Source organism: Dipodomys spectabilis, unplaced genomic scaffold (assembly GCF_019054845.1).
Source record: "Dipodomys spectabilis isolate Male_0828 unplaced genomic scaffold, ASM1905484v1 ptg000095l, whole genome shotgun sequence".
In the NCBI taxonomy this organism is placed as follows: domain Eukaryota; kingdom Metazoa; phylum Chordata; class Mammalia; order Rodentia; family Heteromyidae; genus Dipodomys; species Dipodomys spectabilis.
Window position 1 is genome coordinate 25475546 of NW_024870772.1, and position 61775 is coordinate 25537320.

The 61775-nt window shown below is 40.8% G+C and overlaps 1 protein-coding gene and 1 pseudogene across 2 annotated transcripts; one reads left to right on the forward strand and one right to left on the reverse strand.

Annotated features, from left to right (window-relative positions):
• The first annotated feature begins 7916 nt into the window (after positions 1 to 7916).
• Positions 7917 to 60453, forward strand: Cenpj (centromere protein J). 2 transcript variants are annotated; one of them, XM_042685777.1, is made up of 18 exons: positions 7917 to 8154; positions 15945 to 15990; positions 17930 to 18430; positions 19169 to 19292; positions 25189 to 25485; positions 27820 to 27931; positions 30101 to 30203; positions 30334 to 31963; positions 37043 to 37175; positions 40736 to 40901; positions 48069 to 48311; positions 49114 to 49198; positions 53808 to 53872; positions 54106 to 54219; positions 56829 to 56969; positions 57046 to 57130; positions 57348 to 57468; positions 60103 to 60453. In XM_042685777.1, exons 3-18 carry the CDS (start codon positions 17996 to 17998, stop codon positions 60296 to 60298), a joined length of 4050 nt encoding a protein of 1349 aa, XP_042541711.1. In that variant the 5' UTR covers positions 7917 to 8154; positions 15945 to 15990; positions 17930 to 17995; the 3' UTR covers positions 60299 to 60453. The 2 variants fall into 2 exon arrangements, with proteins under 2 accessions (XP_042541711.1, XP_042541712.1); XM_042685778.1 differs by lacking the exon at positions 15945 to 15990 and having other exon boundaries at positions 7931 to 7959.
• LOC122112594 lies at positions 50398 to 51388 on the reverse strand (annotated as a pseudogene).
• Positions 60454 to 61775: the final 1322 nt, after the last annotated feature.

A 61775-nucleotide genomic window follows, 5' to 3' on the forward strand; every position in this document is an offset into this window, starting at 1 on the left:
CAAAATGGGTTGGTCAGTTAAGTCCAGCCTTCTCCCAAGTCAGGAGCAGGGTAGCAGGGTTTAAGGTAAAAGGTTTTTTTTTTTTTTTTTTTCTTTCCCTGTCCCAAGGCTTGAACTCAGGGACTCTGCTCTTGCTTGGCTTTTTTGCTTAAGCCTGTGCAGTACTTGAGCCATAGTTCCACTTCCTGATTTGTACTGGTTAACTGGAGATAGGAGACTCTTGGATTTGTCTCATCAGACTGGCTTCCAACCGTGATCCTCAGCTCTCAGCTTTATGAATAGCTAGGATTACAGATATGAGCCACCAGTACAGCCTGGCTAGATATAATTTCGAATCTGACATTTAGGTTATCCAATATTGGAAATCAGGCCTGACATCTTCCCATTTAATCAGCACTCAGCAAGTAAACCCCATTTTCTTCTAGCAGGACCCAAACCCGATGAGACACTTGTACCGCAATAGGCTGGCTGACTTTTCAGTCTCTTGGTGTAAGCAGCAACAAGACCCCATAAATGAGTGGCCCAGCTATGTCAAGTTGTTTCCAGAGGTAATTGACAGATCTTGGGGCATTCCTCAGCATCTGAAAGATGCTGCTTTTCATGTGCACACCATTTAAACCCTTTCTGTAAATCAGGCAATCCCAGGAGTAGTGTTGTCATGAGACTTTTAAATTTTCCAAGTTCTTTTAAGGCATTTTTCTGTCTAACCTAGTAGTTCAGTTTTGGTTTCTTTGAGGGCTTCTTTCAAAGGCTTTGCTGTTAGCCCAAGGTTTGGGATCCAAATGTCGCTTAAACTCTGCCTTTCTCAAGAATCCACAGAGTTGTCTCTTGCTCCTTTGGACATGCAATTTAAAAATGGCCTGTCTCAGCTGGGTACCAGTGGCTCACACCTGTAATCCTAGCTACTCAGAAGCCTGAGATCTGAGGATCGCAGATCAAAGCCAGCCCAGGTAGGAAAGTGTGTGAGACTCATCTCCAATAAACCACCAGAAAAGTGTCGCTGTGCCTCAAAGTGGTAGAGCCCTAGTGTTAAGCAAAAGAGCTCAGGGACAGCACCCAGGCCCTGAATTCAGGCCCCATGACTGACAAAAAAAAAAAAAAAAGCCCATCTCTGGTATAGCAGGACACTTGAGGTTCCCTGATCTGTTTATATTTTATTTTTATTGTAAAGGTCATACATAGTTACACAGGTCATGTAATGAGTAAATTTCTTTTTGAACAGTGTCATTTCTTCTCTCATTTTTCTCCCTCCTTGCCCCCTCCCCCAAAAGTTGTATAGTTCATTTTCAATATAGTGTCTAGTGAGTATCACTGCTCTTATTTGTTTAAAAACCTAAAAAGGTACCAGGTGCTTGTGACTTGCACCTGTAATCCAAGCTAATCAGAAGATGGAGATTTGACGATCTGAGGTTCAAAACAGTTGGGGCAGGAAAGTCCATGAGATTCTTACTTTCAATTAACCACCAAAAAGCCAGAAGTAGAGCTGTGGCTTAAGTGGTAGAGTGTTAGCCTTGAATGAAAAACTCAGGAATAGTGCCTAGATCTTGAATTCAAACACCCATACCAAAATAACAAAGCAAAACAACAAAATATTTAAAAAACTTGCTGCTTATATTTCTGAGCCTTTTAAGGCACCTTATACATTGAAATGACTCAGTACTGCAATGGTTTTGTTTGCCAGTCCTGGAGTTTGAACTCAGGGCCTGGGCACTGTCTCTGAGCTTCTTTTGCTCAAGGTTAACACTCTACCATTTGAGCCACAGCGCTACTTCCAGCTTTTTCTGTGTATGTGGTACTGAGGAATTGAACCCAGGGCTTCATGCATGTTAGATAAGCACTCTACCTAAAGCCCATCAGTACTGCAAGGATTAGGGCTGGCCACAAGGTCATACTTTTTTTTTTGTTGTTGGTTGTGGGGCTTGAACTCTGGACCTGGGTGTTGTCCCTGTGCTCTTCAGCTCAAGGCAAGGCACAGCACCACTTCTGGGTTTCTGGTGACTAATTGGAGATGAGTCTCACGGACTTTCCTGCCCAGGCTAGCTTTAATTAAACCATGATCCTCAGATCTCAGCCTCCTGAGTAGCTAGGATACAGGCGTGAGCCACCAGTACCCAGCTGACCCCTTACTTTTAAGCACATATTCTGCAGATCTTTTGCTAGGTTTTTAATAAGTAGGTTAATTTAAAAATCTTCTGTAGTTACCTGAGTTTCAGGATCTTGCTATTCAAATGTAAGCAATAAAAAATAATCTACTTTTTTCATGGATTACAGAAAGAATCTTTTAACACTGAAAACTATCCTAGTCAGACATGGTAGTTAAAAGAACATGTAAATTAGGCACATGCAAATTGGTGGGCATCCTGTTTAATGATGTTCAAATCTTGTACAAATCTGTATTCTTCATGTGAAACTTTTTAACTGGTTATAATGATATATGGTAGGTGAAAAAGTTCTTGTTTCAAATAAATGTTTCTTAGAATTGGCTGAACTCCTTTCAGGGTCTCTTTCATTTAAAGGCATCACTTTTTTCTAGGGCAAGCTGTCCTACCTTTTAATAACATTTTAATGAGTAGTGTACTGGCGTGGATCCTATCATCCCACATAATTTTACTTTTTTGTAGACTCCTCCTGACCTCCAAGTAGATATAGTGATCCCTCAATCGCTGCTAAGTAGCAGCATTGGATAGTCGTCTCTATATTGCAGTTCACTTACTGCTACTTTGTGGATTTTTCCCTATATGGGAGTCTCTGGTACATAGCTCCTGCAATAGGTGAGGGATCACTATTTACGTATTACAAAACAACAAAAACAGGGCTGGGAAGGTGGCTCAGTGGTAGAGTGCTTGCCTTGCACCACATAAGCCTAAAAGGCCGGAAGTGGCACTGTGGCTCAAGTGATAGAGTGCTAGCCTTGAGCTGAAGAGCTGAGGGACAGTGCCCACGCTGATAATTTAGGCCCCACGACTGACAACAAAACAAAACACAACACAAAACAAAAACAATAACCTGTGATACAGTGAAGCCAATAAGCCTTGATATATCAAGGGACGACTGTATTGGAGGCATAGGGCATTCTCAGGAGGTACCTGTAGGTGGAGCTGTTGCTTTCCAGGCAAAAAGGTTGAGCATTCAATTTACCCAGCAAATGGATCAGGGTTCCGACAAGCAAGCATATACAGAAAGCAACATCTCAGACGTGTTATCCCAGTTTTCACTCTAGAGGTTGACGCTTGTCCTTGTTGAGTTTGTCCTTCAACAGTCTCAGAACTAAATAACTTGCTCCAGTCCACCAGAAAGTCCATTATTTTTGCTATTTTGATGGGAGCCCACAGTATGATTTGCCATTGCAGGTTTTGTCATTCATTATCTGAGTTTCTGGCCTTAGAGGTCATCTGATCCTTTGAAAGGACATCTGTTCTCAGGTTTCTTCTGCAGCTTTGGGCACTTCTATGTCCTTCCTCTGTAACAGGCATATTGGTTTTCCTCCAGTTTGGGGCTATACTTGCCATTGTTTCTTTTCTCTAGGATTTTCTTTCTTTGGAGTTGCATAGAGGACTCAAATGCTCCTGTTTACCATTATAAACTTTGTAAGCATGATGGCACAAACCTGTAATCCTAGCTACCCAAGAGTCTGAAATCCAAAGATCATAGTTCACAGCCAGCCCAGGCAGATAAATCTGAGTGATTATCTCTAATTAGCAAAAAAGCCAAAGTGGAGGTGTGGCTTAAGTAGGAGAGTGCCAGCCTTGAGCCAAGAGAGAGCATGAGGCTGTGAGTATAAGCCCCAGTATTGGCATAAATAAAAACCCTCGTTAGGGGTATTTCCCTTCATGGTCCTATGAGGATGCACCTCTGATAATGACCTTAACTCAGCATTTCCTGCATTTGGGTCCCAGACTGGTTCTGCTACTGATGTGGAATCAGTATAGGATTACTATTATAGAGGTGCTGTGCTTCATATTTACCTTGTCCATAGTTAGGTTTGTACTCCTTGGCTGCAAGATATTCAACAAAATTTTTAAACCTGCCCAGGTAGGGTGGTGGGTAGCAAAAATAGTGAACAAGTAAGTCATTCGAGGATCCTTCTTATAGGTTTGAATTTTTGCAATTTAACAAGTACGTTCAAAGTTCAAAAGAAACTATAGCTCAAACAGTGCCCATACCCTTTTCTCTTGGAGTAGATCTTTTTATTTTTCTATTTTGCAGATGAGACTAATTTTAGAAAGGCTGAATGCTAAAGATTTCAAGTGGTCAAGATGAAATTTTTACCATAAACCTGCTTGTTCCCCAAAGCCTGAGCTCTTAGCTGTTGTATCATAGCGCCCTTCTGTATCTTATGATGGCACAAAGGATTATATTAGAATATTTGAGGCTTAAACCCTATGTGAGAGCTGTTAGCCTATTTATCTGTATCAATACTTGATACAAGGAGGATAGGAGCAAACATGCATTGCTTGGAAGAGTGGAATCTAGAAATTTCTTCCCTGTGATAGATTTGAAAGATCCTTCAAATGTAGAAGGTAGTTTTGAAAGTTACCTTGTCTACAAGTGATTATATATAAATACATACATATATATACATATATATATATATATATATATATATATATATATATATATATATTTCCAGTCCTGGGGCTTGAACTCTGGGCCTGCGCACCATCCCTGAATTTCTTTTGCTCAAGGCTAGCACTCAACTACTTGAGCCACAGTGCTACTTGTCTTTTTCTGTTTATGTGGTACTGAGGAATTGAACCCAAGGCTTCATGCATGCTAGGCAAGCACTCTACCACTGAGCCACTTTCCCAGACCAGTGATGACATATTAATCCAATGGCTAATTAAGACTTGAGTGTGAGGGCCAGGACCAGTGGCTCATGTCAGTTTTTCTAGCTATTCATGAAGCTGAGATCTGAGGATCACAGTTTGAAGCCAGCCTGGGCAAGAAAGTTCATGAGACGCTTATCTCCCAATTACTGCCATAAAACCAGAACTGGAGGCATGGCTTGAGTGGTAGAGTGGCAACTTTGGGCAAAAAAGCCAAGCAAGGAAGTGGCGCTGTAGCTCAAGTGGTAGAGCTCTTGCCTTGAGCTGAAGAGCTGAAGGACAACGCTCAGACCCAGAGTTCAAGCCCCACAACTGACCAAAAAAAAAAAAGCCAAGCAAGAATGCAAGGGCTTAAGTTCACAACCCATTACTGGCACACACACACACACACACACACAGAGACAAGTGTGAAAAGGATTAATTTACCCAATCAACAAGCAATGAGAAACTCCATACTACATTAGAATGAAGTGTAGGCACAGCGAGTAGATATTGTGACTGTCTTCAAAGATATACATTAAAAAAATGAGTTTTGGCCATGCTTGCAAGACCTTTGAGACCTTGCCCAGCATCTTAAATAGGTAGTCTTAGATTTTGGTTTCCTCATCCTTAATGAAGATTTTTTAAACATGGTAGGTTTGATTTCCTACAAGGAGCTGGGGCTTGAGGAAGGGAGGAGTACCCAGCCTCAAGGCTCACTCCTGTAATCCTAGCTATTCAAGAGGCTGAAATCCAGATCTCAGTTCAAGGCCAGTCCATGAATTAACGTTTCCAAAATAACACAGGACTAGAAGTGTGGTCAAGTGTAAAGTGTCAGCCTAGCTAGTGCAAGGCCTTGAGTTCAAGCCCTTACAGGGCCAAAGGACAAAATAAGGCAAAACTAAAACTTTTATTTAGGAAAGGGCTTGGGTGTGTGTGTGTGTGTAATTCCTGGGGCTTGAACTAGGGCTTTGGCACTGGCCCTAAGCTTTATTTTGGGGTCCGGTTGTGGGGCCTGAACTCTGGGCCTGGGCACTGTTCCTCAGCTCTTCAGCTCAAGGCTAGTGCTCTACCACTTGAGCCACAGTGCCACTTCCAGCCTTTTTTTCTTTTTGCTTATGTGGTACTGAGGAATCGATCCCAGGGCCTCATGCATGCAAGACAAGTGCTCTACCACTGAGCCACCTTCCCAGCCCCTGTCCCTAAGCTTTTTTGCTAAGGGTTTAAGCACTCTACCACTTGAGCCACATCTATTTCTAGTATTCTGTTGGTTAACTGGAGCTGAGTCTCACAGACTTTGCCTGGGCTGGTTTTGAACCATGATCCTCAAATTTCAGCCTCCTGAGTAGCTAGTATAACAGGTGTGAGCTACTGGTGCCTGGCAGGAAAGGACTAATTTTGAAGTAGGAAATGAAACAAAATTGGGGAAGGGACATCCAAATTTTTTTTTTTTTGTACCAATACCTAAACTCAGGACCTATATCCCTGAGCTTTTTGGCTCAAGGCTAGCACTGTACCCTTTGAACCACACTCTAGTTCTGGCTTTTTGCTTCTTAATTGGAGATGTCTTTCATGGATTCCTTGCCCAGCTTGCTTTGAATCTCAATCCTCAGACCTCAGCCTCTTGATTAGCTAGGATTACAGGTGTGAGCCACTGGTACCCAGCTAACTAGCAGTACTTTGATGTATTATACTACTATATTATGTATTGTTATATCACCTCATTTACTTTAAAATTTTTACTTGGTTTTAACTCAAGGCCTGAGTGCTGTCCTTTAGCTTTTTCCACTTAAGGCCAACATTGTACCCACATAAGACACAATTCCGTTCTCACTTTTTTTTTTCTTTTTGCTTATGTGGTGCTGAGGAATCGAACCCAGGGCCTCAGGCATGCAAGACAAGCACTCTACCACTGAGCCACCTTCCCAGCCCCCCCCCTTTTTTTTTTTGGCCAGTCCTGGGACTTGAACTCAGGGCCTGAGTGCTGTCCCAGAGTTTTTGTTCAAGACTAGCACTCTACCACTTGACTCACAACTCTACTTGTCTTTTTGGTGGTAAATTTGTAGATGAGTCTCATGGACTTTCCTGCCCAGGCTGGCTTTGAGCCCCAATCCTCAAATTGTAGCCTCCTGAGTAGAATTACAGGTGTGAGTCACCAGCAACCAGTCACTTCCAGTTTTTTGGAGGTTAATTGGAGATGTCTCATAGACTTTCAAACCATGTTCATCAGATCACAGCCTCCTGAGTTGCTACAGGTCTGATCCCACAGCTTGCCGCACAGTAAGATTTCTTGAAATCTGCACTTTGTTATTCCAATTAATGGACACAGACTGCCATTCCACTGATCAGTGGGTCAATGACTACTTTGGAGTGCATTCTCAGTCATCTTCACCGGTGAAGGTGCTGCTGACCATTTCGTTCTTTTTGTGCCTGTACCGTGTCTTGAACTCTGGTCCTCACTCAGCTTCTCTGCTCACTGCTGGGATGGTGCTCCACCACTTAAGACATATCTCGATGGCTTTTTTTTCAGGTTAGTTGGAAGTAAGTCTCCTCGACCTTTCCTGCCGGGGCTGGCTTCGAACCGCTATCTTCAGATAAGGAGCTGGGATGATAGACGAAAGGCACCGGCCTCTACGAAGTCAAATACCGTACAGAAATTACCAACCACCAAAAAGGGTTCCAGGTTAGCGTTGAGTTTGAGCTTCTTGCTCCTGGGAACTCGGAGCTCCGAGGCTCCTACGGACTCTCTCCAGTATTTAAAGGCTTCAGGAACCCAAACGGTCCCGATAGGAGGAACGACATTCTCGAAACCCAGACACAATCCCGCCAAGCCGCCCGCCCTCGCGCCGAGGTTTACGGTCCAACGCAGGGGCGGGAGACGTCGCGCCACGCATCTCCTAGGCAACGTCTGTGACGCAGCGTAGCTGGGAGCTGTAGTTTGCTCGGGCGCCGCTAGGCCCGTGCGCAGGCGCACAGGGGGCCTGTGGGAAATACACTTCCCAGAAGGCTTCGGTTCAAAACCGGGCGTGGCCTGTTTAAGGGGCGGGGCTCCTGCCGCAGCGGTAATTGTGGCGGCTCATTCGTAAATACTGGGGGGGGACAGACAGCAGGGCTGCTTCGACTCTGGTTCCAGCAGCCGCGGCGTCACAGAGCGGTAATTTGTGGGTGAGAGAAGCAGCGGAAGTTGTCGTCCGACGCTGGATTCCGAGGCTGCCGAGGGCCGCAGTCGGGCCTCGGGTCTGGCTCCCGGGAGGGGGAAAGCGGGGCGCCGGCGGGCTGCGGCTAGTACGAGTCTCCATACCTTAGCTCCGCTTTGTTCTTGCGAGGATCCCGGGGGCCGGCCACTCAGGTGGGGGTCCCGTAGGGGACGGGTCTGCCCGGCCTGGGGCGGGTGGCGTGGCGTCGCTGGCTGTGCCGGTCTCGCCCAGGCCAGCCGGGGCTGGAAAGCTTCTGGTGGAATCGTGGGTTTCTGGGAAGTGAAGGGGGTCAGTGGGTGGGTGGGTGGGGGGGGGTGACATTACCCCCCTCCCGAGTCCCGCGAGGGTCAGCTTGTACTGGGCTGAGGGGGGCTGTTTGTGTCAGCTTTTTCTCCTCGCCGTTGCTTTTAAAGGAGGTTCATATATTACTGTTGGCAGATTTTAAAGGTTTCAGTTAGATTAAAGAAACAAGTTTTCTTGAGGCTTAATTGCTATAACAGTAAGAATCTAATGCATTTGGTGATTCTGACATACGCATTGGCATACGCCCCTCGGATGTTCATGCCTGAGTTCACATACTGGCCCTTTCTCGTCTTTTTGCTGTCTTTACCGAGGCCTTAGTATTAGGAATAGCAGATTTAGGTTGAAACAGTGCTTTTATACTTCAAGCTGACATTAAATATATTTTTTAGGATTCTAGATTTTTATTTTATTCTTTTGCCCGGAGTGTGGCTTGAATTCAGAGTCTGGGAGATGTACCTTAGTTTTTTTGTTTTTGTTTTATTGCTAGCTCTCTCTCTACCACTTGAGCAACAGCTCCACTCCTACCTTTTTGGTGGCTAATTGAAGATGAAGAGTCTCACAGACTTTTCTGCCTGCCTGGCTTCTAACTAGGATCCTAAGATAGGATTACAGGCATGAGCCACCAGCTCCTTGTTTTTGTTTTATAAAGTGAAAGATAATGTCCAACTGCTTCCTCAGTTTGATATTGTACTTGTCTAACAGGGATTTTTTTCCCCACATTACAAAAATGACCTAGCTTGTGTGTTTCCTTTCTTAAAAAAATTCAGATTTTAAAAGATTTTCTGCTGTTATTACTTTTTCAGTACTGCTCTTTGAATTTGGAGCCTTGTACTCGAACCACAAATCCCAGCCCTTTTTACTTTTGTTGATAAAGATTTTGTTTTATGCCCAGGATTTTGATCCTCCTATTCACACTTCCTGTATGATGATGATCACTACTGTATCCAGTTTTTTTTTTTTTTATAGGTTGAGATAGGAGTCTTAGATATTTGGTTTTTGGAGCCTTGCCTTGAATCATAATCTGACATACCTCAGTATTCCCTAGTAGCTAAGAGCCACCATGCCAGACCAAGATTATTGAAATTTAACCAAGATTATTTGGTTGACTTTTAAAAATCTTTTTGAGATAATGGTGTTTGAACTCAGGATCTCACACTTGGTAGGCAACTGCTTTATCACTTGAGGCAGTTCTTCAGCTCTTTTCTGCTTTAGTTATTTTTATTTTTTAGGTATGGTCTCAGTATTTTCCCAAGGTTGGCCTCAGACCTGCCTCCTCCTATCAATGCCTCCCAGCATATTGAAACAGTGTAGCACTGTGTGTTGCTAACTTTTTGCCCAGGCTACCCTGCACTGTCACCCTCTTGTTTTATGCTTTCTACCAAGATGGGAATGCCGGGAGTTTGCTATGATGCCCAACTTGTTTCTGTTGTGATAGAGTCTCCTTGACTGTCCCTCTTCTCCTGGAATTAAGCTTCCCATTTTGCTGGAATGACAGGCATGTACTGCTATACTTAGCTGGTGGTTGAGATGGGAACTTTTTCCCCTAGCTGGCCTCCATTGTACCAAGCTGTAGGTTGATATGGGATCTTGTGAACTCTTTGCCCATGCTAGCTTCAAACTATGATCTTTCTGATCTCTGTCTCTTGAGTAGCTAGGATTACAGTAGCCTCAGGCCCTTGAGAATTTCTCTTATCATTGTCTAGTGCACCTAGTTATTACCTTTTTGTGGAGAGTTGCCAAGGATCAAACACATTTCTTTGAGCATATTAGGCAAATGCTCTCCTGCACCTCATCCCCTATTTTTCTTTTTCTTTTTGTTTTTTTTGTCTTTTCTTCTTTTTTCTTTTCTTTTTCTTGTTTTCTTTCTTTCTTTTTTTTTTACAGTGTTGAGGGTCAAATGACCTTGTAACTTTGTAAGCTAGTGGTCTGCCATTGAGCTACAGCCCAGCTTGACTTTTTTTTTCTGTTTGTTTGTTTTTTCTTTTTGGTGTCAACCCTGGGACTTGAATTCAGGGCCTGAGCTTTTTTTTTTTTCTTCCCAAGGCTAGAGACTCAAGCACTTGAACCACAGCTTCACTTCTGGCTTTTGATGGTTAATTTAGATAAGAGTCTTATGGACTTTCCTGCCCTGGCTGGCTTTGAACTGTGATCCTCACATCTCAGCCTCCTGAGTAGCTAGGATTATAGGGTGAGCTACCAGCACCCAGCTTGCTTGCTTGTTTCCATCTTCTTCCCTCCCTCCCTTTCCTTCCTTCCTTCCTTATCCTTCTTTCCTTATCCTTCTTTCCCTCCCTCCCTCCCTTCCTTCCTTTCTTCCCCTTGCTAGCTCAGGCTGGCCTGGAACCTGCCTAAACTCTTTAGCTTCCTTCCTTTGTAACCCAAATGATGGGATTATACGTGTTTCCCTGTCATGGCTGATTAGTTTGTCTCATTTTATTTTGCTTTTTCTAAAAAAAACTTTTATAATTGTTTTAAAGGTGATATACAGAGGGATTACAGTTACATAAGTCAGGTAATGAGTACATTTCTTTTTGGAGAATGTCACCTCTTCATTCTCTCCCAGTTTTTCCATTCAACCCACAAGTTGTATAGTTCAGTTTCAATATAGTGTTTAGTGCGTACCACTGCTGCAATTTGCCTCTTTTTTAAAATTTAATTTTTTATTCTAAAGGTGATATATAAAGGGATTACAGTTATATAAGTCTGCTAAAGAGTGCATTTAAAAAAAAAAACAAGGCTGGGAAGGGGGCTCAGTGGTAGAGCACTTACCTTGCATGCATCAGGCCCTGGGTTCGATTCCTCAGCACCACATAAGCAAAAAAAAAAAAAAAAAAAGAAAAAAGCTGGAAGTGGCGCTGTGGCTCAAGTGGTAGAGCGCTAGCCTTGAGCTGAAGAGCTGAGGGACAGTGCCCAGGCCCAGAGTTCAGGCCCCACGACCGGACCCCCCCCCAAAAAAAACAAAACAAAACACAACAGCTTCTTTTGTTTTTTTTCTGCCACAGCAAATTGGGGTTGACATTTGTATGAAACCTTGTATTTTTTATTTTTTCACTATTCTGGTCATAATAGTACTTTCTATATCTCTATTCTACAATGGTGTGTATGTGTGATTTAAAAATTTAAAAAGTGTATGTACTGAATTGTGAGAATAATAATGATGCCAAGCTGTGTTGACATTCCCTCAACCAGCAAAGGAGGTAAAGAAGAGCATATTCAGACACAATGTGAATGAAGAAGAGCCAGAGAGATCTTTGTGAGAACCTTGGTCTCTATATTTTAGCACCTTTTATACATTTTCTAATTTTATAGTCATTGTTGATTTGACAGGATAAAGAATTTTGTGGTTGTAGCAAGAAAACTTCTCCCCATAGAAACCAGGATATCTTTAGGGGAGGTCTTTCAGAACAGTAATCATAGCATAAGCAATTAATACAACATTCAAGCCATGGTATATGAATTTATAATTCCCAGAACTATTGTTCCTCCAGGCATTGACACTACCCTATATTTCACTTGCTTTCATCACAATCACTTGGCTGAATACAGTTTTCTGTGTACAAAATGAAGTGCATTCAAACAGCATTCGTATTCTCTCAATCTACTGCTGAGTTACATATTTTGTTCTCACAATGCCATATAATAAATAATGGCTGATTACAAGTTAAGATCATTAGAACTTGTACTTTCTGTGTAAACTACTTAATGACAAGTTATATGTTGAAAAAATTTGAACTAAATTAGTAGATAACAGATTGTAGATATATTTATGCAATCTGTGACCTGATGTATAGTTCATCATGCTGTGGCTAATGTGAAATGTAGTCTTGTCAAAAGAATGAAGTTGTGCTGGGTGCTGGTGACTCATGCCTATAATCCTAGCTACTCAAGGAGGTTGAGACCTGAGGATCAACATTCAGAACCAGCCCAGGCAGGAAAGTCTGTGAGACTCTTCTTTCTAATTAACCACTAAAAAGCTGGGAATGGAGCTGTGGCTCAAGTGGAAGAGTACCAGCCTTGATCAAAAAAGCTCAGGGACAGCACCCAGGCAATGAATTCCAGCCCCAGAACCAACACATGCACAAAAACAAAACACACAAAAGTGGGATCACACCTGTAATCCTATCATAGAGAGGCTGAGATCTGAGGATTGAAATTTGAAAACAGCCTGGATAGGAAAGTCCTTAAGATTCTTATCTCTAACCTACAAAAAGCTGAAAGCCAAGAGTGTGGCTCAAGTGGTAGATTGCTAGCCTTGATAGAAAGAGTCAAGTACAAGCCTGAGGTCCTGAGTTTAAGTCCCAAGTATCATTGTCAAAAGAAAAAATGCATTTAACAAAAGTATTTGTCTTTTTTTTTGTTGTTGTTGGTCATGGGGCTTGAACTCTGGGCCTGAGCACTGTCCCTGGACTCTTCAGCTCAAGGCGAGCGCTCTATCCCTTGAGCTATAGCACCACTTTCGGTTTTCTGGTGGTTTATTGGAGATAAGAGTCTCACAGACTTTCCTGCCTGGGCTGGCTTTGAACCGTAATCCTTAGATCTCAGCCTTCTGAGTAGCTAGTATTACAGGTATAAGCCACCAGCACCCGGCTGTCCTTCACTTTTAAAATTTAATTTTAATGAACTTTAATTAGAAGTTCACTAAAATTCAGTTCTGTAATCACATTAGCCACATTTCACATATTCAAGTCTTTTTTTTTTTTTTTTAGGTCTGAGATGGGGACTTCCAACTTGGTTCATGATGCTTTCCCACATTGGCTAGTGCTCTATCAACTGAGCCAAGCCTCTAACCCTAAGGGTTGGTTATTTTCTTTCTTTTTTTTTTTACATGCCCAATAGTCTTACAATAGGTACTTCACCGAACAGCAACAGGTCTATATAATTCTATTCTTATATAAACTGCTCTGTCCTTCATATTTGTAAATATAACAATGTATCTTGGATATGTTTAGTACTTCATGTCAGTAAAAAGCATATTTGTTCTCTAACAGTTGCATATTTTGAATATTATCATCAGTTGGTCTCCTGTTAATGGGGGTTTAAGTTTTTTTGTTTAGTTTGAGACTGGGTCTCGTCTTGTAGCTCACGCTGGCCTCATCCCCCTCTTAGTCTCCTAGGTGCTAAGATTAGAGGCTTGTGTCACCTTGTTCAGCTTGTTATTTTTAGTTTATTGCTAGTGCTAGGAGCTTGTAATAGTGTAATAGTGGTACAAAATGCCTACAGGTAAAATTGCTGGAACAAAGTTTTAGTGTATTTATAGTTTGGGTAGATACTATCCTCCTGTTCTCTATAACTAATACGTATGAAAGAGTTCTTTTTTTCATCCTAGGTATTACTATTCTTCAGTCTTATTTATTTACTTATTTATTTATTTTTATTTATTGTGAAAATACTGCATTCTTTAGTCTTTTTTTTTTTGGTTGGTGGTGGGGCTTGTACTCTGTGCCTAGGTGCTATCCCTCAGCTCTTCAGCTCAAGGCTAGTGCTCTACCACTTGAGCCACAGTGCCACTTCTGGCTTTTTCTGCTTATGTGGGTGCTGAGGAATTGAACCCAGGGCCTCATGTATGCAAGGCAAGCACTCTACCACTGAGCCACCTTCCCATCTCCATCTTTAGTAAATCAGTATTGGGGAAAATGTTATTGTTGTAATTTTAGTTTTTCAGTGGAGTAAAGTGAACATACTTTAACATTTGGCCATTTGTTTTTCTTTTTCTGTTTATATCTTATGTATGATTATTTTTTACATACCAAGTACACAACTAAGTATGTTATTTGTCTTTCTATTTTTTCAATTCCATTTGGATATATATATATATATATATATATATATATATATATATATATTGCTGCTTTATACTGTAAAGTGTAGATTTGTGTTTGAAAGTAGTGAGATGTCATTTCTTTGGGGTTCTAGATTCTCTCTTTTCCTCTAGTCAAGGATGTGACTGCACTTCCTTCTCCCTGTTCCCCCTACAAACATGCTTTTATTCTCTTATTACAAAAGAAGTGATGTCACCTTACCTTCCTGTGCAGCTATTGTTTCATTTATTTATTTCCCCATAGCAAAACTAGAGTAAGCTATACTCATTGTCTCTAATTGCTTATTCATTCATGCTTCTCCATCAAACTTTTTTCTTCTACCACCAAAAATTGCTTTCTTTGAAGTTCTCAGGACTTTTTTTTTGGTCATGGGGCCTGAACTCGGGGCCTGGGCACTATCCCTCACCTCTTCAGCTCAAGGCTAGTGCTCTACCACTAGAGCCACTGCACCACTTCCAGCTTTTTCTGCTTATGTGGTGCTGAGGAATCGAACCCAGGGCCTCATGCATGCGAGGCAAGCACTCTACCACTGAGCCACTTTCCCAGCCTTCTCAGGACTTTTGCTTTGCTAAATTTAGAAATCATTTCTCAGCTTTCCTCACCTTTTATTCCTTAACAGCATTTAACATAGCTCTTTTTTCCTTGTAGCACTTTCTTCACTTGGTTTCAAGGACACTGTACTTTTTGTTTGTTCTTTATTTATTGTGTGTGCCTACTCTTAGTCCCTTAGTGGTTTCCAGTCAAGTGATCTCCATTCTGTGCTGAGGATGCTTTAGCTCCTTAGCCTTGGCTTTCCATTCTGTTCTAGTATATTCAGTTATCTGCACAACATCTTTACTTGGATGACCAATAGGCATCTTAAAGTATCTGAAATTGAACTTGGGAGAGTTGCACTTGTTCAGCTGATGTTCTACCACTCGAGTCACACCTCCAGCCATGTATTGTTTTTGAGCATCTCCTGGAGTTTTCTACCTATGCTGGCTTGAATCATGAACCTTGAGAACTCAGCCTTCTTGAATAGCTAGGATTACAGACATGAGCCACCAACACCTGGCTTGAAATTTAACTCTTGATCTCTAATTCCCCAAACCTATTTTATCCACCGTCTTGCCATTTTAATGAATGGCAACTCTGTTCTTTTCTTGCTGAGAAAAATTTAAGGGATGGAGGAGAGGATGTAGGTGACTTCTGTAGGCTACTAGACATGGAAGGATGGGTAGTAGATTAGTCTCATCATATTATGTCTTCTTGTGGTGAAGGATGGGAGAATAGTCTAGAAGTAGAGAGATACACAGATTTTGTCTCTAGGCCTAGTGGAACAGAGTATAGTTTCCATAGGAAGAAGTGACTTAGAAAGCTGAGGATTTTGCTGATAGAGGATTGGGAATATTTTGGCCTGGGCAGTTTGTGAGGTGGAGAGGGTAAAGCTTAAGGGTCTAATTTAGTTTAGTGTATAAGAGGATTGAGTGTAAGTGATATAGGGTGGCTTGGGAGCATTAGAGCTTCCTTAATACCAGATAAAGCTATGGGGTTATACTGGTGGTAATGCTGGCGATAACTTTTGTTCTGGAACTAGGATTTCTCCACGTTCCCCAAAGTAAGAAAGTACTTACTGTGGGTATTACTTGATGTTGGTAGTATCCTTTTTTTTTTCTCTTCTTCTTTTTTTTTTTTGTAATTGAATAACTTAGATGCTGTTTTAGATTGTGTAGTGTTAGGTTAACTGATCTAGCAATTACATAATTACATAATATCATTAATAGATTGAATGATTAGATCAAAAAGGCTCTTAGATTTTTTTTTTTGTTTACTCAATTTAGGTATTTTGAAGAAAGAAGCCAAGAAAACTGTAGAGCTTAATGCCCAGTAAGTTTTTAAAAAAATAATTTACTTTATTGTTATTCTAGAGGTGATGTACAGAGGGATTACAAGTACATGAGTCAGGTAATGAGTACATTTCCTTCCCCTACAGTCTCCCTCACTCTCTCCCAGTCCCTCCCTCCCATCTCTACTCAAGAGCTGTATAGTTCACTTTCATCAGTGGCCAGTGCGATTCACTGCTGCACTTTTTTTTAATCCTTTTTCCCTTGAGTTCTGTACCCTCCCCCAACCCTTCTGAAGATATACACTTCAATATACCATACATAAGGAAAAGAAGACAGAATCATCCCAAAAAATATAAAAAATAAAAAATTAAAAGAATAGAATTCTGAGAGGTCCCTTGTTTCCATATCCTTGTTTCCTATATATATCGCCTCTTTGGTCTCACCTTTTGTGAGTCTCCAGAATCTTGTTTAATTTATCAGATACCAATGTATTTTAGATCTAACTTATCCATATCAGAGAGAACATTTACCACATTGTCTTTCTGAGCTTGACTTACCTCACTAACATGATTTTTTTCTAGTTCCATCCATTTCCCAGCAAATTGCATTGTTTTATTCTTTCTAATGGCTGTGTAAAACTCCACTGTGTATAGGTACCACATTTTTTGGCTCTACTCATCTATTATGGGGTATCTGGGCTGTTTCCATACCTTGGCTTTTGTGAATATTGTGGCAATGAACATGAATGTACAGGTGTCTTTATCATATCCAGGCTCATGATGTTTAGGATTGATGCCCAGGTGTGGTATGGCTGGGTCATAGGGAAAGTCTATGTTTAGTTTGTTTTTTTTTGAGGAACCTCCAGACTGCTGTGCATAGTGGTTGTATCTGGTTTACTTTCCCACTAACAGTGCAGTAGGGTTCCTTTTTCCTTACATCCCCTCCAACATTTGTTGTTGTTCCCTTCCAACATTTGTTGTTGGAATTCATAATGTTAGACAATCTAATTGGGGTGAGTTGTTTTGATTTGTATTTCCTTTATGGCTAAGGGTGATGAGTATTTCCTCCTGTGTTTCTTTCCCATTCTCATCTTTTCTGACAAGTCTCTCCTTAGATCACTTGCTCATTTAGTGATTGACTTACTAGCTTTGGGAGGGGTTAGTTTCTTAAGCTCCTTGTATATATTGGCCTTTGTCTAATATATTGCTGCTTTGCCCAATCTGTTGACTTTCTATTTAGTAACTATGCTCTTAGCGGTGCAGAAACTTGGTCTTTATGTAGTCCAACTTGTCCAGTTTCTCTCCTGTCTGCTGTGCCCCTGGGACTTTTGTCAGGAAGTTGCTACCTATACCTGTAAGTTCTAATGTTGCTCCTACTCTCTCTCCAGTGTTTCCAAGTTTCAGGTCTGATGTTGAGGTCTTTGATATACTTTGAATTGATATTAGTGCTTGGTGACAAACAGGGGTCCACTTTTAGTTTTCTGCATGTGGATGCCCAGTTATTGAAGATACCTAGTAGCTTTACTGGTTAAAAAATTGTTGTTGTTATTATTATTTTATTATGTGTTGTTTTGGGGGCTTGAACTCAGGGCCTATGTGCTATTCCTGAGCAGTTTTGCTCAGGGATAGCACTCCACCACTTGAACTACAGCTCCAGTTCTATGTTTTTGATGGTTAATTGGAGATAAGAGTCTCCTGGACTTTCCTGCTTGGGCTGGCTTAAAGCGTTATCTAATCTTAGATCTCAGTCTCTTGAGTGGCTATGATTAGAGGTGTAAGCTACCAGTGCCCAGCTAATAAGCTTTTTTTTTTCTTTTATTTAGTACTGGGGATATTGCACTTGTAAGGAAAGCGCTTTGCCACTGAGCTGCCCTGTATATTTATTATTGACTGAATATTTTTGTGTTGGGTTGTAGTGTGGGCTGGTTTTTGGACAGTGTTTAATAATTTTAACGAATTTTTTTTGTTGATTATTTACAGGTGTTGGAAATCAATAGGTCCTTTGGCTTTTCCAACATTTAAATATAATAGTGCTGTTGGACTAAAATGTTCCTGATGTCAACCTCTGCAGAGTTAAACAGTGGGCAGGACTTTGTACCTCAGTGGATGACCAGTCCTTCTCGGGCAGGGGTCATATTAAATCGATTTCCTGTTTTGGAAGCAGATGAAGAGACCCAAACAACTACTAATGTTTCTACCAGCTTCCCTGTTAAAACACAGTTTTCAGATAGCTTCAGCTTTATTAGTGAAGATGATTCACTTCATGAAGAACAGAAACTGGAGTCTGGCAACTCTTATAAACTACAGACAGAAAAATTGGAAGCTCATCCAGTCTTTCCTTTAATTAAAAAGGGACGACAACTAATGGTTTGTCAGGATGTTCCTGAACACCAGGAAGACAAGAGTGACTTCTTATCTGAGTCTGCAAGTGAACATAAAGATATGGCTTATAAAGATCCACTTTTTAAAAAGCTTGAACAGGTACAACAAGATTGGGCCTAAAATGTGTTGGGTTTGCAAGTATTACTTGATGGCAAGTCATCTGCTCCAGTTCTTCTGTTCCTTTTCTCTTCTTTGAAATCTTCAAGCTACAGGATTTTGCTTTTTGTCTAATTAAAACATTAATTGAGTTTAATATGTAAGATGGAACTAAAACATTTGAGATAACTTCTGTAAGTTGCTACCTCATTTGGTTAAAAACTGTTGGAAATGGTTGAAGTTGATTATATTGATTACCCATCCTGTTTGTTATATGTCTCAGAGGATCTGTATTAAAATTTTTTTTTATTAGCACATATTAGCTTTACAAAGAAGAGTTTCATTGTGACATTTCCACACATATATACAATGTATTCCATCCAGTCTCTTTCTGTCTCTCTCTCTCTTTCTCTCTCTCTGTCAGTCTCCATTCCGTCTTCCCCTTTTTCTAAAACAGTTGCAACAGGTTTCATTGTTCTAGTTTTATGCATGTAAAAAATCTGCTAGCACCATATTCATCTTCATTTTTTTTCCTGTTCTTACCTGAAATAGCTGATATCCTTCAGAAGAAACTAGATTTTAGAGTTTTGGTATCAGGATGATGTACTGAGGGATCTCTTTCACTGAAACTTTCATCAAGGGAGATGTGAGAAGGGAGATGGAAGGGGTTATGACAAATGTAAGGAGCTTGTAACTGAAGTTTAAAGCTAGTTTAATAAAGCAAATTTTATGTTTAAAAAGCTCAAAGAAGCACAACAGAAGAAGCAGGAACAGCTGAAAAGACAACAGTTGGAGCAGCTGCAGAGGCTCATGGAAGAGCAGGAGAAACTGCTCACTATGGTGTGTGGGCAGCACCCACATCCAGGTATGTTTTGCATTCACAGGGCAGTAGGTTAATATAAGGAGATAGTTCCATGCTTCTTACCTGTAGTTACCTGGTAGATTTTTTTTTCTACTATGTCTCTGTCTTGTGTTGCAGAATCCAGTGTCTTCAGGGCCAGCCAGGTAAGTGTGGTGGTGGTATATATAATAGGACTGGGACAAATAGGAGATGTGGGATTCCGGAGTGTGCGTGTTCTGCTTAAAGACATTAACATATATTTATTTATTTTGTGTTTAGGGGCTGAGACCAGGTCATTACATTGAGTATGTGCTCTGCCACTGAGCTGCATCCCCAGTCAGTGTTTTATTTATATATTTTTTAAAGCTGGGTACCAGTGGCCTATGCCTGTAATGCTAGCAATCCTAGCTACTTAGGAGGCTAAGAGCTGAAGATCGCGATTTGAAGCCAGCCTGGGCAGGGAAGTCTGTGAGAAACTTACTCTACCTAAAAGCCAGAAGTGGTACTGTGGCTCAAGTGATAGAGCAACACACACACACACACACACACACACACACACACACACACACACGAGAGAGAGAGAGAGAGAGAGAGAGAGAGAGAGAGAGAGAGAGAGAGAGAGAGGAGAGAGAAACCCAGTAGAAGAAAAGCGAAATTCGAACTAGAGGTACTGTTATTCAGCTCCTGTCTGATGAATGAAAACTGTGCAGAGCCATAAAGGAGAATATATGCAGAAGCTGCTCTGCTCAACTGAAGACCAGACTACACGTCTTTTTTGTTGGGATATTCTTTTTTTGTTGAGTATTCTTTGGTAAGCTGTGTCAGTTCACAGAAAGCATCATGTACTCACTAGATCTGGAACAAAAACATTCCAAGTCAAAACTCATAAAAACAAGCAAATTTCATATTGCCATATTTTCTCTTTTGTTTAATTTTATATCATTAAATAATGTCAGTTATGATCTGTTGCATCTGAGGATAAAGTTGCTCGAGGATTGTATTCTACATCTGAAAAGCAATGAGTTGGAGCAATGTGTACTTCTTGGTGTTGCTTTTTTTTTTTTGGTCTGTCATGAGGTTTGAACTCTGAGCCTGAGTGCTGTCCCTGAGTTCTTCAGCTCAAGGCATGTGCGCGCATGCTCTACCACTTGAGCTATAGTGCTACTTCCTGTTTTCTGGTGGTTAATTGGAGAGAAGGGTCTCATGGACTTTCCTTGCCTGGGCTGGCTTTGAACTGAGATCCTCAGACCTCAGTACTAGCTAGGATTACAGGTGTAAGCCACTGGTGCCTGGCCTTTTTTTTTTTGGTGCAAAGATTAGGCTTGAACTTATGGCTTGGGCACTGTTTCCTTCACTTTTTCTCAAGGCTAGTGCTATACCACTTAAGCCAGAGCTTTTTGCTGGTTTATTGGAGATAAGAGTCTCATGGATTTCTCTTCTCATGCTGGCTTTGAACCAAAATCCTCAAATCCTAGACACCTACATAGCTAGGATTATAGGTGTGAGCCATAAATGTTTGGCTGGTGTTATCTTTTATAATTTTTATTTTGAAATTTCTTAGGTTGGCAGTACTGGTATTTGAACTCAGGGCTTTGCACTTACTAGGCAGATGCTCTAATACTTCAGCCACATCCCTAGCCATTGGTATTGTTTGTTCTGTTTAGAGATTTTGCTGGACATTGAGAATACAGAGAGAGGCTGGGAATGTGGCTTAGTGATGGAGTGAGTGCTTGCCTAGCATTCATGAGACCCTGGGGTTCAGTAAATAAAATTTAAAAAAGAGAATACAGAGAGGAAAAGACTGGCAAATAAGCATGTAGACTGGAAGAGATGGGCATGGTGATGAAAAATAATAAAGAATAGGAAATTTGAGGTTATCTTGGAGAATATAGAAAGTGGGTGGTGTGCATCTTAAAATAGTGGAGTTGTTTGTGAATTTTTTTTTTTAAATTGTGCCAGTCCTTGGGCTTGAACTCAACCTGGGTTCTGGCTCTAAGCTTTTTGGTTTAAGGCTATTCCTCTACCACTTGAGCCACAATTGTACTTTTGGCTTTTCGGTGGTTAATTGGAGATAAGAGTCTCACAAACTTCCTTGCTTAGGCTGGATTTGAACCACGATCTTCAGATCTCAGCTTCCTGAATAGCTGGGATTACAGATGTGAGCCACCAGTGCCCTGCAAAGTTCATGATTTATGGAATATATGAAAAGTAACAGCGTGTGATACTTTTTTTTGTTGTTGTTGGTTCTGCAGCTTGACTCTGGGCCTGGGCACACTGTCTCTGAGCTTCTTTTGTTCAAGGCAAGCAAAAGAGCTTCTTTTGCTCTACTACTTGAGCCACAGTGCTATTTTGAGTAGTTTATTGGAGATAAGAGTCTCACAGACTTTCCTGCCTGGGCTAGCTTTGAACTGCGGTCCTCAGATCTTAGCCTCCTGAGTAGCTAGGAATACAGGTGTGAGCCACTGGTGTTGGGTGCCTGTGATACATTTTTTTTAATCACAGTTCAGGTACTATGGTAAATGACAGAGAAGCAGATTTCCAAGCTACTGATGTGAAGCCTTTAATTCTTAGTACTCATGAGGCTGAAATCCAGAGGATCCCAGTTTGAGGTTAGCATGGGTAGAAAAGCCTATGAGGCTCTGTCTCTAAGTAAGCAGCAAAAAGCATCTTTGGAAGTGTGGCTCAAGTTATAGAGCACCAGTGGTTTTGGAACAGTTTGCTTTAGGGAAGCATCGTTTTGTTGTTTCATTTCTCTTAGCTCTTTTTCTCTTCTTCTTCCTCTCTTCCTCTCCTCCTCTCCTTTATCTGCTAGGAATTGGTCCCAGACTTTTGAGCATGCTAACCATGTGCTCTGCCACTGAGCCACACAGGGGAGTGGTGTTTAACCTTTTGTTCTCAGGATCTCATAGCACTTGAAAATTTTTGAGAATCTCAGAGAATTTTTATTATATGGACTGTTTAGAGTAAGTACTGCATTATCTTTCCATTTCTGTGACAGAATTTACTGAGATAAGCAATTTAGAAGGGGGAAATTTTTGTTTTGTTTCACTGTTTCAGAAGTTTTAGTCTATGACTACTTTGTACCATTGCTCTGGCATCTGGCACTACAAGTACATCATGAGGGGAGAGTGTGGTAGAGTCACTGCTCAGTTCATGATGGCTGGGAAGCCAAGATAGCTGTGGTTCCAGGATCAAGGGCATGTTCCTATAACTGCTCTCCTAAAAGTTTAACAACCTACCAATAGAGCCACAGACAAATGACCAAGCTTGTATGTAGTTTATGAGCCGTTGGATAACATTAAGATCCAACTATGACAGTTATTGTATTAGAGATTAAAAGATATTTAAAATTAACTCAGAAGTCTGGGAGTATAGCATAGCATGTGTGAGGTATGCCCTGGGTTCAATCCCCAGTACTGAAATCAACCAGTCAATCAACTTTTTTCCCTTTTTGAGAGAGTGTCTGGCTATGTACCAGGCTTAGCACTTGCTTCATAGCTGAAATTTTGGCCTCAGATTTATTACCCTACTATTTCAGCCTCCCTAGTGCTGGGATTACATATGTGCACAAAAAATTCAAATTCCCAAGTAAGCTTCACTTACTTTGAAGTAAGAGTATGTTTATACTCTGCTGTCTGTGCAGACAGGGTGTAGAGGGCACCGGTACAGCTGACCTACCTGTAGAAGGTGCTGTTCAGCTTTCCTGTGTGAGGCTATATAGTTTTCAACTCTGCAGCCCTGCGACAGGCTGCATTTCTGGTGTATTTTCTTTTGTGTTGTGTTGTGTTTTGTGTGTGTGTGTGTGTGTGTGTGTGTTTCTGGGAAGGAAACCCATGATGGGCAAGTAACTCTACACTGATCTATTAGCCTTTTGTGTGTGTGTGTGTGTGTGTGAGTGTGCATGTGAGTGTGTGTGTGTACACGTGTGTCAGTCCTAGGGCTTGAGCTCAGGCCTGGGCCCTGGCCCTAAGAGTTTTTGCTCATGGCTAGTGCTCTACCACTTAAATTACCAAAAAGCTCCAGTTTCAGCTTTTTGGTAGTTTATTGGAGTTAAGCGTCACACAGGCTTTCTTGCCCTGGTTGGCTTTGAACTGTGATCTTTAGATCTAAGCCTTCTGAGTGGCTAGGATTATATGGGTGAGCCACTGGTACCCTTCCCTAGCTAGCCTTTTTTTTTTTTTTTTTTTAAAAGAAAGCATACTCTTTGTTGGTGCTGGTACTGGGGTTTGAACTCAGGGCCTGGACCCTGTCTCTTAGGTTTTTCACTCAAGGCTAGCAGTCTGCCATTATGAAGCCATACACATTTCTGGCTTTTTGCTGGTTAATTGATGTTAAGGCTCTTAAGAACTTTCCTGCCTGGGCTGACTTTAACCTGAGATCCTTAGGTCTCAGTAGCTAGCATTACAGGCATGAGCCACCAGCACCTGGCAAACAATATCCTTTTCTAAACAAAAATGTGAGAAGTATTGTTTTCTCTCTCAGTATCTTTAATATCTGGATTAAAAGAATTCAGAGACAGGTACTGGTGGCTTATGCTTGGGCAGTAAAGTCCTTGGACTCTTATTATAATAAACCATTAAAACTCTGAAAGTGGAGGTATGGCTCAAGTGATAGAGCACCAGACTTGACCAAGAACATGAACAGTGTCCAGGCCCTGAATTCAGGGCCAGTACCAAAACCAAAAAACAACCCAAAACAATATCCTCAGGAGATTTTCATGTTTCTTAGTCTTCTCAAGTTATATTGCAGTTTTTTTTTTTTTTTTTTGGTTGGTATGGAGCCTGGGCGTTATCCTTGAGTTCTTCAGCTCAAGGCTAGCATTCTACCACTTGAGCCACAGAGCCACTTCCAGCTTTTTCTGCTTATGTGGTGCTGAGGAATTGAACCCAGGACCTCATGCATTCAAGGCAAGCACTCTACCACTGAGCCACCTTCCCAGCCCTATATTGTACTTTAACTCAACACTTAGTCATTTTCAGTGATGTACCTAGTATGGAATCTAAAATTATATTAATGAACTTTTAATGTACTATTAAATAGTATATTGTTAAATAGATATACTAATATAGAGTACTAATATTAGTACTAATATAGAGTACTAATAGTACTTTTATTAAATAGATATTTTGATATTTTGGAAAGATAGTTTATACATGATTTGGTATATTACTCATTTGGAAAATACTGACTTAAGTTATATAGGTCTTCAAACTGTTGACTTATCTCATTATACAGGCCAAAAAAAAAATCTAACTCATTAATATCACTACTTTTCTCAAAAGTCTTGAAATATTGTGAAACTGTGAAGCTCATGGTGATGGATATATTTTTCAGAATTCTAATTTTATTTTCAAGGCCAGATTTTATTATTAATAACAAATACTATGAACTGTTTGTTTTGAAGTTACTGTTTCTGCCAAATTCCCAGGTTTAAATAATAGATTTTCTGTCATCAAGTCTTTCAAATAAAAGTGACATTCCTTGAAAGAAGTGGCTAGTTGAGCCTGTAGTTCTGGTACATAGACACTTCTTGGTTTGCAGTGGATGTAATTTATGCATACTTCCATTTTTGTAGTTTTGGTACATAGACACTTCTTGGTTTGCAGGGAGTGTAATTTATGCATACTTCCCATTTTTTTCAACAAATTGTTCAGAAGATAGGGATTAAAAGGTTGAAACTGAGACAATGTGAGTCTCTGCCTGATTTTTTAGTTTTATTTGTATGCTGGGGATAAGGTAGATAAGTGATTGGGGCAGTAACTCTTTGGTAAAATGACTTCCCATGTGTTTCCTATGCATCTTTTTTCCCCCCAACTAATAATATCATCTTGGAGAATACTTAGTGATATGGAGGTTACCAGTAGATGAGAGAGAAACTTGTGGAAAGAGCTCAACTTTGTTGATTTTTCTCAATTGTAAGGTTTGCTATTACTGCCTGAGGATCAGAGCCAGAAGTACAGATCTGCAGAAAATCCAGCTCCTGTAGAGAAAACCACACCCTTCTTACCATCACTCGTCTACTTGGATCAAAGCCAAGACAAACCACAGGCTTCCAGCATTTTATCTGATGAGCAAAGCAACTTCTGTAGAGCTTCTCAACAAGATTTGATCTCAACTTCGAAAAGTACTTCTTCCAATTTGTTTTATGAGTCACAATATCAAGAGATGCTTGTAAAAAAGAATGATTCAAAGGAAGGAAACCATAACCATTCTGTAGGTGAGTTTTTTAACTTAACAGGGTCACAAAGTTGTCCCATGGCAAGAGTCAGTCTTTGTATTTTCTCCCCCCTATCCTTTGCAGTTTAATTACAAGGTTCCTCATGCTATTTAGTCACTGATGAATGGATCCTGAGCTGGATCAGAATTTGACATTTTGAGAAAAAAAAGCTTGCTCTGACTTTAGACTTTGCAGGTAGCATGGGAATAACAGGTTCTGTATGTGTCATTCATTTTTTCTTTGAGAACTTAAAAACTATTTTAGGTTAACTGAAGTGATGATGCCTTAAGGTTGGTAGAAAGAATTACCACTCATCAAAGAAATACTTTCTTGTCCAAACACTTAGGTTGTCTTCTGGGTACCTTTGTAGTCTCAGCATCTAGCACATTCCTGCCAGAGACCTGGTGTTTAGTATTTGAGGTACAAACAGATGGCGTTCTTGGCATTTCTTCTGTATTCTCTTTGTGTGTGTGTGTGTGTGTGTGTGTGTGTGTGTGTGTGTGTGTGTGTGTGTGTGTGTGTGTGTGTGTGTGTGTGAATATGTTACTGAGGCTTGAATACATGGTCTTGTGGATGTTAGGCAAGTGCTTTACACTGAGATACGCCCCCTAGCTAGCCTTAAGTATTCCTGCCTGTTTTCCCTCTTTCCTTTATCTTGTTGTAATCATGAATATGTATAATAATTGTATGCTTTTCACACTCAATATGGAAAATTTTTATTACTATAAAGCTATATATTCTGTAGATTTCTTAGCCATGTTATAATAGTTATCACCATTATGCGATCTGTCAAATAGTATATTAGAATCTAGTATTCTTTGTGTAAGGCCAACATTGTTTCTAGTTACCTAAGATTAAAATTTCATCTTATTGTGTTTTAATCTGTATGCTTTTGAATAATTTGTTATGAACAAAATGAATAACATAAAAGACATATGTACTTAGTGTTTAGCATTGAATACTTTTGTGCATAATGCCTTATTCCTAATTTAAGGGTAATTTACTGATATAGAAAGCTCAGATGTATTTGTCATTTTTATGCTATGTAACTCTTTAACCTTTTATTTTGGAAAATATCAAATATCCAGAAAAATTAGAAGACCATTGCAATCATTATGTACATTTTGCTTTATTTACCTTATGAATATGTATCTATATAGATTTATAAACCTCTTTCTTGTCTATCTTATTTGCCAAACCCTTTCTCTGAAAGTAATATGAAGGCCTAGTCATTCCAAGTATTTTTATCATGTATCAAGTAAAAATTAGAACAATTCCTCTGTAATTCTATAATATAATTATTTTCCTGAGAAAGCTAATCATAATTTCTTAATATTTAAACCATTATCTGTACAAAAATCTGCGTGTATGTGTATCATCTTGGGGCTTGAACTCAGGGCCTGGGTACTGTCCTTGAGCTTTTTTTTTGTTCCAGGCTACTGTTGTACCATTGAGCCCAGTCTCTTCCAGGTTTTTGGTGATATATTGGAGATATGAATCTCACAGACCTTGCTGCATGGGCTTTGAACTGAGATCCTCAGATCTCACCCTCCTGAGTAGCTAAAATTATAGGTGTCAGCCACTATACCTGTCTTACAAAAGTATGTTTAAAATATTTTTTTTAAATCAGGCTTTAGTCAGATTTGTATATTACATTTTGTGGTTGTAACTCATTTGTTTTATTCACTCTTAGAGGCCTCCTTATTTACTTTTTGAAGAACATCAGCTGTGTTAATTGGTAGATTATAGTTTCTCTATCATATAAAGAAATCCTCAATTTTCTAAAGTTTTTGACATGTATTATTTTTCCCTTCCTCTCCCCCTCCTTCCTTCCTTTCTTCCTTCCTTCCCTTTTTCCTTTATTCCCTGACTTCTTCCTTCTCTTCTTCCCTTCCTTTTACCTTTCCTTTCTTCCTATTGAACCTAGGGCCTTGTAGGTAAGTGAGCTACATTATTAGCATTACTTTTTATACACACATATATATGTATTAAGTATATATGTAATATGTATAGTAATGTGTAAAGGTCTCATGTCTTTTATTTGACTTTTTGTTGTTGTTGTTGTTGTTGTTGTGGGGCTTGAACTCTGGGCCTGGGCAGTCCCTCAGCTCTTCAGCTCAAGGCAAGCACTCTACCACTTGAGCCACAGGGCCACTTCCGGTTTTCTGAGTGGTTTACTGGAGATAAGAGTCTCATGGATTTTCCTGCTCGGGCTGGCTTTGAACCATGATCCTCAGATCTCAGCCTCCTGAGTAGCTAGGATTACAGGCGTGAGCCACTGGCGCCTGGCTATTTGCCTTTTTTGAACTAAATTGTTTCTAATTTTTATCCTAGGAGAAAGTATTTCATCATGTTGGGAGAAGATGCTGGAAGAGAGTCAGGAAAGGAATAATAAAAATGTAAAAAAAAATGGTGACTCCTCAGAAGTGCTTAATATTGAAGAAAGGTACTATTTATGTGGAAAGTATTAAGAAACATACCAGCTTAATATGCCTACCCTTTATTGTTAAGTACATTCTTTGAAAGATACATACTTTTCTTGTTTTCACTTGTATGTTTGCAAGCATGTTGATGACACAACCTTCTCTATACTGTCAGTAACAGTGGGAGGTAGAGAGATATGTCAATCAAGTTAACTTTCCCCATTATATTAGAGGATTGAGTAAACTTTGTTCACTGTGGACAACCAATCCAGATGTTTCTTCAGCCAGAATTTATGGCACACACCTGTAATCCTATATTTTGGAGGCTGAGGTAGGGAGACTGTGAGTTTGAGGTCAGACTATGCTTCATTGTGGATGAGAAGAAAATTAGATCTCAGAATCTCATACTTGCTTTTATTTGTAAATTATGATTGTATATGTGTTCTAAGTAACAGAAGTTAAAAATGCTGTGGCAAAGAAAAAGTATCTTTAAAAAATGTTATTATTTTCTTACATATTGAATTTTTTCTTTTTTTTTTTTTTTGGGTCCGGTCGTGGCCTGAACTCTGGGCCTGGGCGCTTTCCCTCAGCTCTTCAGCTCAAGGCTAGCGCTCTACCACTTGAGCCACAGCGCCACTTCCGGCTTCTTTCTTTTTGCTTATGTGGTGCTGAGGAATCGAACCCAGGGCCTCAGGCATGCAAGGCAAGCGCTCTACCACTGAGCCACCTTCCCAGTTTCTTTTCTTTTTTTGCCCAAACTGAGGTTTGAACTCAGGCCTTCTGCTTACTGGGCTAGCTTGTTCAGTTGGTGCTCTACCAATTGAGCCACACCTCCAGCCTTTTTTTTTTTTACCAGTTATTTTGGAGATGGAGTCTCTCAGACTTTCTTCCTAGGCTGGCTTCAAACCTTGATCCTTTGGAACTCAATCTCTTTAAGTAGCTATGATTACGTGTGTGATCCACTGATGCCTAACTTGAATATTTTAGTATATGTAAAAATATATTTTAACAACAAAAATTGTATTTTAACACATATTACATGAGGCAAAATGATTTATTATAATATGTAGCTTAGGCTGGCATCAAACGTTTGGTCCTCCTGCTTCAGCTTCCTGGGTGTTTGGATTACAGTTATGCACTACTATGCCGAGGTAGAGACTGTGGCTTCACTTACATTTCAAAGGACCTTTCTTAATTTAAAAATACATATTTAATTTATGATATGTTTTGAAGTTATATATGAATATATGAATCTAAAGTCAATAATAGACTTCAGAAGGGTTCTGAGTATTCCTAAACCATGTGCAAAATATATTTGCATTTTGGAGGGTAGTAGGGGAGTATAGCTTTCATTCAATTCTTAAAAGAGAATTTGTGCCAGGTGCTAGTGGCTCATACTTGTAAGCCTACCTATTTAAGAGGATGAGATCTGAGGATCACAGTTGAAAGCCAGCCTAGGCAGAAAAGTCTGGGAGGCTCTTATCTCCAGTTAACCACCAGAAAGCCAGAAGTAGAGCTGTGGCCTTGAGTGAAAATGCTCGGAGTCAGTATCCAGGCCTTGAGTTAGAGCCCTAGGACTGGCACACAAAAAATTACAAGATTATTGCTTTATTTATTTATTGGGACTGGGCTTTGAACTTAGGGCAATCCTTATTTAATTGATGGTGCTAGGTTTGAATTTAAGGCACTTAAGACACTTGCTAGGTAGGTGTTTTATCACTTGAACTATGTCCTAACCCTTGATTTGCTTTAAACATTTTTTTTGTGTGTGCTGAGAATTGAACCCAGGGTCTTGTGCATGCTAAGCATGGACTACTGTATTACTGAGCTGCATCCTAAAGTCCTTGTCCCTGACTGAAAATGGTTGGTTTTTATTATTTATTTATTTATTTTTGGGTCCTGTCGGGGGCCTGTACTCTGGGCCTGGGCATTGTCCCTCAGCTCTTCAGCTCAAGGCTAGCGCTCTACCACTTGAGCCACAGCGCCACTTCCGGCTTTTTTCTTTTTGCTTATGTGGTGCTGAGGAATCGAACCCAGGGCCTCAGGCATGCAAGGCAAGCGCTCTACCACTGAGCCACCTTCCCAGCCCCCTAAATGGTTGGTATTTAGTGTAGTAACAAGTTTCTTTAGGAGACATGGAGTGTAAATTATTTGTACACTGTGATTTGTGTGTTAATTTTTTTTTATATTAGGCCTATTAAAGCTGCCATTAGAGAAAAGAAACAGACCTTTGAAGACTACTTAGAAGAACAAATTCAACTGGAAGAACAAGAACTGAAGCAAAAGCAGCTAAGGGTTAGCAGCATTTGTACTACTTAATTAAATTATCCTAATGTTTTAGAGAGTTACTTACAACTTGCTTAAAAATAACTGAGATTACTTAAATATGCCAGAATTCATTCAAAATGTTGTCCTTTTGTTTTAGGAAGCAGAAGGACCATCACTAATGAAAGCAAAACCCAAACGACCATTCTTAAAACGAGGAGAAGGTTTAGCCAGGTTTACTAATGCTAAATCTAAGTTTCAAAAAGGGAAAGAAAATATGGTCCCTAATCAGAGCACTTCAGAGGAGTTGCATGTGTTTAAAGTGGACAGGCAACAGTTCCAGCGGAAAACTGCTCTTATCCATAAAGAACTGTGTGCAGAGAACTCTAGCATTAAGAAGGACACTAAAGCTGGAGCCAAGACTGGTCCTGTCATACTTAATCAGAAACCAAAAGTGCCTAGGAATAGTAACAGGAAAAGTCTTTCTCCATCAGGATTGAAAATCCAGATAGGGAAGAAATGTGATGGGCAATTGAGAGACCAGATCAAATCAGAAAAAAAAGCTGACTCTAATAAAGAAAATGTGCCAGAGTGCACAAAACCCTGTGATGCTGATTCCAAAGTATGGCATAAGACACAAGGGAAAGACAAACTTTCTCCTTCATCAGGACTGCTGAGCTGTGTGTCTTCTAAAAGTTTGATAGGTGAGACTATGAAGGCGTCTGATTCCTTACTTGACATTTCTCTTCAGAAAAAAATGGAGAATTGGGAACAGGAAAAAGTAAAGGAAAATTTGGAGTTAGACGAGTTTTTGTTTTTAGAACAAGCTGCAGATGAAATTTCATTTTCTAGCAATTCCTCATTTGTACTGAAAATCTTAGAAAGGGATCAGCAGATCTGCAGAGGTCACCGGATGTCTTCAACCCCTGTCAAAGATGTAAAGCAAGAGAAGATACATCAGGCAAATGTGAATAGTCAGAGTGACCACGGTGAAGATTCTGGCCAGCAAGCTGCACATGAGAGTGAGAATGAATGTGAGGTCCCAGCCAGACCACTTGGTTCAGCATCCTTACCTGATGGTTTGAGAGAATTGTCTTGTAAAATCAGCGGGAAAGCCTTCCAGACGAGCACTTGTGAAAACCCGAATTGCTGGGATGTAAGCGATGATGAAGGTGTTAGAAACAGTGATAGTAGCACTGATTCTGAGCAGCAGCTTGATGCTACCATGATACCATCCACTGAGGATAGAGAAAGAGGATTCAGTAATAGAGAAGAAAGTCCTCAAGTCTGTGATGGTAAGGGGCCTTTTAGGGACACAAGAAGTCAGGAAGATAAAAGGAGGGATGTTGACCTGGATTTGTCGGATAAAGATTATAGCAGTGATGAGTCTATCATAATAGAAAGCCTGAAAACTAAAGTGTCTGACCCCTCAAACAGGCCTTTATCACTAAGTGTGAGTAAAATTGATTTTGATGATGAAAGATCTTGGACTGAGCTTGGGGAGAATTCATGTAAACATAATGTTATTCTTGAGGATGAAGCCATTTATGGGACACCCCAGACACACTACCCTAATAAGAGTGAAATACATGTCCTGGAGAAAACAATAAAAAGGAAAGTTGCACCAGTGAAGAAAGGAGAAGACTTCAGCAAGTCCGGGAGGAACAGAAGTCCCCCTCCTACGTCCAGTTTGATGATGAAATTCTTTCCATCTTTAAAACCAAAACCAAAATCAGACTCACATGTAGGCAATGAACCCAAGTTAAACAGGAGTCAAGACCAGCCACCAGGTCAGTCAGCATTATAAATATGTATCAGAACATTGTAAATGTAACATTTATCAGTCTATTGGCACCTTACTCAGTAGAAATTAATAGGGGATTTGTAGATTATTTTGTAGTTCTGAATAATGTAATGGGCACTAGTATAAGAGATTACGATGAGATATCCTTTCTGGTTTTCCTTTTTATTATTTGGGGTAGTGGGAGAGGGTCCTGTCTTTGCTATTGTTGAGGCAGTCTACTCTATAACTGAACTACACCTGTAGCTCCATAACTTTTTAAAAAATTATTTACTTTATTGTTATTTATAAAGGTGATATTCAGAGGGATTACAACAACATGAGTCAGGTAATTTCCTTTTGTACAGTGTCCTCCCTTTTCTTTTTCCCAGTCTCTCCCTCCCATCTCTCTCCATGAGTGGTATTCTCCATGATCATCAGTATCCAGTAAGCTCTACTGCTGCACTTTTTTACTCTTTCTTTCTCCACTTAATTTTTTTTTGTCAGTCATGGGGCTTGAACTCGGCCTGAGCATTGGCCCTTAGCTCTTCAGCTCAAGGATAGTGCTCTACCACTTGTGCCACAGTGCCACTTCCAGTTTTCTGGTGGTTTATTGGAGATAAGAGTTTTACAGCCTTTCTTGCCCTGGCTGGCTTTGAACTGCAGTCCTCAGATCCCAGCCTCCTGAGTAGCTAGGATTATAGGCGTGAGCCACTGAGGCCTACCTCCACTTAATTTTTTTTTTAACCACGTGCATTAACTTGTAAACACGACCAAGAGGAAATACAGTATAGCAGTTCCCTTTTACATTCCCAGTGAAAACCTGAAACTGGATAGTACTGAGCCCTGTATTTTTTTTTTTTTTGGGCCTGGTGGTGGGGCCTGAACTCTGGGCCTGGGCGCTGTCCCTCAGCTCTTCAGCTCAAGACTAGCGCTCTACCACTTGAGCCATAGCACCACTTCCAGCTTTTTTCTTTTTTCTTATGTGGTGCTGGGAATCGAACCCAGGGCCTCAGGCATGCAAGGCAAGCACTCTACCACTGAGCCACCTTTCCGGCCCAATAAAATCTTTCATGTTTTTTTTTGGGGTGGGGGAGGGGCCTGAACTCTGGGCCTGGGTGCTGTCCCTCAGCTCTTCAGCTCAAGACTAGCGCTCTACCACTTGCACCACAGTGCCACAGCGCCACTTCCGGCTTTTTTCTTTTTGCTTATGTGGTGCTGAAGAATCGAACCCCGGGCCTCAGGCATGCAAGGCAAGCACTCTACCACTGAGCCACCTTCCCAGCCCCAGCCCTGTATTTTTTTAAAAATAGGGTATTTGCTGTGTTGTCCATGCTGTCCTTGTACTCTTAGGCTCAAGCTATATCCTGCCTCACCTTCCCAAGTGGCTGGGACTACAGGCATGTACCTTCATATTCAGCTTTGTTTTTTATACCTACATAGTTTTTGCATAAAGGAACCAGTGTGGCTTGTTTTTGCCATATCTAAATTATCACTGCCATTACTTGTGTACTTTGGGCTATTAGTAGGTAAAATTAGGGTTCCCTCACCCAGCCTCTGTGATACTGTGACCAATGTGACTTCTTAGTGACTAGTGGACAGGAGTGTTTTCAGTGGGAATATTCTGGGCAAAGGGATGGATTCATGCTCCCAGTAGGACATTTAATAACACTACTCAAAATGACATGCAATTTAAAAGTTACTTTAATATTTTTTGTTTGTGGTTGATTGCAAAAAATCAAAACTGAGCAAAATAAAGATGTGGGCATTGTGTTAGTAGCTCAGGCCTGTAATCCTAGCTACTCAGGAGGTTGATTGAGATCTCTAGTTAGAAACAAACACTAGCAGGAAAACCTGTGAGACTGTTATGGCTAATTAATCACAGAAAAAGCTGGAAGTGGCGCTGTGGCTTAAGTGGTAGAGTGCTAGCCTTGAGCAAAAGTTGCTCCAGGACCGGCAAAAAAAAAAAAAAAAGTTTCTATCCTTCCCTAGACCCCTTACTGGTAGCATTATCATTCATTTTATTTGCATATTCTAAGCTCCCACACATAAAGTATAAATGAAAATATGTAATTCCTTCATAAAATGAAAATGTGCCTTTTAAATACTGCCCTGTACCTAATGATGAAACTTTTAAATTGTTGTAGTATACACATCTGCCTCATTATATTTATGGCTGTGTAGTATTCAATTGATATTATGGACTTCTCAAATTCATATTGAAAAACTCCTTTCTATTACATTGTTATATGAACTCTGAATACCAAGCAAAACATTAGATATTTTAAAATTTAAATTTAAATTGTAACTTAAACTATTTAAAAATATTCTGATGTTAAAAGTAATATTTGTGGGAAGTTTAGAAGCTTAAGCTGGTAGCAAGTGGCTCATGCTTATAATCCTAGCTACTGAAGCCAACCTTAAGTGAAAAGGTTAAGGGAATGCATGAGTCCTTGAATTCAAACTCCAGTATCACACATAAAAAAGTTTGGAAACTTATAATAAGGCAAAAGTTTTTTGACTAAACTTCTCAAAGGTAATTGCATGCTGTTTTGACTTATTTCCTTCCAGTCATTTTCCCCTATATATTTAGAAAATGATAATGATTTGCTTCATACTTTATGATATAGATCAGAGTGTAGTCCCTGAGCTTTTTTCCTCAAGACTAATATTATACCACTCAAGCCATTGCTTCGATTTCTGTGTTCTTTTTGGTGGCTAAGTGAATATAAGAGCCTCGTGGACTTTCCTGCCTAGACAGTCTTTGAACTGTGATCCTCAGATCTTAGTCTCATGAGTAGCTAGGATTATAGGTGTAAGCACTGGCACTTAGATAGCAAACTTGATAAGGCAGGAGTGGCTGTGTTTGTTGCTTTGTGGTAAAATGTGCCTGCCTAGTATGCACAAGGTGCTAGTTTCAATCTCCCTGTACTGAGGAAAAATGGATAAAGGGGGGAATATATCAATTTGCTTTTTTTTTTTTTTTTTTAACTGAGATAGTGTTTTCCTATGTTGCCTCAGCTGTCCTAGAACTCTCAATCCTTTAGCCTTGGGAATCCTGAGGTTATAGGTATGCTTTACCATGCTGACCTTATACTTTTTATGTTAGCAGTGAAGGGCAATTTTGATTTTGGAGTTCATTATCCATTTAGGTATCTTATAAATTGTTCATGTTCCTGTGTTCTTTCTTCTTTCCCTCCTTTTTTCCCTCCCTCCCTTCTTCTCTTTCTCCTTCCTTGTCATTCTCCCTTTTTCTCTTCTTTTGTTTGTTTCTTTCTGCTGATACTGGGGTTTGAACTCAGGGCCTTTAGCTCTGCCTTGGCTGTTTAACTCTTGGCTGGTGCTCTACTACTTGATTCATGCCTTTTTGTTGGTTAGTTAGAGATAAGAGTCTTTCATATTTTTTTGCTTTTTGGTTTTTTTTTGGTCCAGTTGTGGGGCCTGAACTCTGGGCCTGGCCGCTGTCCCTCAGCTCTTCAGCTCAAGGCTAGCGCTCTACCACTTGAGCACAGCGCCACTTCCGGCTTTTTTCTTTTTGCTTATGTGGTGCTGAGGAATAGAACCCAGGGCCTCATGCATGCAAGGCAAGCGCTCTACCACTGAGCCATACTTCCCAGCCCAAGAGTCTTACATATTTTTCTGCCTGGGCCAGCTTCAAATTGAAATTCTTCTCAGCCTCCTGAATAGCTAGTATCATAGGCATGAGCACCAGCTCCCAGTTTTATTCATTCAATATGCTTTTAAAAATGGATTTGAGGGGTTGGGAAGGTGGCTCAGTGGTAGAGTGCTTGCCTCGCATGCATGAGTCCCTGGTTTCCATTCCTCAGCACCACATAAGCAGAAAAAGCCAGAAGTGGGGCTGTGGCTCTAGTGGTAGAGCCTTGAGCTGAAGAGCTGAGGGACGGCACCCAGGCCCAGAGTTCAGGCCCCATGACGAACCAGAGCAACAACAAAAAAATGATTTGAATAATTTATTTTTATCTGTAATGTTGATCTTTTGTTAAGTTAAATTCTTAAATTTTTTTGTTTGGAAAGCTAGACCGATTTTTTTTTCTTTTTTCTAATTTTTTGTTATTATAAAGTTGATTTACAGAGGAATTACAGTTTAAAAAGTTAGGTAAAGAGTACATTTCTTTTTGGACAATGTCATCCCTTCCCTCACTCTCTCCCAGTTTTCCCCTCCTAGCATCACCCACAATTTTTATAGTTAATTTTCGACATAGTGTCCAGTAAGTACTTCATTTGTTTGTTGCTTCATTTGTTCACCCTTTATTCCTCTGTGCTTTCTCTTTGGATAACTGTCCACCTCCATGCTAGTAAAATGACATTATGAAGCTAAAAAGCCAAATTTCCTATTCTTATGATCACTTACAAAAAAAACAATTAAGTATATTATTAAGACTTATCCAAAGAGAAAGCTAGACCAATTTTATTTATTTATTCATTCATTTAGTGCTAGTACTAGGGTTTGAACTCAGAACCTAGGCACAATCCCTTAGCTTTTCTTTCAAGGCTGGTGCTCAGCCACTTGAGTCACAGCTCCACTTCTGACTTTTTGGTGGTTAATTGGAGATAAAGAATTTCTTCAGGGCTGGGAAGGTGGCTCAGTGGTAGAGCACTTGCCTTGCCTGCCTGAGGCCCTGGGTTCGATTCCTCAGCACCCCATAAGCAAAAGGAAAAAAGCCGGAAGTGGCGCTATGGCTCAAGTGGTACAGCGCTAGCCTTGAGCTGAAGAGATGAGAGACAGCGCCCAGGCCCAGAGTTCAGGCTCCAAGACTGGACTCCCCCCCCCCCCCCAAAAAAAAAAAAAAAAGAATTTCTTCAACTTTTCTCCTGGACGAGCTTGGGCTTGCTTCATACTGTGATCCTCAGATCTCAGTCTCCTGAGTAGCTAAGGCTCAAAGGCATGAGTCACCAGCTCCTGGCTTCAATTTCATTTTTATGTGTTCCTTTCTCTGATTTGAAGTTTTTTTTCTAATGTATTATAATATATAGCACAGAAATTTATTGTATTCTTGGTTTTTAGTATTAATAGTGTTTTTGTTATTGCAATACCTTTGGTGTAGTTCACTTTTGATGGTCTTTATAGGTCACAGTGCTCCATCTCAGGTTTTGAGAGACAAGATTAATGAATTGGAAACAGAAATAGAAAAATTTAAAACTGAGAACACATCTTTGGCTAAACTTCGTATTGAACGAGAAAGTGCCTTGGAAAAGCTGAGGTAAGTTTCCATCCATGAGTTGAGAAAAAACTGAAATGACTACATCTAAGATTACATCTAAAATGTGTAAGGCTTTTTTTTTTGTCCTTGTACTAGGGCTTGAACTCATGTCCTGGGCATTGTCACTTAGCTTTTTCAACACTGGCTCTTGAGCTACAGCTTCACTTTTAGCTTTTTTGGTAATTTAATATGAGATAAGGGTTTTGAGTTTGTGTCCCTGTGCTGGCTTTGTACTGTAGTCCTCAGATCTCAGCCTCGTGAGTAGTCAGGATTACCTGTGTGTTTCAGACCTTTGTCTATTTGTTTATTTTTTGTTGGGCGTGGGGCTTGAACTCTGGGCTTGAAAGCTGTCCCTTAGTTCTTCAGCTCAAGGATAGCGCTCTACCACTTAGCCATAGCACCACTTCCAGTTTTCTAGTGGTTTATTGGAGGTAAGAGTCTCACAGACTTTCCTGCCCCGGCTGGCTTTGAACCACGATCTTTAGATCTCAGCCTTCTGCGTAGCTAGGATTACAGTGTGAGCCACTGGTGCCTGGCTATGTGAGAATTTTTGTAATGGGATTGGTGGCCTCTGTCAGGTGATAGTTTGCTCAGACATTGTTGTTACTTGTTATTTCCTTCTTTCCCTTTCCTTTTGCTTCTTCATTGTACTGAAGATTAGACCCAGGAACTTGTTCTTGAGCCAAGCTCCTGGCCTGGCACTGTTTACTTGTGAGGGCCTGAGGCACCATTGGCACTGGTAGTTATGGAGGGAAGTATCTATCCTTTGACTAGAAAGTGATGTGGGCCTAGGTGCCTTTCAGGGAGAAGTAGTAGTGGGAACCACAGTACTGCTGTGGGTGCTCATACTCAGTCCTGTCAGCAGTGTGTGGTCAGACATGGTGTGGGATAGCTGGTTAGGGAGTAGATGTGCAGGTGTGCTGAGAGTGAGACGTGGTCATTGCTTTCTGCTGCCATTGTGGGTTTGTTTACTTAGCTGTAGAGCAGGGCTAAGGAATGCCAGGGCCTTTCTTCCCTGCTTCATCCAGGTAGTTTCTGAGGGGTAGGGGAAGCAAGGGTAGACTGGGTTGAAAATTGATGCTTGGTTTCACTCCTCCCACCACCAGCTGTGAAGCCAGGATGGTAGAAGCCAGGATAGTTTGTTTCTCTTATACTGTTTTCCTGGATCTCTTGATCAAACAAGATTTTCTTCTGCTTATTTTCTGCTTATTTCTATTGTTCTCTCATGGTCACTTACCTGAGAATGCACCTGTTGCTTTAGTTGTTGGTGAAGGAGCAGGTGAGTGCTAGTAACTTTGATTCCATTACCTTGAACCTCAAGATCTGTTGTGTGTTTTAAAATTCTTTCAACAAGCATTTCCTAGAATAGGGAATCCTGGTCAGCTTGGAGTTTTGCTCCGCATGGCACCACTGAGGTGCCTTAGGATTCACCCCATGGTCTCTCCTGTCTGCCTGCCACAGGTTTGGGGCTAGGGGACAGTAGCTGCTATGCCAGTACTGAAGTTCCCATATTCCTAGCCTTTCTTCTGTCAGTACTTCCTAGGATAGCACAAGTCTTCTAGTGCTTCCAGCTTCTGCAGCTTAGTAGCTGATTGGTAGGAGGACCATTTCCTGGAGTTTCCTACTCTAGAATCTTCCTTGACATTAGAACTCTATTTTGTTTCTAAAACCTGAAAAATAATGACCCCAGGAATCTAGATAAGGAATGATAGACAAGTATTAATCTATGTAACAAGGAAATTCAATATTTTATTTGTATTCTGAGGTGTGTTTAAAAATCAGATTCTGAGTCAGGCACCGATGGCTCACACCTGTAATCCTAGCTACTCAGGAGGCTGAGATCTGAGGATTGCGTTCAAAGCCATCCCAGACAGGAAAAACATGAAACTCTTATCTCTAATAAACCACCAGAAAACTGGAAGTATTGCTGTGGCTCAAGTGGTAGAGCACTATCCTTGAGCTGAAGAGCTGAGGGACAGTGCTCAGGCCCAGAGTTCAAGCCCCATGACCAACAACAACAACAAAAAAATCAGATTCTGAGGGACTGAGAAAGTGGCTCAGTAGTAGAGTGCTTGCCTGGGTTCGATTCCTCAGCACCACATAAGCAGAAAAAGCCGGAAGCGGTGCTGTGGCTCAAGTGGTAGAGCACTAGCCTTGAGCTGAAGAGCTGAGGGACAGCGCTCAGGTCCAGAGTTCAGGCCCCACGACCGACCAAAAAAAAAAAAAAAACCCAAAAAACAAAATAGATTCTAAGCCAGGTGCTGGTTGCTCATGTCTAATCCTAGCTACTCAGAAGGTTGAGATCTGAGGATTGCTGTTCAGAGCCAGCCCAGTCAGGAAAGTACATGAGACTCTTTACCTCCAATTAACTACCAAAACGATGGAAGCAAAGCTCTGGTTCAAGTGGTAGAGTACTAGCCTTGAGCAAAAACAGTCAGAGACAGGGCCCAGGCTCCGAGTTCAAGCCCCAGAATTGGCACTAAAAAAAAAAAAAAAAAGCAAATTCTGAAGAGCAGTTTATTTTTTTTAATGAATGGCAGTCTTTGTTTTTTAAGTTATATATAGATATATGCTTACTATAAATAGTAATATGATTAAAAGTTGAATAAAAAGTGAGAATTTAGCTGGGTGCTTGTAGCTTATGCCTACAATCTTAGCTCCTTAAGGAGTCTGGTCTTAGGATCACAGTTTGGCAGTTGGGGCAGACAAATCCAAGAGACTTTTTATCGTCAACTAACTAGTGAACTGTAGAGGACTAGAGGCATGGTTCATTGTAGAGCATTCAAGCCTCAGTACTGGCACACACACACACGCACGCGCGCGCACACACACACACACACACACAAGTGAGATTTATTTTTAACCCCTTCACTCAATAACATTTAAAATTCTGCACTATATTACTTAAAAATTTTATGAGATCCCCATGGCCCTCCAGATCTCAGCCACTTGATTTCTAGAATTTAAGGCATGAGCCACCAGTGCTTGGCATGTTTTAAAGAACACTTGAATCATGAATAATATTTTCACCATGATGAGCTTTCTTTGCAACATTTAATTTTTGAATGTGGGACTTACGTTAGAATTCTTATTTTACTGCTGAGGAAACAGGCACTGAAAAGTTGAGAAGTTCTCTGAATTCACTTCTTTATTCTGTCTGTTGATTTGTTCTGGAGCCTGTCAGGGCCTGGGTATTGTCCCTAAGTTTTTTCTCTTAAGGCTGATGCTCTACCACTTGAATCACAGCTCCACTTCTAGATATTTGGTGGTTAATTGGAGCTGTGAGTCTCATAGACTTTCCTGTCCTGGCTGGCTCCAAACTATGATCCTCAGATCTCAGCCTCCTGAGTAACTAGGATTACAGATGTGAACCACCAGTGCCTGGCCTTTTTTGTTTGTTTTGAGGTGGCATCCCATTGTGTTGCTCAGGCTGGTTTTGAACTCCTAGACTAAAAGGATCTTTCCCTACCCTGGCCTCCCAAGGGCCAGGACAATAGGTATACACTGATATACCGGGCTTAAGTGTGGAATATTATATTGACATGGTTTGGTCATTGTAGGAAAGAAATTGCAGACTTTGAGCAACAGAAAGCCAAAGAACTGGCTCGAATAGAAGAGCTTAAAAAGGAGGAAATGAGGAAGCTACAAAAGGAGCGTAAAGTTTTTGAAAAATACACTACAACTGCAAGGGCTTTTCCAGATAAAAAAGAACGTGAAGAAATACAGGTATGCTGGTTCTTTCTTAACATTGTACTCATAAATGTGTAAAGGTGAGACTTGGAAGAATCTCATTCGAGTGATATGTCAGAGAAAAACTGGATATCAGTTTATTGTTTATTCATTCACTAAATAATCTGAGACTGCATCAGATAAATTTTTCTTGTCTTTTTAAAAGAGTATAAGATACCATTTTTTTCCTTTAGAGTTTTGCATAAGGAGCATGGATGAACTAACAAACCATGAGCAGTGCAATGTTTAATATCTTGTTAGTCTTTTTACCTATCACATAGTTAAGACTGTTAGATGAGTTCATTAATAATAATATAAAGTACTTATACTAACTAGGTATTTACTTCTAAGACACATAAAATGAGAAGCCAGGTAATCAGTTTTGATCACTTCATAGTTAGAAATAAGAATATAACAGTTAAAAAGAACAAATGCGGGGTTGGGATGTAGTGCAGTGGCAAAACACTTGCCTAACAGGTGTAACATCCTAGGTGTGATCCACAGTACCAAGAAAGAAAGACAAAAAAAGAAAAAAGAACAAATGTATCTGGGTGCATATGGCTGGCTCATGCTTATAATCCTAGGCTAAGGTCTGAGAATCACAGTTGGAAGTCAGCCTGGTCTAGAAAGCCCATGAGATTTTTTTTTTCTTGGGTGGCGGGGGGGGGGGGGTAGGGTGGGCTGAGATGGTTAGTTGTGGGGCTTGAACTCTGGCCCTGCATGCGGTCTCTGAGCTCTTCAGCTCAAGGCTAGCATTCTACCACTTGAGCCACAGTGCCACTTCCGGTTTTCTAGTGGTTTATTGGAGATAAGAGTCTCAGAAACGGGCTGGGAAGGTGGCTCAGTGGTAGAGCGCTTGCCTTGCATGCATGAGGCCCTGGGCTCGATTCCTCAGCACCACATAAGCAAAAAAAAAAAGCTGGAAGTGGCGCTGTGGCTCAAGTGGTAGAGTGCTAGCCTTGAGCTGAAGAGCTGAGGGACAGTGCCCAGGCCCAGAGTTCAGGCCGCACAACCGGACCCAAAAAAAAAAAAAAGAGTCTCACAAACTTTGCTGCCTCAGTTGGCTTTGAACCATGATCCTCAGATCTCAGCCTCCTGAGTAGCTAGGATTTACAGGTGTGAGCCACCAGCTCCCAGCTAAGCCCATGAGATTCTTATCTCCAGTTAACTTCCTAGAAAGGCTGTAAGTAGAGCTGTGACTTTAGTGGTAGAGCACTAGCATTGAGCAAAAAAATGCTTAGAAATAGTACTGAGCCCTGAGTTCAAGATCCAGGATTGGCATGAAAATACAAAACAAATGTATTTTTCTTTCTTTTCTTTGTGTGTGTGTGTGTGTGTGTGTGTGTGTGTTGGGGTCAGACTCAGTGTCTCACTTGGCTTTTTTTTCCTCTCAAGACTAGCACTCTTCTACTTGATCCACAGCTCCACTCTCAGCTTTTTGCTGGTTAATAGGAGGTAAGAGTCTCACGGGCTTTTCAGTGCAGGCTGGCTTTGAACACTAATTCTCAGATCTCAGATTCCTGACCAGCAAGGATTATAACTGTAAATCATTGTTGCCTGGCACAAATGCTTTTTTTTTTTTTTTTTGGCCTGAGACTGGGACTTAAACTAGGTACCTACTACTTTTGCTCACTGGCTAGCGATTTATCAACTGAGTCATGCTTCCAACCCTTAAATGCATTTTTATTAAAACTGTAAACCTGAAGCTGGTGCTGGAGGTTTGTGACTAATCCTATCTACTCAGGAAGCTGAGATCTGAGGATTGTGTTTAGAAACCAGCCCCAGGTGCAGGAAAGGCTGATACTCTTATCTCCAGTTAGTTGGAGAAAAGAAAGCGTGAAGTTATGCTTGGGGCTGGGGCTCAAGTGGGGTAGAGTGCTAGCCTTGAGCAAAAGAAGTTCAGGGACAGTACCCAGGCCTAGAGTTCAAGCTCCAGGACCAGCAACGCACGCACGAACTTGTAAACCTGGAAGATATATATATATATATATAGATATACACATATATATATATGTATATAAATATATACATATATATATATGAGATATATTTATGTCATATGCAAAGGTTACTAAGAACAAATAGATCAGCAAAATATTTAGTAAAAATAAAAGTAATGTTAGATTTCATCAAAGTTAAAATTTCAACTTGTCAATTTCATATGGCTATCTATTGCCCATTTCTTCAGTAAGGTGCACAGTACTTTTCTGCTTTTTTCTTTTTTTTTTTTTGGTGCCAGGCCTAGGGCTTGAACTCAGGGTCTGGGACTGTCCCTGAGCTTTTGTGCTTGAGCACTCTACCACTTGAGCCACAGGCACAGCTCCACTTCTTGCTTTTTGGTGGTTATACATTGGAAATATGCGTCTTACAGATTTTGCTGCCTAGGCTGGTTTTGAACTGTGATCCTCAGATCTCAACCACCTGAATAGCTAGGATTATAGATGTGAACCACTGGCTTTCCATGTTTTAAATACTAGTGCTTTTGAGTCTGTCGTGTACTTTTTTCCTTTCCTATGTTGTATGGCTTCCTTAAACAATCTCACTACATACTTTGTTGCTCAGGGTGGCCTTTGTTATTATTGTTTGGTCTTTCTTTCCTTTTCCTTCTTTTCTTTCATTTTTTCCTTCCTTTATTTTTTTTTTCTTATTTTGAATCAGGGTCTCTGTATAGTCTAGGCTGGCATCAAACTATCCTAAGTGGCTTGTATTGTAGATACATGCTGTCATGCCTAGCTCAGGATGTTTAGTTCTGTTAATGTATAGATTTAAAGGACAGATTCTACTATGTTTTGGTTAATGCTCAGTTTACCAAGGCTAATATGTTAGATTTTGATAATTTATTAAAATTTGTATTAAAATGTATGTATGTTTGTGTATATGTTGTAGGGAACTAAAGCTTGAACTCAATGTCTTGTACTTGTCAGGCAAGTGTTGAGCTGTTCCAAAGAACTTTTTTATGATTTTTTTGTTGAGAAGATACAGAAAGCATTCTCCCTACTGTTTTTTGTTTTGTCATATTTTTGTAGTTCTAGAGGTTTGCGCTCAGGGCCTATGCTTGTTGGGCAGGAAGGTTCTTTATCACTTGAGTCCTTCTGCCAGCCCTTTCCTTTTTTCAAAATATTTTTAGGCTGGATGCAGTGGTTTACACTTTAGCCCTAGCTACTTGAGAGTGGGACTGGGAGGATTTCAGTTTGAAGCCAGTCTTTGAAAAAAGTTTGTGAGTTCCTGTGTCATCCCGAGTGTGATTCGATATGTACCTTAGCTATGTGGAAAACCTAAATATGAGTATCTCTGTCCAGGCTAGTTTGTGCATAAGCATACTAAATTAGGCAACTTCTTTAAATTTTTTTAAATCTTTTTTTATTGTCAAGGTGATGTACACAGAGGGGTTTCAGTTTCATAAGTAAGGTAATGAGTACATTTTTTCTCAACCTTGTTACCTCTTCCCTCAGTTTTCTCCTGCTTTCCTTGCCCCCAATCCCCCCATCCCCCACAAGTTGTATAGATCGTTTCCAACATATTATCTTGTGTCTATCGCTGGGCAACTTCTTAAGACAGTTGGAAACAGTGCTGGGGGTAAGGCACAATTAGCATGTTAGACCCTGTATTCAAACCACAAAAAAGTAAACTGAGGCTTGAACTCAGGATCTTGTGTTCTTGATCTTTTTCACTGTAGATTGGTGCTCTGCCACTTGAGCCATATCTCTACTTCAGGCTTTTTGCTAGTTAATTAGACATAAGAGTCTCATGGCCTTTTCTGACCAGGCTGGCTTTGAGCTTCGGTCTTCAAATCTCAGATTCCAGAGTAGCTAGTATTATGAGCCACCAGTGCCAAGCTAGTAATTTTTGTTTAAAAATTAGAAGCTATTTCAAAGTATACATAAAATATTAAGAATAAAATAATGAATTTTCCAGTGATTAGCCAGTGTTTATTTCAGCTTTATTATATCATCTCTGAATGCCACTCTTGAAGTGGCTCATGCCACATTTTAAAATTTTGATCTCTCTTCTTTTTAGCTCTCCTCATGCTCCATTAGTCCCCTAGTCTCAGCCTCTTTTTCTTTTCTTCCACCTTCTGTGTCCCTGCTATTTGAGCCCTCCCTTAGGGGACTGTTACCTGACTCACATATTGATTTTTCCCTCCATTTCCTTTCTCTCCATGTGAATCCATTTTCATTTACTGCTGATTCTCTCCATCAGTTACAAATGCACTATTGTTTCTAAAGCAAAAATCCCTCTTGAGAGCCAGTGTTAGTTGCCTGTAATCCTAGCTACTCAGAGGCTGAGATCTGTGGCTTGTAGTTTGAAGCCAGCCTGGGCAGGAAAGTCTTTGAGTCACTTATTTCCAATCAGCCACCAGAAAGCCCGAAGTGGAGCTATAGCTCAAATGGTAGAGTGCTAGCCTTGAGCAAAAGGGGCAGTACCCAGGGCTCTGAGTTCAAGCCCCAGGACTGGCACACACACAAAAAATAATATAAATAAACAAACAAATAAATAATCTCTCAACCCCACAGCCCTCTTTCTTTTTCTTAGCAGCAGTACTCCTAGGAAGTACTTCGTATCACCAGTCTCCAGATATCACCTGTTGTTTTCTCCCGACATAATTCTGTCCCTCTTTTTCACTATTTGCTATGAAGCTGCCTCTGCTGAGGTCACCATGCCTAGCTTACGATGATAGGTGCCGGTCACTGGGTCCAGCAATGGATCGATGAAGGGGTCTCGGAAACTTTTCTGTTTGGGCTGGCTTCAAACGTCAGTCATTCTGTTCCCAGCCTTTCAGGTAGATAAAATTACATACGTGAGCCACCGGTGTCTGGTTATTTTTGAGCTAGGGTCTTGCTTCCTGCCTGCCTGGACTGTGATACCCCATTTTATGCTTCCTGACATTGCTGAAATGACAGGCATATATCACTGGGTCCAGCTGCGTTCTCTTGAGAGATGGAGTCTCAAGGATTTCTCCCTAGGCTGGCCTGGCGTCATAAGCTTCTTAATCTGAGCCTCTCACATAACTTAGAATGGCAAGTGTGTGCGACTGTGCCCAACTATGAGTTGAGGAGATTTAATGAACTTTCCTGCCTGTAATGGGCTCAAACTGTGATATTCCCATTCTCAGCCTCCCCAGTAGTGAGGATTGTGTATGAACCACCAGTGCCTGGCTTCTGCTCAGATTTTTTGTGTGGATGTACTTCTTTCTTAATAAAAGAGCCTCACGTTCCAAGTGGCCTGAGCTGTTCCCTTTCTCATCAGCTCCTAATTCTTTCAACATTCACTTGTTCTCTTCTGTGGCCCTTCGCTGTCCTGTAACTGTACAGGCACTGTCCTCCTGGTGATCTGGGCCTCATACTCTACCTCCTGCAGGTCTCTGTCAGACAGACCCGACACCTTTACTGTTGTGCTTCACTCTGCACATGGATGGTCCAGCACCTCCCCCGCTGTCTGTCTTGAGACACTTTAAGACTTGAGGGCCTGGCCTATGTTTTATTTGTAGTATGCCAGGGACTTGTAACAGTGCTTATATTAGACATAATACCCATTGCTATTGAATCCTTAACCCACTTAGACTTGAATGTCTCTGTTGCAACATTAATAGATTTTCTTGCATGGTAAAAATGCATTTGAGAAATTCCCTATTAGTCTGTAATTATTATTATTGTCATCATCATCATTATCATCATCATCAGTACTGAGGTTCACATTCAGGGCCTTGTACTTGCTTGGCAAGAACTCTACCACTTGAGTCAGCCATTAATCTATAATTTTTTAAAATAAGGAATCTGATGCTCAGGGAGGTTAGTGATTTTATTTCAGGAACTTTCAAAGTTTGTGACTAGGATCTGAGGTTGATCTCCTCAAATCGGAGTCCAGCTGCCTGCTTATTGGGTGGGAACCCTAAAGGGGAGACCTTTGAGCTTCTTTGACCTTCAAGTATCTTCTGGGGTACTTTGGCCGCTGTGAGGCCTACCTACATGGATGCATGTTGCTGAGGTGTTTTGGGCTCCCACCATTCCCAGCCTCCCTGTCCTGCTGTCCTCCCAGCTGCCTGCTTCTGTTCACGCTCTCTTCTCAGCTCTCTCCTTCCTGGAGACTTATCTGCATGTGTTCCTTAGCTCCTTGTCCTGTTCTGATTGCTGTTTTGATTTCTGTTTGTGCTTTTGTACTTCTAGATATTGCTAACAGTTTTTTCATGTATTGCATTTAGTCCATCTGAAACAATTCATGTCCCCTGGACCCCTCCTTTTTTTCCTCCAGTCCTGGGGCTGGCTTTAAACTTCAGTCTTCAGATCTCAGTCTCTCAAGTAGCTAGAATTACAAGTGTAAGCACCAGTGCCTGGCTGCAATTCATGTTCTTTTTTTTTTTTTTGGTCGTGGGGCTTGAACTCTGGGCCTGTGTGCTGTCCCTGAGCTTTTCAGCCCAAGGCAACCGTTCTACCAATGAGCCACAGTGCCACTTCCGGTTTTCTGGTGGTTCATTGGAGATAATAGTCTCACAGACTTTACTGCCTGGTCTAGCTTTGAACTGTGGTCCTCAGATCTCAGCCTCCTTGAGTAGCTAGGATTACAGGCGTGAGCCACTGCCCGGTAACTCATGTTCTTAATATCTGTTTCTTCTCATGAATTCCAAACAAAATCAGTTTTAGGATTGGATTCAGTCAACCTTCTTATCCCAACTTTTCCTTCCTCAAATTGGGGAATGTATATATGTATATGAACTCAGGGCCTGGGTACTGTACCTGAGTTTTTTTGCCCAAGGCTGGTGATCTATCACTTGAGCCACAGTTCCACTTCCAGCGTTCTTGTGATTAGTTGTGACAAGAGTATTCTTGCACAGGTTGGCTCCAAACTGTGAGTCAGATTTCAGCCTCATGAGTAGCTGGGATTACACGTATGAGCCACCAGAGCCTGGGTGTTTTTAAACCAAGTATAACCAAGTATGGCCCTTCTTCCTCTTTCAGTTTGTAGCTTAGACCTTTATCACTTCATGCTGTGTACTTGTAGTCACCTCCTGAGCCATGGGGCCTCTACTTTACTCCAGTGTCATTTATTGACTAAGTCTCTTTTCTGCTGCCTGTGGTAGGCTAGAAGTTCTATGTCATTGAAATGTCCTTTTTACATTGCTTTTCATTCTCATTACATTGTTTTAGTTCTAGTATTTTTTTTTGAAAGGCTTTGAAACAGCAAGTAGCAGATTTACAAGAAGATCTGAAAAGGAAGGAAGCAAAATGGTCAAGTGCACAGAGCCGTCTGAGAAGCCAGATAGAAATGTTAGTCAAAGAGAACACAGACCTCCGGGAAGAGATCAAAGTGATGGAAAGATTCCGACTAGATGCCTGGAAGAGGGCAGAGGCCATTGAGAATAGCCCCAAGACCCACCGATGTGTGACTGCCACAAAGAAAGACAAGTCTGTGGTAGGTTTGGGGCAGCTGTTTTTGGAGTAACAGTAAATGTTTGAGCATTTCAATTCATGAAGACAGAAAATTGGAGTGGTAGGTTCAAGGGCTGGGAGTTAGTGTTTAATGAGTCTATGGTTTCAGTTTTATAAAACCAAAATGTTTAGGAGATGGAGGAGGGTGATGGTTGCACTTAATATAACTACATGTATACTAATATATTCAGCTCTGCACTTAAGAATGGCTTAGATGGTGAATTTTAGGTGACTTACATTTTACCACAATTAAAATAAGCGCTATATACTGGTACTTTTAAAATTCATTTTTACCATTCTTACAAAGGCAATGCTGCAAAAGGCAGGTATTCTCAGTTTAAAAGGTCAAATGTGGAGTCACATGCATAGATTCCTTCTGGGTCTGTGTGAATAACCAGCTGTAGCAGGCGCAGGGCTCTGAGGGTGCAAGGTGGGCAAAACAGACAAAAGCCCTCAAGGGACTGTGTTCTTCACACAGCACAAAGACTATGAAATAGAAAGACTACACATTGTAGGGTAAGGTAGGTAGGGTAGGGTGGGTAGGTACATAAATGTGTGGATTGTGAGATCACAACGAGGCTTAGGAGAAAAGGCAAGGCCAGGGGAGCTGTTGGGGTGCAAGTCTCAGAGCTGCCATTTGAATTAGCATGGTTGGAATTATGGCTGGAGGTAGCCATAATGGGACTGTGGCCAGCAAATAAGAGTGAAAATAGAACTGCAGTTTTCTTGCACTCTGAGTATCATATGGTGTTTCGATAACATAGGTCAACGCTTTTTATTCATAGAACCTGTCTGTGCAAATTCAAAAGAATCATATTTCTTCAGGAGCCCAGGTAGAAAAATATAAGAAAAACTACTTGCCAACACAAGGTAAGAGGCTGAATGATTTTTCGTATAATAATTCAGAATTTTAAAGAACAGACTGCACGCAAGTGTGTGTGCACGCGCACACACACACACCTACACACAATAAGGAATAGACATTTATAGAAGAAGTAGAGCATTTTGAATGTGATCGAAGTTGCTGCTCACCATCTTACTACCCAGATGACAGTTCATGGTAGCATTCTATTCTGGTTTGTCTATTTATTTTCTTAGTATTGTGAGATTTACTTGCATCAATACTTAAAACTCCGGGTCACTGACTTTCACATTTTTGTAGACTCTCTTGATGGTGTCCCTGTTGGGGCATTTGGGTTGTCCCAGTTTTATAGGAGAATGGATTAAACATAGGAGTTTGCAGAGCGGGCCTTAAAAGCATGGCTGCGCCATTACTGGGCAGAGGAGTAGATGTGGGCCTTGTCAACGTTTCTTTACAGAGTGGTCATGCCACGTTTTTACCATCAGTGGAATAAATCCTCTATGCCTGCTAGTGCTTGATCTGGTCAAACTAAAATGTTGCTTCATGATGATGTTGAGGTTCTGTGTGCACCCCTGATCAGTGGGTCTTGTCTCTTCTCACAGGTATGATGTCTGGGGTCCCTGTTTTGTTCCTATCTTTTTCCCATTTGAAATTTAGCAATACGTTGGTCCTTATAGAAGGTGATGCTTGTCAGTTATAAGCACTACCAAAAATATCTATAGTTTAGATTTTTAGTTTGTGGTGTTATTTCTTTTTCTTTTTGCAGTACTGAGGTTTGCACTCTGAGCCTTAGGCTTTCTAGGCAGATACTCTACTTTTTGAGCCATGCCTCCAGTCTTTTTTAAAGTTTTTTCTTTCATGACTTTAGGAAATATTTATTTTTCTTTCTTTCTTTTCTTTTTTTTTTGTCAGTCATGGGGCCTGAACTTGGCCTGGGTGCTGTCCCTCAGCTCTTCAGCTCAAGGCTAGTGCTCTACCACTTGAGCCACAGCGCCACTTCTGGCTTTTTCTGCTTATGTGGATGCTGAGGAATCGAACCCAGGGCCTCATGCATGCAAGGCAAGCATTCTACTACTGAGCCACCTTCCCAACCCCATGAACTATTTCTTGGGAGATATATATAAAATGAACTTCACACCTGGGGCTTTAGACTCCCTGGAATTAAAATATAGTGACAACACATATTTTAACTTAGGTATAAGTAAGATTAGCAGTACCTGCCACCACCCCTCCATGATGTTTTATGACTTTTCATAACTGAGTTATCAAAAAGACTCCCACTGACTTTAAGTGTCATGGGTGGAATCATACTGTATGCATTCTGCTCCTTTGGTCTGATGCCCCAAAGGTCAGTGATTCTCATGAGTATCCTTGGGAACATGTAGGTTGGTTGGGCTTTCCATGCTGGGCATATAGACTCAGGGCTTCCAGCAGTGGCTCCTGTAGCTTGTCCATTTTGTCTCATTCTTCAAGGTCCATGTGGTGTCCACAGATGAGGCAGATGGTGCTTAGCAGCCCAATCTGTCATCCATATTCAGTGGCTGGTGCAGCAATGGCAAAGATGGAGTCTGTGAGTGGCCCAGTGCTGTACATCTGGTTCGGGGTCAGCCTGTCAGAGAATGTCATGGTGTCCTGCAGTGTACTTTGGGCAGATCTGAAGCATCAAGATGCCTAGAGCAATCTGGTCAGCAATGCTGAGCCCTGTAAAGTTGAGCAACCACTTGGTAAACTCTACCATCTTGATGATGCACTTGGTGCCCAGCTCATTGAACTTGTCCCACAGCTGCACCCAGTGGTCTGCACTGAAGTTCATGGTGTTCTTGCCCATCTGGCAGAGCCATGGGCCTTGCTGACCTTGGTGGTAAGCTCTTGTAGCAGGGACTTAGCTCATAGCTGTCATGTGACCCTTTTTCCTTTACCTCTTTCTTCCTGTTCCTGTCATTCCACACTGCTCCCTTGGACTTGCCTACTTGTAAGCACACTCTTGAAGATGGCAGCACTGACAGCAATTTCTGGTGACCTTGTTGCTGGTTGTGTTGCAATGACATGTGCACAGCATGTTCTGGATGTGTCATTGGAAGAAGCCCTTAGTGGTAGCCAGAGGACTTGTCATTGCTCAGCCTGTAGAGTCGAGGAGGGGGTGAGGGTGAGGACAAGCTGGGTGCCATTTCCTCTGAACTAGTGTTCTGTGTCTTCACTGATTGCAGACTGGCAGGTTGTGGCCATGCAGTTATCTCAAGGTGCTGCCTGTGGGTCTACACAGCAAGTTGACCTTGGGCCCTGCAGCCCCATACAGCTAGCAGACCCAGGGCAAATGATTCCTGAAGTTGTACATCTCGGCCTGGCTTGGGGGAAAGCTGGGTGCTAGAACACCAAGAACCCACAGCCCATTCCCTTTCTCCCTCTGCCCCCATGATGCCCTGCTCCTGGAGGGAAGAATGGGAGGGGCTAGCATAGGGTGCCAAACTGCACGGGAGTAAAGTAGATAAGGAAAAGGGCAGTTCCCAACAAGGGAAAAGGACTGGGTGGGCTTGAAGCCCAGGCTTTGCCTTCAGCCTTGGTGGGGTTCATTGGGCTCACTCTGGGTGCCTTGCCTGTTAGCACTATGAAGACTTTTTGTACACACACATTAATTTCTGTAGTCATGTATCTAAGGCTGGATGGCTTGATGTGAACATGTTTTTTTTTTTTTTCCATTTTAAAAAATTTTTTCCTGTTCTGGTACTAAGGTTTGAACTCAGGGCCTTGATCTGTTGCTCAACTTTTTGATAATAGCCATATCTCCAGCCTGACAGTTTGCGGGTTAATTGCTGGTTAATCTTGGATTTCTCTGCCTAGGTTGAACCTCAGTTCTCCAGGCCTCAGCCTCCTAAATAGCTAAAGTTACAAGTGTGAGCCTCTGTCACTCAGCTGGTATGAATATCTTTAATGTTAATAGATGTTTTTCCAAAATGATTTGTTAGCAGCAACAGGAGAGTGCTTGGTACTGTCAGATTTGAGTTTTTTTTTCCCCAGTCAGATAAAGGTGTCACCATTTTTATCCCCTACTCACTTAAATACATTGCCTCTGCTTAGTAGCTATGTAGGCTTCCTTGCTTTTTTTTTTTTTAAGATTTATTTAGGTCTTTGGCCATTGTTCTTGGGGTTGTCTTTTTGAGTTTTCTCTACTTGTGCATGTGAGGCATGTGTAAGATGGTGAGCAGCACCAGGTGCTGGTCCCTTCTCCTACCCACCACCTTTCTCCTCTTCTGTCGCCAGTATCTTGAGTGTCCAAGTCAATATTAGATTGGCCTGAGAGAAATAAACTTGATGTATAATGAATTCACAGGATTTGAATTCTGGGCTTGTCTTTTATTAGTTGACTACCTTTATCCCCTCAATGTTGGTTTTCTCACCTTCTAAATGGAAATATTAGTTTTCTCCTTAGAGATGGTTAGATTAGAAATGAAAATAGCTTCTGTTGTACCATGGGCTCCTTGAGGTTCAGGATGGTGTTCTTCCTGTGTCCTGGCCAAACATAACACTCTGGTTAACCACGTCCCTGGCTGCTACCTCGTCACTAGTCAAGCCAGCCCTCAGTGATTCCTTCTGTCAGTAATTCTGATGCAGATATTTTCTGAACTTTCTGTTGAATTGTATGAAATTGCTGGCTGACACCTAGCATGTTGAGAGAAATCAGAGATGTCACGTGGTATATTACAACTATGCTTAATTTACATATAATTACTACATATAAAGTTTTCTATGAACAATATTCTCTGTTCCACCAGCAGCAACTTTGCATATCTTATGTATACTGCCACTCAATTAGATCATTTTCCCTTGTGTTTGATATAATCTTGTTGTTTTGTTCATCTTTCATCTTGACCCTAGGGGCAGTAGGCTGCCACACACACACACACACACACACACACACACACACACACACACACACACACACACACACACACACACACACACACACACACACACACACACACACACACACACACACACACACACACACACACACACACACACACACACACACACACACACACACACCCCACGTAGTCTCATGGACTTTCCTGCCTGGGCTGGCTTTGAACCTTGATTGTCAGATCTCAGCCTCCTGAATGGCTAGGATTACAGGCATGAGCCACTGGCACCTGGTGGCGTGTGTGTATTTATTGCTTAATGGTAACAGTACATGATTGGTGTGCTGGTTATGACTTTAAAATATTTAGGGGTGGGCATTTATGTTTTAACTAAATTCCCAGTTATTTGGTCAAGGCAAATTCTCTGTCTTTTTGGATGCCTCTGATCTGTATATTACACCAGTTTCTTCCTCTCTGTGATTGTTTCTAGAACACCATTGAGACTGTAAGTGGCCCCTATCTCTTGTGCATTGTAAGAACCGATATTGTGTTTTTGTATTTCTTGATTTCGTAAAGAAACATACTAAGACTTCCTTGATTAAAGGATAAAGGACAGCAGTTCAGAAAAGGATATTGCTAAGGAAATATACGATCAGATGCTGGTCAGTTTAACATTTCACTAAACACTAATAAGTTTTACTAAATGTGAATATATTTTTAAACGAAATACTTAATACAACTCACAATTATGTTCTAACAGGTAGTCAGTCTCGGAGAATCAAGTTGGTGTCACCTCATGATTTAGGCAGCACTGATAAGGGACAGGTAAATCTTTTCATATTTTTAAATAGACATTTTACTTAACATTGTAATATATGTCATATATGTGTGTATACATATATACATACATATGTATATATATGTGTGTGTGCATATATATGCACATATATACATACACATATATACATACACACACCAAACACTAGTTATAGGACCCTGTAATACTAGGATCTGGAAGTAAGTGTAGGCTTAACTGCTTGAAATGTCTTGTCTTACAGGTTGCCTTACCTAGGGAGCCACTGGAACCAATACATTTTCCAGATCCTGAATATAAAAAGGAAGAAAATGAAAAAGAAGAAATCCAGGGAGAAATTAATCATCCTGATGGCAAGGTTTAAAATTAAAAAAAAAAAAAAGTTGTAAAAAAGCAAGCATTGGAGACAGGTGCTGGTGGGTCATGCCTGTCTGTAATGCTAACTCCTCAGGAGGCTGAGATCTGAGGATCACCATTCAAAGCTAGCCTGGGCAGAAAAGTCTCCGTGAAACTCTTATCTCCAGTTAACCACTGAAAAGCTAGAAGTGGCACTGTGGCTTAAAGTGGTACAGCACTAGAGCTCAGGGATAGCACCCAGGTCTTGAATTCAACCCCCATGACCAAAAAAAAAAGAAGTAAGCATTGGTTAAAAATAGAGTAGAAAGTGCTAAGATACCCTAAAATGTAGTCATGTGTTGCTTAATAGGGACATATCCTGACAAGTGCATTGTTGTAGTATGAACATCACTTACATAGATCTAAATGGTGTCACCTACTAAGTTCTAAGGTAGAGGGGTGTGTGTGTGTGTGTGTGTGTGTGTGTGTGTGTGTGTGTGTGTGTGTGTGTGTGTGTGTGTGTGTGTGTGTGTGTGTGTGTGTGTGTGTGTGTGTGTGTGTGTTTTGCAGCCTGGTGTCACCTACTAAATTCTAAGGTAGAGTGTGTGTGTGTGTGTGTGTGTGTGTGTGTGTGTTTTGCAGCCTACTGCCCCTAGGGTCAAGATGAACAAAACAATAAGACTGTGTGTGTGTGTGTGTGTGTGTGTGTGTGTGTGTGTTTTGCAGCCTACTGCCCCTAGGGTCAAGATGAACAAAACAACAAGATTATGTGTGTGTGTGTGTGTGTGTGTGTGTGTGTGTGTGTGTGTGTGTGTGTTTTGCAGCCTACTGCCCCTAGGGTCAAGATGAACAAAACAACAAGATTATATCAAACATAAGGGAAAATGATCTAATTGAGTGGCAGTATACATAAGATATGCAAAGTTGCTGCTGGTGGAACATAGAATATTGTTCATAGAAAACTTTATATGTAGTAATTATATGTAAATTAAGCATAGAAAGTATACAATCCAGCTGGATGCTAGTGACTCAGGCTTGTAATTCTAGCCATTCAAGAAGAGATTGTAGTTCAGTCAAACAGGCACACAAAAACCATAAGATTCAATCTCCAATTCACCAGTAAAAAGCTGGGCTAAGAATGTGGCTCTAGTGGTAGAGCAATTACCTAGCTAGCTAGCAAGCCTAGCAAGCTCCAGGCCCTGAGTTTAAACTTTAGTACCATCAAAACAAACAAAAACAAATCCAAAAAAAGAAAACAAGCAAGTACACAAAACACTATGATCACTAACAAGTACTGTGTACTTTATTTACATAAATATGTAGACTCTACATATTGTGACTGTTGATGCAGGTAACAACAGACGCCACAAATACAAGTTAAGGTATTGTATTATATTATCCCTAGATGACATTGCTAGGTCTACTTTAATCTTAGGGGGCTCTGCCATACATACAGCTCATTATTGACCACAAGCTTATTAAGTAACGTGTAGCTGTGTTTATTTGATCTTCAAGACTATAGATGGTGACTTAACTTCAGAGTTGTGGGGATTTTGGACTCCTACAAATGCTTAGGGCATAGCAAGTGTTTAGTCTCCATTTTTAGTTTGCTGATGCACCAGAAGAAATGCAGTCCCTTTGTTTAAACTTTGTTCTTCCCAACAGCAGCCAAAAGCTTTTTATAGTTCATTCTATATATTTTGTTTTGTTTTGTTTTTTTGTGCTGGTACTGTGGCTTGAACTTTGGGCCTGGGCCCTGTCCTTAGGCTTTTTCACTCAAGGCTGGCACCCTACCACTTGAGCCACAGCTCCACTTCCTGATTTTTGGTGGTTAATTGGAGAGAAGAGTCTCATGGGATTTCCTGCTGAGCTGGCTTCAAACCATGATCCTCAGAACTCAGCCTCCCAAGTAGCTTGTTTTATAGGTATGGGCCACCAGTGCCTGGCTCTAGCATTTTTGTACTGTCCTGGGCCAGAGGCCTATCTTTCTATCTCCTGTTCTTCCTTTTCTTTTTTGTGTTTTTTATTGTAAAAATACTGTACAGAGAGGTTACAGTTACATGAGTAATGAGTACATTTCCTATTGAGCATTGTTACCTCCTCCTTTGTTTTTCCCCTACCATCCCTTTCCCTTTTATTCTTTGGTTAAGGAAAGTTATTGAATGGGAAAGGTGGGTGTTCCTGTTGAAAGAGGCAGTTCAAGGGAAGGGACATACTAGGGCTTGTTAGGAGGAGGGGAGGAGGATTTTCTCCTTAAATTTATGGAAGATCTGCTTTTTCAGATACTATAATCAGATCCATTTTAGTTGAAATTAGAGTCAAAGCTAAGCCTTAAGGAGTGAGAAGATGAAGAATTGTCAAAAGGAATTAATTAATTTCCTAAACTCTCCTGTAGGTACCATATGAAAAAACAAAGGTTTTGTTTTTGCTCAATTCTAGTTAATAGAAAAGGAATAAGCAAATTAGAAAATTGCTAGTTGCAACTTCTAGTGAACTAATCTCTTTTACTTATGAGAGAATGTTTTTAGTATTTATTATAAACAATTGAAAGTAATTAGATGAGGACTTTGACTTTTCTTGGTGTCACAGTCTCTGGAAGAAATCCTACTGAACAATAATCTTTTTTTTTAGGTGGAAAAGGTTTATAAGAATGGGTGCCGGGTTATACTGTTTCCCAACGGAACTCGGAAAGAAGTGAGTGCTGATGGGAAGAGCATCACCGTCACATTCTTTAATGGTGACGTCAAGCAGGTCATGCCGGATGACAGAGTGGTATGTTCTTCCAGGGTCATTTCCCCCGAGATGAACATCTCAGGAGGAAGAGTGTCCTGACTTTGTATCTTTACAGATCTACTTCTACGCTGCTGCTCAGACTACTCATACTACATATCCTGAAGGACTTGAAGTCTTACATTTCTCAAGTGGACAGATAGGTATAAACTAGCTGTTCTTCCCTTCCATTCAAAACATATTGATAGGGCTGGGCATGGTGGTGATGCCTGTAATTCCAGCACTTGAGAGCAGAGACAGAAACAGGGTTGCAAGTTCAGGTTGGGCTATGTAGTGAGTTTAAGGACAACCTGAGCTATATAGTGAGACTGTCTCACAAGAGAGGAAAAGTCAGTGACCTGTTTTTGTTTTTTTAACTAGAAAAACATTTCCCAGATGGAAGAAAAGAAATTACATTTCCTGACCACACCATTAAAAACTTATTTGCTGATGGACAAGAAGAAAGCATCTTCCCAGATGGTACAATTGTCAGAGTGCAACGGTATGACACTTTTTCTGTTTCTGGATTTTCAGTTTTCATGGTTCAACCTAGTGATTCTTTCCGTGCATTCAAAAGTGAACACGGGTGCTCTCTGAGAGCAGATGAAACATGTTTAGTTTACAGCTAGTGTGAACCTCCAGCCTGCAGATAGAGAGGGAGTTTTCACTGCATTCCTGCAGAGGAGAATGCAAGTCTTTATTTAGAAGTGAATTTGGAATTGGCAAACAGTGAATGAGGCAAAAAAGGCTGCCCTGTAATTTTTTTTCTAAGATTGACCAAACCATGGTGGCAGTATTTAGCATAGATTATCTTGCTTCCATCATGAACTTCTGGACCTTTCTGACCCAGGCAATTAAGGGCCAAAGCCTTTGACCTCCCTGATGGTGTTCTTTAAAGTCAGCAACCTCCTCATTAGTCCTAAGAGATTCTTGGCCCTCACTGCCCAGTGATAGAGGTGCTTAGCCCCCATTTTCATTACAGTTAGGATACCTTTTCAGTTTTCCCCTCCCTTCCTAGATTGTGGTGAGTGTCCTAGTACCCTGAATATGACTCACTCACCAAAGGGACCCTGACTACCCCTATTCTTGACTTAAAAAATTCTTGGCTTAAAATGTTAACCCTAATTCAGACAATGTACACACTTCTTATTGCCTCTGTAATATTATTCCCTTAACATGACTCATAAGACAAAGAGCTGTTGGTTCTAAAATGACAGGAAAAACTAAAAAACATTTTCTTTTCATTAATAGCAAGTTTTAATGTTAGCCTAACATTTGAAATTTTGTGAAATAAACAGAAAATATGGAAGGCTTTATGTCCCCAGGTATCCAGCTTCAGTGAAAATTAACGTATAGCTAGTCTTTTTTCATTTTCTGGCAAAGGCCAGTGTTTCGTTCTTACAGCGGTGATAAACTGTAGTATGCATTAAAGCGCTTGGATTACTCAGATGCAGTGGGCTGAGATCCACGCCCTGAGGGGAGGCATCAGCTGGTTCTCCTAACTTTGGAGTCTGGTGTGGGACACAGTGCCATTGTGTTCATCCTGCTCTATGGTGTTCTGAAATAGGGATTCCCAGTTTTTAGCCCCAGCTTGTATTTCTTTGGACCTATGCCTGCGAGTTAGTGTTTAGATGTTCCACAGGCATGTCCAGGTAACAGCAATTGACTTGATAATAACTTGCATATTCTGCCTTTTTGGTTGTTTCAGGATGGATTTTGTGGCTGGGAGCTGGTAGTTCATGCCTGTAATCCTAGCTACTCAAGAAGGCTGAGATTTGAGGATTACAATTTGAAGTTGTCCTGGGTAGAAAAGTCTTGGAGACTCTTAACTTCAGTTAACCAGCAAAAAGCCAGAATGTCTGACTCAAGTTGGTAGAGTGCCAGCCTTGAGTGAAAAAGCTAAGTGAGAGTATGAGGCTTAGTTCAAGCCCCAGAACTAGCACAAAACCAAACAAGCATCCAGTCACTGGTGACTCATGCCTATAATCTTGGCTACTTAAGAGGATTTTGATCCCAGCTTGAAGTCAGCCTAAGCAAGAAAAGTCTATGACACTCCTGTCTCCAATTAACTGCCACAAAAGCTGGAAGTAGACCTGGAGCTCAAGTAGTACAGTGCTAACCTTGAACATAGAAGCTCAGGGACAGTACCAGGCCCTGAGTTTAAAGCCTCAGGGCTGGCATCAAACAAAACAGATTTTGTGTCTGTGTGTGTGCTGGTCCTGGGGCTTGAACTCAGGGCCTTTTCCCTCTTGCTCACAACTGGCACTGTATCACTCAAGCCATACTTCCAGTCTGGCACTTTTCTGGTTAATTGGAGAGAGTACCTTGGGGACTTTTCTGCCCCAACTGCCTTTGAACTTCAGTCCTCAGCTCTCAGCTTCCTAAGTAGTTAGGATTACATGTGTAAGTCACAGATCCTGATGCAAAACCGATTTTGAGTCTAGTCATGCCTTCCCTTTTCCCCCTGGTGGTAGAGCAAACACTCAGATGGTATTTAACTTAGTGAACGGGAGGATCAAACAAAAATGCAGAAAAAAAGTACCTAGAATTTAATAATGTAATCATTAGCCTCTTTTAGAGGCAAACACTGGAAAAGTGTTTTGTGGTAAAAATACCAATTTCTTAAAGCAAAATTTTCACAAACATCTGAACCTGAAGCATCAACACTGTAAAAAGAAGTGGAATTGTAGGGAGAAAAGGATCAGGGGATATGCCTAGAATTGCAGAATCAACAGGTTTGGAATAGTTGTCTTGTTATAGATTTTGTTTTTCTGGTGCTGAAGTCAACCAGTTTCCTGCTCGCATGCTGGCAAGCCCTGTACTTCTGGGCCCTATTTTCATGGATATAGGGTAAGGGTTGAGAAAAGATCTCACTGTTGCCCAGGTTGGCTTTAAACTCAAGTCTTTCTGCCTCAGCCTCCCAAGTCCTGGCATCATAGACATGCACCACACCCAGCTAATATTTCATATTTTAAATTTCCCATTTAAAAAATTTAATTATAAAGGTGATGAAGAGAGAGGTTACAGTAAGTCAGGTAAGAGTAGATTTCTTTTTGGACAATGTCACCCCTTCCCTCTATTTCATATTTTTTTTTTCTATTTCATATTTTTAAAGAAATTATTTTAAATTTTACAGTGATGGCAACAAAATCATAGAATTTAATAATGGACAAAGAGAATTCCATACTGCCCAGTTCAAGAGACGGGAGTATCCAGATGGCACTGTTAAAACTGTATATACAAATGGTCATCAAGAAACCAAGTATACATCTGGCCGAGTAAGAGTTAAGGACAAAGATGGTAATGTTCTAGTGGACACAGAATTGTCATGACCCCTGTGTGACCAATCATGAAGAGCACTGATTTTCTTAAATGTATATTTCTTGTGAATTCTGTTAACTTACATGGACTGTATATGTGTTTTTGTGTGTATTAATGGAAAAGATGTTGGATTTTAAAATAAAAATTTCCAGTTTCTCATGCACAAGGACAGGTTTGATTTCTAATTGACCTACCTTGTATTTCTATAGTTAAGGAAGCCTTATTGCTTTGTTTTAAAAGTGTACAGGTTTGCACTGTTTTTATTGGGGATGGTTTTAAGTATGTCACTTAGGTGTCCCCCAGACATAGCATTGTGAACGTAGACTTGTACAGAAAGTGCACTCAAATGGTAAGCAGTGTCTCTAGCCAAAACACTGCTACATTCAACTAGTACAAGAACTGAAAGTTTCACATACTGCAGACATTCATTAATTATAGAATTGGAAATTAAAATGATACAAATAAGTCCGTGTTACAGGCTGTAGATTTTAGGAAAGAGCAGTTGTAATAAAGGACAACTACAGAACTTGTCTAAGTGGGACGTTTGAAAGGAAGTGAGATGTTAACTCACAAACTACAGCTCCTTGACATTAGCTTCAGTGAGCAGAAGGGGATAGAAAGAAGCTGTTCTTATTGAAAGAGTAAGTTACTTTAAATTTTACTGTTAAGAGTGACTCAGGTTAAAAACAAAATATTATCAGTATTAGATGATTTAAGAACTGAATATGGAAAAGCAATCTTACAGCTTAGATAATAAGGACATACCTCAGTAGAGAAGACTTTTTTTTGGAGGGATGAGTGGTATTGGTGTTTGAACTCAGGGCCTTGTGCTTGCTGAGTAGGTACTCTTAGACACTTAACCTAAAACCAAAAAGTACTGGGTGCTTATTTTTTACATAAGCTTTCACTTTTTGTATGGAACCCTGTTCCTCTTTCTGCCACTTCTCATGTAGCTAGCATTACAGATGTGTACCATCACATCCAGATTACTTAATATATATTTTTATTGTAAAGATACTGTACAGGGGGTTACGGTTATATGAGTAAGGTAATGAGTACATTTCCTATCGACCATTGTTACCCCCTCCCTTGTTTTTCCCCTACCTCCCTTCCCTCCCCCACAATCCAGATTATTAAGATGGAGTCTTGATAATTACTTTTGGATTGGGGTAGCCTTTGAACCATGATCTTTCTGATCTAAAAGTATCTGGAATTATAGCATGAGCTACTATACCCGGCCAGGACTTCAAAGTAGGACACAAATCACAAAACTTATAGGAAAAGCTTGGTAAATGAATTTGTCAAAAAAGACTTCAAAAAAAGGAAAAGGAAAGCCACAGATTAGGAGAAAGACACACATGCCTCACAAAGGACTGCCATTCAGTTTATGAAGAATTCCTACAAACTGATAAAACTGAAAACTGAATAGACACATGGGCAAAGAATATGAACAAGCAGTAAGCAAGTGACAGACTACTCATTAATGCT

What these genes read in the sequence shown, in the direction of transcription:
- Cenpj (XM_042685777.1), top strand. Translation starts at nt 17,996, where the DNA reads ATGTTCCTGATGTCAACCTCTGCAGAGTTAAACAGTGGGCAGGACTTT. An exon ending in AAACCATAACCATTCTGTAG is followed by an intron (nt 25,486 to 27,819) that starts GTGAGTTTTTTA and finishes TTTTTATCCTAG; the next exon opens with GAGAAAGTATTTCATCATGT. An exon ending in TGAAGCAAAAGCAGCTAAGG is followed by an intron (nt 30,204 to 30,333) that starts GTTAGCAGCATT and finishes CTTTTGTTTTAG; the next exon opens with GAAGCAGAAGGACCATCACT.